Genomic DNA, 71,722 nt, shown 5'->3' with positions numbered 1-71,722 from the left:
AATATTCAAGTGTCAAAGTTGCATAATAAACTCCAGTTCCAATTACCATGAATCACTTCAGAGACAGCAATTCAGAGAATCGTAGAATGGTTTGGGCTGGAAGGGAACTTAAAGATCTCCTAGGTCCAACCCCTGCCACGGGCAGGGACACCCTCTGCCAGACCCAAAGCCCCACCCAACCCGGCCTTGAACACATCAAGTGCTTTTATACTTTTGGGTAAATTAAGATGTTTTGTCAAATATTTTGATTAAACAGGTGAATTCGGATTTTTAAACCAAGAATAACAGAGCTCCTCCTAACGGGACCCTGCTGCTGTGAGGCACCGAAACGCTCAGCTGCCACACTGCCCAGGGGGCCCCATTAGAAGGAGCTCCATGAAACGGGCGCGGGTGCCGGTTCCGTTTTGGGGGTGTGTAACAGAACCCAGAACACCTGGGGAGGAAAAGGCAGCCGCAGGGCCCAGGAGAGGCCTGCGGCCGCTGCCTGAGCGCGGGCCGCTAGGTGGCAGAGCCGCACAGCGCCGGCGGGGGCGGCGGCGGGCGGGAAGCGGGGACAGCGGGCAGGATGGGAGGGGGACAGCGGGCAGGAGCAGGGGGCTTCCTCCAGTCCCTAATAGCACCGCGCTCACAGGACTGCCTGACGCTCCTCAGGGTCCCGGCACGGCTGGGACGCACATGGATGAGTGATGAGGACCAAGTCCCCAAGGATGGCTCTCTCTTCTGGGCCTGTGGGACATCTAACCCCACACTTTGGAGGCTTCAGGCAACTCTTCCACCATCAGCATCTATTTCTTCAAGCTGTACCTACCGCCAGAGCTTCCCATAAAGCCAAGAGGTCCTGGGCTTGGTTTCATTGTGAAATCTGGGCCTCTCCAATGCATGCCAGGCATGGGTGAGCTTCTCAGGCTCACCCCCCCATATAGACTATTCCCAATTCCCATCCAGAGCTGCCCTCTTGGGGCACACACAGCACCGACTGCACCCCACCACTCCAAAGGTCTTTTCCAACCTAAATGAGTCCATGATTCTCTTTACAACCCTCACCACAGCTCATTGGCACACACAACATGGGGCGGTGCATCCACATCTTCACACATCACAGGCTCCTGTCCCTGTGCTGACAGCACATCCCAGCACCTATCCTGCCATCCTAGCCCACACCCCGCAGGTACAGGTGGGGGGGATGAAGTCAAAATTTCTAAGGTACAATCAATTTTGTTAAGAACTGGAAACATTTCCCCCTCCTACCCCAGAAGCTGAAGTAATATTTCTAAAGAGAAGAAGAAGGAAAAAAAAAAGGGTAATCAAAGACAAAGGGGGTTTTGTTGGGGTTTTGGGGTTTTTTTTTTTAGGTTTTGGTTTGTTTTTTTTTTCCCTGACTCTATACTCAGCATTAAGGAAGGAGAAGATAAAAGCACAGTATTTAACAAGAACAGTCAGAGGGCTTTTGAACATATCAAAAAAATACTAGTAGTAAGTTAGACAGAAAATGTAGCATGTGATTTAGCTGTGTGTGTCAGCAGGGAGTAGTGGATTTGCGACAACCCACCCTGTTTTATCCTGTTGCTGACAGAGGTAGCACCTCTTTACTAAGCTCTGCTTCATGTATTGAAGAACACAAACAAGGAAAACCCAAGACACCTTTGCCTGTTGGTGTCTCACACCACTGCCAAAGCGACTACTTCTCTCAGGCACTACTGCCAGTTTGCTAAGTGAGCAGTTACCAGCACACGTGTGCTTAGCTTTGCTGTACACTGTATAGTATCACCGCTCCCTATACTCACACTGATGCTGCAACAGTAAGGTGAATTCAAATACCAGATTAAAATGTGTCCTCTGATGATACCCTTCAAAGGTTATCGGGATAATCGTGGCAGGCATTCAGCCAATTCAATGCCATTTAAGAGAGCATCTCAGACAGACAGACAGAATATTCCACTCCAAGACCATAAATGGTTTGCTTTGATAGCTGCAAATAATACTTTCCAGACAAACTTATGGCAGAAAACACCAACCAACCACCAAATTACCTGTTTTAAAGTTGAGTGACAATTTATTTCTAGTCACCTGCCTGGAGAGTGCTCCATGCCCACAAGATTATACAGCATTATTTCAGCCTTTTTGCCCAGCTCTGGAAATTGTCAATGATTTATGGGCATGAGCATCAGCCCCCCAAATATTTTATTGGAAAAAAAAATAAAAATGAAGGGGCTGCAAATGATAAAATGATGACATATATCAATTTTAAAGTTTCAGGATCATTTGCTGCAGAAATTATACCTGCACAAATCTGGTTTAATGGAGGAGCAGCAGGCAAAGATGGTATTTTAATGACAGAGGAAAAAGGCCAGAACTTCCTGCAAAATTCCAGACTGCTGACAAATCTGAGCCTCAGTGTTCTGTGATAACCACCCAGACACTGATCAGATCAGCACAGATGACGAACAAGTCAGTTTCGTGCCTTGAAACCTATGAAATTGTCATTTTTTAATGGAGTACACTGAGTAAGTTTAGACTAAGTTATCAGAAATGGCAGATGAGTTCTAAATGCAGAAACTCGTAGAAATTCCTATTTCTGTAACTCTTCCAACAAACACACCATAAGCTAGGAGTAGCAAGGCATGTACTCTGCTGAAATCCTCAATACACACAGTACTACAGAACAGGAACCCCACAAACACTGACTCTCATTATGAAGCCATTACCAGATTCCTCCCTTTTGGATAGTTCTACCACCATCAAGCACAGAATGAATACAATATGCCACACTGAGTGGAGAACAATTCATTTCCAAGTAACTCTACGGACACTGTAAGTCCCCGTGGGCACCCTGACAGGAGAGGATGTGGGTCACAGCACCAGCCAGGCACCAACAGCTCTCCTATGGTATAGTTCGTCTGTCACCACACCACTGCAAATACACATCTGGGTTCCCCATGGAGAGTCTGCAGATAGAAATGTATTCAACAGTTCTCCTGGCCTGTTGGTATTGTGCCCTCTGGATGCATCTTTAGAATCTTTAAAGGAGAAATTTTAGTGCAATATCAAGAATAATCAAGTTACCTAATCACGCCAGACCCGCTGTACAGCACCTCATGGTAAAACGCATGGGTATGGAAACAGGAATAACCTACACAAACTGAATCCTAATGCCAGCTTGTTTCACTGCTCCATTTTTATTCCAGCACGAATAAAGAACAAAGGATACAAAGATAAATTCCATTGTTTTATCCATGAATAAACCTCCAGGTGGTTGTGCTTATGTTAATGTCTGATGCTGAACTGTAGCTCTTCTGTTTCTCTGCAAAGAATTAAGAAGTTGGGTTTTTTTTCCTATGTGCTCACACTGGCCTTTGTTTCCCAGTGGGGATCTAATTGCGGCTTTAGTGGGAGCTTGAAAAGCTGCAAAGCACTTTTGAAAATATCACTGTAAGTGCTTAGCCACAACTGCTTTCGGGATAAATAAGCAAAATATTTACTTACAAAGCATAAACTCAAAAACATGCTGTGGCAACTAAATAAATCTGGTAATCCATTCTGATTTCAAGCCATCAAAGCCTGTCAAAATGCATTTAGAGGCTGAACGTTTTTTTTATAATATCAACCATAATTTTTCATTGTAAGCCACCTACTCATAAAGCTTTAATATAGGAAATAGATGAACCTAGATAAATATGATTTTGCTATAGGGAGAAAGAAAAGGAAATTAACTTTAGTTTCAAGTAGCTGACGTGTACAGTTATGAAGATTCCTAATTGTCATGAAAATGGTTCAGTTTATCAGAAATAATCTCCTAAACTTTATTTACATCCAACTCACCAGTGTAACACACAGGGAGAAGAATCAGGATGTAAGCATAGCTTTACATCAGAGTATTTTCACTTCCCCAGAGTAGACTAATAACTTTGCATTACTTTTGACAATGTTTATAAACATACTCTTCCTCTCAGAAAGACACAAAGAGATAAACTATTCTTGCAACAGCAACAAAATCACCCAAAAAAAGCTCTGTTGGAAGTGAAGCAAGAAGACAAGGTGGGCAGGCCATGGTCCTGGAATGGGATCCACACTGCTGCACACTCAGACTTGCGTGGAAGCAAGAGCTTCTTTGACAAGGTTTGTCTAGAAATGTGGCTTCTGTGCCAGGCTTTTGTGTGATCCGTGCTCAATTTCTGATAGTGCTGATTTTGTACTGAAGGGCACTGGTATATTTCTTGCTGTTGACTGAAAGGGGTCTGTCAGCAACACTGGCAGCTCAGATGCAGTTAAGAGCATCAGAAAGATATCTTTTTGCAAAGACATGCTGCATCTTCATTAATGCACGTACACAGGCTGGACCAAAAGCTGCCACCACTGACAAAACCTCAGGCTTCTGAAAAATAAAAAAAAAAAAAAATCAGAGAGCTACTAGTTCTAGCATGTTCCCTCTGTTACTTTGGTAGGGAGAAGCTTCCTTGGTACAGCATAGGATGGCATACAATACCCAGGCTAAACAACAGTCATGATTTGTAAGGTTTGCAAAGTAGGATATTTGCACTGTATCCACATGTACATCAAAGAGCAACATCGGCTTCCCAGCTTTGTATGTGCACAAAGACGGCACCCAGACCCACAACCCCAAATCCTGTTAAGGGACCATTTCAAGTGCTTAACATGGCTCATTATCCAGGACATCCCATCTTTTGATGGCTATCTCACTTGGCTTCTCCCCGCATGCAATCCCTGTGTTAAATGCACTACATAACATGAACATAGTGACCAGATTTGCAATTCTTGTATTTAATTTGTTACATTTGGTGATGCACTTTGATATTTTGTTGTAAAAAAAATGAAAGACTACACAGTGTAGCAAACACTAGAAAGGCAGTCTTTCACATCAAAGCCAGAGGCTGCTATAAGCAGGACGCTGCACCAACCCAGAGCCTCACCAAGATCAGCACAAGCGTGAAGAGCCACCAGCATGAATTAGCTTCCCAAGGCAGCACCAAAGGCATCTCCAAGACTTGCTGAAAATCCCCCATGCCCCGTATCATCACTGCACACTAAAGTGCTATAAAGGAGACACATTGGTATGAACTTGGAGACCTGCAGAATGGGCAGACAAACCAGCATAGCTAAACTCCAGGTTTCAAAACTTTTAGCACATGACCATAAAACATTTTAACAGTTGAAAAGGAAATCTTGTTTGTCTCAAGAGAAAAACACCTGACAGCTCCTCTGAAACTGCTGACCCGCAAGCGTTTGAAGATCACAGATGGGATCTTATTTGTCAAACTGGTGAATAATATTCTCCCAAGTGCTTTCATCATGCTCACTTTCCTAAAGCACTTACGGGGTAAGACACAAGAGAGCGTTATCAGATGGTTCCTATTTCAGACGCACATACCAAGAAAGGCTTCGCGTTTACGGGAAATGCAGATGCCCTGTGACACGTGTGAGATAATGGCAATGAACCAGAACCTGGTCCCAGGATCCCAGCCTCCAGATGTTAAGCCTGTGCCAAGGCGTTCACGTAGATAAAACAAAGGCATTTACTTCTAAAGCAGGAGTGACACTATGATAAAAGCAAGGTCATGAACCCCAAGGGAATCACTTGGCAGCATATCACTAGTTGCTAAGAGAAAGTACTGCTGGGCTGATGGATATTTATTTGAACAGTGTGACTTAATGAAAAGATACATTTTTGAGATGTTAAAGTGTATGTCATTGATCTCTCTCACAGTAGTCTAATAGGAAAAGATAACTACATATCCATCTCAACATCTATTTTATCCATTTCAACATCTATTCATCCTTAAGCATCACTTCTTCCTGCTTTTCAGTCCACGTACAGGGTAAAATGTAGTGGCAGTCAAAAATCAATACCCTCTCAAGAGGAAACATCACTGCTCCACACTAGGTGCTACTTAAAAAAGTGGTTATGGTTATCTTCTGTGGAAAGTCCATCGTATACAAGCCTAAGCAATAATTCCTCCATCAAATCTACATGGGTATACCAATAAACATCACAGCCACCTCTGCAGGACTCTTCAGAGAGATGTGAAGCTCCACACACTGCAGTAAATTAAGTTCATGGTTGCATCTCCTGTGTGCTTTTTAATGCCTTGAATGGTTCCTGAATGTAGGAAGCACGCCTTGTTTGCTGTCATCCCTGGTAAACAAAACACTGTTTTGCATACATATGGTCCCACTTTTTTATTGTTTTTTCTCTCACACACACACTATTAGTTTGATAAGTTAAGGAACAACAATACTACCTAATTAAGTGCACTTATATGTCATCAGAAAAAAGAAAAAAAGCAACAGTAGAATGAGTGAATTACAGTGGAACCAAGACTTGGAAAAAAAAACTAAACCATGATGAATCTCAGGAACTTGAAATGATTTTAACTTCTGAGGTTGATTACAAAAGATGCACGTGCTTATCCACACATGGCTCCTGTAAACAAACAGATCTGGACGGCAACTTGCTTCAACAGCAGTCCAAAAAGTGCTTGTTAAAAACAACCACACACAGTTCAGATCCCAACCACACAACTGCCCCACGAATTCAAAAGGATTAACCAGAAATAATTCATGGTGTTATTTATAAGACTAGATTCGAAAGACCTAGGAATATTTGTGTGCTTTCAACAGTTTTTTCAACTCACGACAGAGAAATGGAAAAGGTACTAAAAAAGAGAGAATTTCACCGGCTTAAGGCAGTATATGTTCAGCTGCAGAAAGGCTTATAAGGGTGTGTGGAGGGGAGAAATACAGCAGAAAATTGAGGGAATGGAGATGTGGAAGACCAAAAACAAAATGCTGGAAAATACTCACTGGAAAAACAATATTAAATTCTGATTTCAAACTTCCCATCTCAGTTTTGACTTTGGCACTTCTCCCTTGTGCCAGGCTGTACCCACCATGGGGACGAGCTCCCCTCGCAGCAGCTCTCCGTGACCCTGGGAGGCTGGAACTTCAACCACCTGAAGTCTAACGCGACCATATGGACACTGAAGTTAATTCATGAATTTCAGCTAATCCTTCAAAACGGGATTTTAAGAACCGAACACCCACAGGAGTCAAACCCGACCATTGAAAGAGTTTTACCGTGTCAAGGCCGAGTCGGTGGGGCTCAGCCAGGGGCATCAGCCACAGCCCAGCGATGTACAAACAGCACAAACATAACCTTTAGCCTTCTATTTCTGGGGCTTGCGAGAGCCCTGTCTAAATTTAAACCACCACCGACATTGCCTGAGCCAACGCTGAACTAGAAAACCGAAAGTGTTTCAGGAACCCCACTGCATGGGCTCCCCCCCCCCCCGCCCCATCACGGGCTGCCGCCCCCCCTCAGGCGGGGAGAGCCTTCCCCCGGCCGTGCGAGCGGGGTGCGCCACACAGGCACTCCGCTTCCCCCCTCCAGCTTTCCCCACACGCAGCCCAAGATTAATTTCCCCATGTCCAATCTGTTCGGCGAGCAAAACTGATCAAAAGCAGAGACGCTTTCCACAGGCGGATTGTGGGGGGTTCCCGCCCCCCCCACCACCCCTTTTCTGCTCCCCCGCCGCACCCCTCCCGGGTCGGGGCGTCCCGCGGTGCTGCTACCGGCCGCCACCCCCTTCCTCTCCCCGCTCCCCTCCGGCCCCCAACTCACTTGTCCAGCCAGAAGGTCCAGGGCGAGTGGAGCGGCAGCCCCCCCGGCTCGGCCGTCTCCCCGCCCCGCCGGCCCCGGCCGCCCGCCGCCTCCCGTTCGCTGCCGCCGCGGCACTCAGGGGGGCTGAGCGCCATCTCCGCGGCCGGGGCGGGGGGGGGCGAGGGGCGGGCCGGGAGGCGGGGAGGGGACAAGGACGGGGAGCCAGGCAAGGGGAGGGACGCTGGAGAGGGATGAAGGGGCGGTGAGCGAGGACGAGGGACAGGAGAGGCAATGCGAGGCAAGGGATGCATGGGAGGGGGCGCCGCTGGGTAGGGCAGGCGGGGATGGAAACGTGAAGGGAGCAGGCAGCCCCTAGGAAGGCGCCCAGAGCCAGGACCACCTCAGCTGACCCCATCCACGGCGCTGCCCCCGCTGCGGGGCATAACGGAGGGAAAGAAGGGTGGGCCTGAGCCGTCGGATTTTCAGCACGGGACAGCCGTGAAGCTTTTGGGCGGGCAGGGCAGCAGGCCCCGCAGCCCCCGGGTCTGCCCTGGAGACAGCAGCCCTGGGCCTCGCTTGGCCATGGCAGTGCTAACTGGAAAACGACGTTTTATGAAAAAAACCCACGTTTTATGACACAAAACCCTTTCACATTCACGAAACAGAGGGACAAGAACCATGTAAACTAACCACTGATAGAGAAAAAACACAACGGTGAGGCTGGCCAGGCTTGGATGGGCATAATTCATCTGTATTCTCGTCTTCTCCACAGCCTATTAAACAGGGAGATGTTCCCCATAATCCAGCATGGACATGTGCTAAGCCCCTCACGTTATTTCTATAATAGTATTTTTTAAACTAAGACTCTTCCCCAGTGGGACTATGCACAGTAGTAAAGTTAAACACCCACATCAGCGACAGCAGGATCAGAGACCGTGAATCACATCGGTTTCCTTGCAAGCGCGTTTAATAGGATGGATAATTTTATATATACTTCATCCTAAAAGAAAAATCAATAAAGACATACTCCTTCAAAGAAATAAAAATATACTGGTTAGGAAGGGCAGAGATCACCCTTAAAAAGCAGTCTGTACAGTGACAATGAAGAAACAAACAAAAAAAAGCTAATGATCACATTGCACAGATGGAAAATGCTAACTGCTAAGCCAAATCAAATAAGATCTGGAAAACCAGTTGCACCATCCCTTGCAATTTAATTTACTCCTCTTTAAATAGAAGGCAAGATAATGACTGCTTGGGAAAGCTCGGAATCTAAAAATTCATTGGTATGCTCACTCCAAGCTTTCTCTCTATTTTAATGGTGAGCCCACCAAAAATGTTCACCCTGAAAAAAAATAAACCCACGATAAATGGCTAGATCCAGGCACAGAGTTTTTCAGAAGACCTGGAGAAGACAGAAGGAGGGGAGGAGAGTGCTAGTTTCCTGAGACCCTGAAGGGATGCATCTTGCCTCTGTGACTGACCTTTACAGCCTCCCCACCCAATGCCTTTTTGGTGTCCTTCTGCTGAGGTTGCCAGCAAAGTATTAATTTTTGGATATGCAATACTGGAAGTACAGCCAAACCCAGTAGAATATATTACAAAATCTAAGTAACTTGGGATCCAGCACCTGCCTCTGATGGGAGCCACATGCTTCAGTGAAAACCTCCAGATTCCATTATCAGAGAGCTGCTCATCATTTAAAACATTATAGCTCAGGTTGAAAACAAATTATTCTGTTACAAACAATCTGAGCTGCAAGGAACAACACAGAAGTACAACCCCCACACCTCCAAGATACAGAGTGAGTACCAGGCAGCAGAGCCTGTATCATTATTCCAAATGAGACATGTAAAGCCTCCGTTTATTTCTTGTTTACGTCAGTAAATACCGAGCTTTACAGTGGCACAAGGTACGTTGTGGGAATCTCAACTAGCGGTAAATTAATCTGGTTGTGGAGGAAGGGCAATCGCAGGATGCATTGAATTAGCACATCCTTTGCCTACTGAGATTTCTAAGAAGTCGTGACACAGAGGCAAAAACAAGTCTCCCGAGAGGGAGCTCACAGGGAAAAACAATCGTGAGAGCAGTGTCCTGATTCTGCTTAGCCCCCTCATGCTGCCAGCACACCTTAAATAAAATCAGTTCGGAAATTAAAAAGTCCCAGGAAGTTATTAGCACTTTTAGAGAGATATTTATAGTGCTTTAATTAAGAAGGTATTTCATTGATATCAGCCACATATCTAGAAGGCTCCTTTTTAAAGGAACCCTGGTCACACCATTTCCTACGCTTTTGTACCTTCCCCAGCAGATTTACAATAAACAAACCATTAGAGTACAGTCCTGTGCTGGGAGATGCTAGAAAGGTGAGATGAGTTACCTAAAGCTCACCACCATGGAACAGACACCTAGCACCACTCCTTATGCCTCTTCCCAGCCACAGCCTCCTTTTGCTTGCAGAATTCTCTAAGTCAACAGGTTGTTTTCTGCTAAGGTCTTATCAATCAGGGCTGTGTGGCTGAGAGCAGACATTGGCTGGTATTCAGCTGATCTCTGATGGGTAACAGCTGAAACTTTCCCAGGTTACAACTAGTGAGAAAAAAACCCAACAAAACCCAAACCAAAAGTGGGGTGGGAAATACTGTTCTGCCCCATTCTGTCTGTTCCTAGCACTGCTCTCCTGCACCCAGTTTCAGGCACCTGAATCTGCCACAGCAAAGGCCCACATTGCTCCATGCTGGGTGTAATTAGAGCTGAAGGTGGCACATTATAGCCACCTTCAGTGGAGGAGTGAAGACTTCAGAAAGAGCAGTCAAGGCTTCCTAAATCCTTCCATGGTTTTGCATGAGATTTAAATCCCTACTCTTATAATCCTCGCTGATCCCCAAATCACGACAGGAATGGGTACATCACATGTGCTCAAAAAATTATGTGCCTGGTTTGGTAGCTTTCCCCATAGCTGCCAGGGGGAAACCCTGTGATATAAAGCACCAGTGGTTCAAAGGGGCAGACTGCCACTTAAAACAGAACCATCCTTTCTCCCCCTGACAGTTGTGTACCATCACTGTGGCAACTGCAATGCCTGTGTGCATGAGAAATATTAGGAAAGTGTTAAGCTTATTTTAGCTATATTCTAATGCAATGTAGCACCTGGAAGGAAGGGAACAAGTATGATAGAGCATAATAAGAGCAGTCTTATTTATTTCCACAGTGGGAGTGTTCCACGGCTATTTTGGAGGTGATAGGTACGACACCTGAAGAAATAGATAACTGGATTTTGTTTGTTCAGTGCTTCTGATAGAACATGAACTGTGTAAAATGTTGGACCAGACCTCTTTCCAGCCAGAGCTCCTCTTTTATACTCCAAGGTGGAGCTAGCTGGAGCATAAACCGTCATGGACTTGAGGGATGGCTTGAGCACAAGCCTTGGCTGCTGTGCCCAGCTGCTGCTGCTGCTGTCCTGCTGCTTCACAGGCTGAGCCAACAGCCATGAAATGTAATTTCTCTACCAAATGCTGGTGTCACGATCACTTGCTCTTGAAACACTGCCTGGGACTTCAGAAGCATATTAAGTAACACAAGAGCTGCTTCTGAGAGGTTCCCAGGAAGATAAACTGATCAACCAAGAGCCACAGCAGAGGTGAGGATGAAAGGATTTTATGTGATATTTGCTTCCAGAGGCTTAAATAAATGTTTTTTAAAAACTAAAACATGATATTAAAGTGTTGAATCCCAATGCTTTTGGCAAAAGCTCCCTCATCTAGGAATGATTTCATATCAGCCAAGCTGTTAAGCAGAGGTTGTCATGGAAACAAGTTATATTCAAATGATATGACCAGAGATATACTGTATTTAGTGAGTTCTTCGTTTGCTGCATATTGGGAACATGTCAGAGCTAAATGATATTGCATAACTTTGTTTTGTTAAAAACAAACTGGCTTGCTGCCCCTGTTTTTCTGGCGGGCTTGTGTCCAGCCCTGCCTGGGACAGAAGGTTTCCTGCCCAGTACTGAGCACTGCTCCACAGGAGAGGCTCCTCACACAGCTGGGGTCCTGGGAGCTCCTGTTCACAGGAGTCTTCCTGCAAAAGCATGGACCAACCAAATTCAGACAGGCAGAGGAAGATTTCCTTAGCTTGTACAATTGACATAACTTCACTGGTACAGAAAGAAGTGTCGTTCAACTAGGTCCTTTCCTTTCTTACTAAAAAGGTTCCTACATATCACAGAATCACAGGGGTTGGAAGGGACCTCGAGAGCTCACCGGGTCCAACCCCCCTGCCAAAGCAGCTCCCCAGCTCATATTGCACAGATAGGCATCCATATGCCCTGTTCAAGTCTAAAAAAAAAAATAATCACATAAAAGTAAAGCTAGTTCATGTGTTCATGGGTGTCCCAGAAGTGTCCACGACCTCCTTGTACACACAGGACTCTTACTAAGGCATCGCCTGTGAGCGATGCTAGAACAAATCTCAGAGAAGACCATGTGCATACTGAATCTGTACATCTGCTTGTTCAGCTGTGGTGCTGTTAAAAAGTGCAAGAATGTTGTTCCACGTGCTAGGAGTAAATGCATTTTCTTTATCCCCAATATTTAAACAAAATCAATGGCCAAGTTACCAACCAAAATCAAATCACCTTTGAGCAGGACACTGTGTGGAAACTTTAGCCTGAAAATTGAAAACAACAACGAAATCCAAAATTGGCTCCAAAATGACTATCATGGGAACTGCTGTGCAGCTTTCCCAGAGCAGCATCTGAAGACAAGCCTTTTAAGCAGTGTCCCAATGGATTCCTGATTGCCCAGCAGAAGCTGAGCATTAAGCAAAAGTCAAACAAAACTAAAACCTTATCCTTAAAGCTGTTACACAGCTGAACATGGTGTAAAATGCTTCATGGGTGGTGATGGAATCTCATAGCCTCCGGGTCCAGGGGCCTGTGAAAACAGAACGGGAACTTGCTCACTTCTGGGGCAGGCAATCCTAAATTTCTCCAAGCTTTATCTGTAGTAAAGTTTATATAGGAGAAATCAAGCCCAGATAGCTCCTCTGGTATATGAAAAAACAAATCACAGGAGAGAGTCCTGCCAGATGTGAGCATGAAGAAGGCAATACCAGTCCTCTCCCTACCTCTGATTAGTGTGCTGGCTGAAAAGACAACAATCTTTCCAGCACCCTTGAAGCACTGCAGGATCACAGCCCTCTGTGGTTACCATTGCTTATGAAGGAAGGCTGAGCCTCATTCAAAGTGCCTTACAGTTAAACAAAGGCATGTATTGACTTCAGTATGCTTTGAACTACATCTTTATTGTTTACCCAGCCACCTTCAGGAAGCTGAAATGACTTAACTCAGTATCCAACCCATGCATCAGGTATTAAGAGACTTGAATTTCTTACTTCGGCTTCTGCTTTCATCCTTCAGCCTTCCCATTCCCCATGCTTGTAAGGCACTGGAGCTATGCTAGGTGCTAAAGAAAGAGATGTCCACAAAGGTGAGAGTCACAAATACAAGAAACCTGACAGACCTCAAATCTAAGTTATATGTTTACAAACAGACTCCGAACAGCCTTTCCCCCTTCCCCTCCCATATCTCCCAGTAAAATATCTGCAGTGTTTCACTTAGATATCACTTCCCCAAACATGGGGATCCCAAAATAGCATCATCCACAATGCTATTCTGTGTTATATTAAACCAAAAAGAACGCTATTGGCACTGCATCTTGCATTGCTTTGATGTGGAACATGAGCTTAAATACTGATTTGTTATTTTTTTTTCCCCACAGGCACCCCAGTATACAGCTGAAGGAAACAATATGCAGGAGTCACTGGTTAGCCTGTACTGAAGAGTAAGCCTGGGATGGAAAGCCTCTCCTGCTACTGAAATTGTTAAAAAAATAACTGAATTCTAAAATATAAACCCACAGAAAATAGTATCTCCAGAGGTTTTGTGCTCACCTCTTCCAAATTATGAGTTCAGCGCTGCCCTAGGGTTCAGCTCATAGGGATCATTCAACTTTCTGCCTCACACGCTGTGAAATTTGGTACCAGTCCAAGCCAGTCAAGTCCATTTCCGAGGGCCCCTCTGGAAATAAACCACTAGATGGAGACTGACTTCATCAATCCAACACCCACGGGGAGAAAAGCCTGCACATCACTGGGAAAAAAAAAATCACAGGTAAAAACGTGCTCCCCACAGCTCAGGTCAAAATCACTCTTTGTGTTTCTTATTCACAAATAAAAGTGTCTGAAACTAACGGGTCAAGTTTGGCTCCGTTACTGGAAATTGAGGGAGCGTCGTGTAAATGGGATCGGGTGGGCACGTATTCTTCTGCTGTTTGTAAGAGAGGTTAGGTTGACTCTATTAAAAAATAAAAAATCCAAACAACAAACCCACACCAAAAAAAAAACAACCCTACCCCAGCCACTGAAAATACTAATAGCTGTATCCTAGCAACATCACGGATTCCATGTGGACTTTGTTCTGGAGTCTACAGCCTTATTTCATCAAAATTATTGACTTTCTCAAAGTCTCTAAACGACCATCAAAAACCAGTTAGTGCTTAAAAAATACAAACATTTAATTAGTCACATTAATGGGGGGGAGAAAAAGAAAAGCAGCGTCACATGCCAGTGCTCCCTTTTCATGGGGTGCGGTTTAGATTCCTTTGAAATCAACGTCAAAATTCCCACTTTATTTATTGGTAGCAGAGCCAGGTCCTTCCTTTGAGATGAAAAGCTGCAAACAGCCCTACAGAACTCGGAGATGAGGTTTGTCTCCCTGGCTGGATTCACGCATTGCAGGGATGAAATTTGTAACAGCTCTCTGTGGTCCTCCCAATCATCATGTCCTTATTGTAAAGGTAATTCAATTGGCATTCAGATGATACACAGAGGCTTTCTACAAGCCTTCTGTACTATGCACATAAACAATGTCATCTTCCCAACCCACAAGCTTTGTTTCTATTTAACTACAGCAACTTTTTTTCAAGACCACAAAAACCCCAAGAAATCCTGTTGGATCTTCCCAAATCTATACCCTAAGCCTCACAGGTGTGAAGGCTTCAGGTTTAACACAACTCCAGGAGATGTTTCCCCTTAGAAGCCCTGCATCAGTGAGGTTAACTTCATTAAATAAAATACAAGGGCAAAAGGCCAAAGAAATAAAAAAAAATAAACCACCCAATGGAAGAAAACCCCTTTGCACAAAGGGAAAGATCAAGGAGGAAAAAACCCCAACCCCAAACAAATAAGCTGTTTGTTATCCTTAACAGCTTGTATGATGATTGGAGGAATCCTGGGGCATTTTGGTATTTAACTCAGGTTTTGGGTAGGCACAGATTTTGGCCTGAATTTTCACTCTGCTCCAAACTACATCACAGCTTTTCTGACAGTTTTTATCTGTTATTTCAAGCTCCGCTTCAGTAAGTTAGCAAGACCTTTTACCAGAGAGAAAGTGCTATTAAAATCATAGACTTCTTTTCATCAGTCTGCCTTAAAAGCTCAGTTGATAGGGTAGCATGGTAAAAAATGTTTCTCACGCTTTATTTAGCCCCTAAAGTTGGTTGAGACCCATGAACACTTCTGAACTGCAAAACCTTTTTACGTGCTATTTCTATAGTTCAGAATTAAATGAAGAGAGAATGCCTTTGTTGTTGAAGAAGTCATTTAAATACAGAAGGGTTAGTTAGTGACTTTCAGCCCATGAAGCCGGCGATGGGTTGATTTGAATTCCAGGCGTGATGCCGAACTGTCTGCACTCCTTCAGCAACGGTGGTGGAGAGTGTTGAGCTGACCTCTGAACGGCTGCTCTCGGTCAAGGGAACACGCTGCTGGATTATCATCCTGCTCCAGCACTCTGAAAAGGGCTTTATCTGAAGAGACAACACCCTTCAGTGAAAAATTCAGCGTTCAACTAGCGTTTCTGAGCTCTTGGATATGGTTAAATCTCACAGTTTTAGTCACTTGGAAGGTTTTGGCATTGCTCATCCTTTCATTTCAACCAGCTGTGCAAAGGGGAAGGAGCCACAGGACAGGAGGGCATAGCCATTCGCACAGAGTAGTTCTGGCATCAGTCTAAGCTCTGCACAGGTATAAACCAATACAGAAGGTAACATATAATGATCACAGAGCAGCAAAGAAACCAGCTCTCAGATTTTATTCAGGGAGGTTAAAAGATTGTGTCGGAAGGTACCTCTAGCACCTCAGGTAACTCTCCCCAGTGATTAACTCCAAAACTGCTCCAAGGAGAGCGATTCGAGAATCGCACACCAAATTATATTCCTAGTTATACCTTGAGAGAGTGCTGCATATACATATATCTATACCTGGGTAATATGTAAAGGGGGGGGGGGAAATGTACAATATACAATAATAAAGATGAGGATGCTTGACTAGCCGAGCAGATGTTATTTGAAGGCTCTCTTTACAGCAAGAGTAGCAACCTCAGCCTGGTGACCATTTGCAGCAGGGTTGCTTTTGATGGCAGACACCACAGACACTGAGTAGAGAACAGCAAGAGCTAAGCTCATACCAAGGGAGTAAAAACCCACTTTCACTGTGACTCTGAAAATGAATATTCAGTTGTACATTACCTTTTCTTCTTCTAACCCAGTGAATTTTCTGGGCAGGCACTCATGGTGGGTCTACCCAAAAGCAGAGCAAGGAAAAGCGATGGAAAGAAGTTGCTTCATAATCAAAACAGTCACCTTTTGTCCTGCAGCTGCCCATGCTGCCTGTGGTGAATTTGCTGTTAGGCACCAAAGGCCATTTCACCGTGACAAGGGTGGGGGATCCATCCTGCACTGATGAGATGGCACAACCCCTGCGCCGGGGCTGAAGTCAGTCATGCTGGGAGACCTGACAACACAGCGTGCAAATCCTGTTGTTGCCCATTTGCCACACTCTACCTCAGCTTGTGAGGATGGCTGCAGCACAGGCACGGGTGCATGTAATTAGGTGTACACTTATTTATTGCCAGCCATCATAACCCTTCCTGCTAACGAAGAACACGGGGCCTGAGAAGCACCGCAGCGGCAGAGCCAAGGGCTGGCAGTGCTCCTAGAGGCAATAAGCCGCTTATCTCTGGCCTAAGGAGTTTATAGCACCCATGTATCTCCAAAAGCTCATTAGCTCCTCAGTAAGCAGCTGAGACATTAGATGCACAACCAGAACAGCAGGAGCTTGAGTTTGCTACGGTGCAGATAAAACTTCTGGAGTTGGCTAGGCTGCAGCAGGCTGGTTCAAGAGCCTGAATCAATCCTGCTTACAGACAAACTGGAGAAAGCTTGATCCTCTGAAATGCTCCTTGGTATCTGGCTTTGCTAGTAGAAGAGAGCATAGCTAAAACTCAGCCCTGAGGAAGGGCTGCACCCTCCTCCCTGGTACCCACCGAGAGCTGGAACTGGCAGGGCACAGTGTCTGGCAGCATCACCTGCCACAGCAGCGGAGGCAGCCCATGGAGAGGGGGAGAAGAAACAAGAAAATCTGTGCCTGGAGAGTTTCCCCCTGGAGATTTTAGAGGAACAGCTTTCCCTAACTTTCTCTGCGTGCCCATAGGACTGGAATTGCAGCTACAAGCTTCTGTAGAAAGCCACCATGTCATGGATATTTCCTGTCTCACTGCCATTCCCAGTGTCACAGGGGAGGTCTAGCACAAAAGACCTGCTTCTGAAGAACAGTGTGTCACCAACAATTTGGCAGGTTAAGTTTAGCAGAGCCAGTGATAGAAGTGAGCAGGAAGAAGCTATTCTTCCCCTCTGCTTTTCTTCCCTCTCCATTGAGCCAAGTCTTTAAAGACCAGCTCCCTTTGCAGAAGGCTACAGAACTTTCAGCAAGTGGCATGCATGGAGGCATTCATAGCCATGATACCTGTGTCTGGTTATTTCCAGTCAAAATAATCTCCTACTCAATTATGGAGAAGAATAGAGAAGCTCAGCCTGACTCACAATCACATGGGGGAAAAATGAGAGGAGTTGTTCAAGTTCAAAACGTTCAGCTCGCTGTGGAGGAGGATTAGTACCGCTGTGGAAGGAGGCTTTCTCTCCCTCTGCAACAGCACAGCACTAAGGGATGGAAAAGACCCGAGTCCACTTCCCTGCTGTGCCAAATATACTCCTCCGTTCTTCTCTCCTCCCTCCCCAAGAGAGTGTATGAAGTATTAAACAGTCAGGAATAAGCCCTTGAAAAATGTGATCTCTAGCTGTCAGATACCTCTCTGCCAGAGAGATGCAGCTATGTGACTGTTCGCCTGCAGATCCTCCGCTGCCATCCAGGAAATCAGGATTCAGCAGTGACATTAATACCCTCATCCTCTTTGATGTCACCTGTACACTTTGCACGACCGTGCTAACGCTTCTGTGAACAAAAACCACATCCAAAATGCTTCACTGGTGCTTTGCTGGCCAAGGGTCTGGCCTCTGCTTGCCCATGGTCTTCCCAGCCTGATGGCCGTCCCCAGTCCCCATACCCAACCTGACCCAAGTGAAAGGTGGGTCGGGGGGTTTCCAGCATTGGAAAATCTGTTTTCATTCCCACTGGCACGTACCATGGCTGCACCCCAGTTACAAAGAGCAAGCACGACTCCTGTGCAATGCAGATATGTTGGGTACTAGTTCACATTGGACAGTAGTGTAAATTCTGCAGACTTAAAACTTCTCACGCTGTTTTCACGTTAGGCAGTGCCCAAACATTACCTGAATGTGCCATCTTCTGTTCTGCCATCGTCATGAAGTAATATCATGATCCTTGTAAACACCCACAAACCTACCTCATTATCTTCCTGCGTGCTCTCCTCCCTGTGCAGGGATGAGTGATGGCCACAGTTACACTGATACCGCTCCCTAGGCTGCAGCCTCGCTGTTTGCTCATCCTCACGCTTCTCTGGGGTCCATATTGGTGCTCTCTCCCATCTCACAGTTGGGATTTTATGTTCCTTTGGAAAAGGGACAGCTTTTCATTCGCTTATGTAGCACCTTGGTCCCTGACTCACTCTGTTAGGTGCAAAGATAACATAAATAACAAGTGTCATCCGAAGAGCTGCCTGGGAATTACAGGAAGCTGGGAAGGAGGATCCAAATCTTTCCTGTGCCAGCATCCTACTCAAGCCTCCGTTACCCTTTTCTGCCCCAGACTGACCTTTCTATCTCCTTGATTACTAAGCCTGAAAAACTTTTCCTTGCCTAAATTCTCTTTGACAGCAAAATTGCTGTGGCTGACTGCTCACCTGTCCTGCTTCTGATGGCATCTCCGCCACGGAGGGGCTCTGGGTTTGTCCTTCAGGCATGCCAGGACATTTCCTACTTCTCTTCTGACACCTCAGAGATAACACCGATTTCTACTACAGCAGTACCGAGGATAACAGAACGCTTTCATTTCCAGAAACATTATGCAGAGCTCCAAGGCATGAGAACACAAATAACACCACCAATAATAAATAGCTAAGTCTTTGGGAAGAACACCGGTGACTGGTGGAAAGAAGGCACTATGCCACAGCATTTTCTCTAAGAGTCGGTATTTCAGCTGTCTTTCCTGTTCGAAGCAGTGAGTGGGGAACATGAAGAGGCAGCCAATTCAAGTAAAGCACACTGAAAGGTCAGAGGAATCCATCTATCTTGTGCAGCACCATTTTGTAAGCAGAGAATAGCTCCTCATTAAACTCGTTTTATGAAAGTGATTGAAGTGAGAAAGGGAAATAGCTTAACACACCCATTACAATTGCTGGAAATTACCTGTTCCCCACAGCTGCTGCGATGGATCTGGCTCCTGCCTGGCTGTGTCCAACTCAGCACAGACCCAGTGTTTTCAGCCCCTGCCTGGGCGCTGGAGGTGGGAGCTTGGTGTTGCAGTGCTGTGTCCAGGGGTACAACTGCGTGCAAAGATGCTCCTGCTCAGCTGGGGGCTGGGTGTCCGGCAGCAGAAAAGGCAAAGGGTTTGCTGTGGGGATGTCAGGAGGTCCCTGCTGCTCCTTTTGACTCTCAGTGGTGGAGACCTCCCCGGGCACCGCAGCCCCAGTGGGCTGGAAGAGCTCCTTGAGCAGCTCTGCAATGGCAGAGGAGTCATTAAACACCCCATTTAATCAACTGCTGTAAATGTGGCACTGTTCTAATGTCCAACCTGAGACTGAGGAACTTGGTTGAAATTGATGGGACTGAGACAAAGGGGAGACAAAGTGCCCAAGGTGCAGGCATGTCCTGCCTGCATAGTGGTACCTTGCTGGGGCAGGGAGGGTTTTCTCTGTCGAGGACCAAGGAGATGAGAACCAGGACTGTGGTGTAACTAACAGGCAGAGTTATCCCAGCAGGTCTAACTCCATGTTAGTCCCTTTGGAAGGGAAGGATCCCACTTGTATGAAGACTGTTAACCCCCCAACCTGTCCCTTATTTCCCCCATTCCTTTTGGCTAATCCTTTAGCATCGCACCCCACAGCCCACCCTGCAAGGAAGCTGGCCCCAAATTCCTGGCTTGCCTACAGTACTACATCGCTGCCCCATCAGGGGAACAGGCCTGGGAAGATGGATGAAGCACCATTCCCTGCCGGCTCTCCCCTCACTACAGGTGGGGGAAAGATGAGCTAGCAATTTGCTGCTGGCCTGGCAAGATAGCAGTGAATTACAGCAGCTCCTGAGCCAGCTCAGCTGTGCTGGCGAGTGTTCAGGGAGAGGAAAAAAACCTACCCACAGGCACGGAGGAGGGAAGCAGGTGTGTTGTTCCCTTTTCCTCACTTGATGGCAAAGATTGCAGAGCTAACACGGGCCAGAAGGTCTCCTCTGCTTCTCCAAAAAGCCACATGCCTTCAAGCACAACCCATCCTCATACCTGTGCTTGGCAAAGCACTTTGGCTGCTGGCACCTTGCCGTGGGAGAGTCCCTCAACGCTGTGACATATGGCACGGGGGACAAGTGAGGTACGCGGTGTCCCCGGCTCCTCCAGAAAGGCACCACTCCTGGTGCCGCCGAGGGGGCACCACACACCCGGCGCTCCAGTCGCCGCTCGGAATGTGAGAAACACCTTGAAAATTGCACAAAGCACTGAACAACCCGTGGGCAATTCTCTGTCACAGTAAAACTTCGGCGCAAACGAGAAACCTAACAACTGAAAGCAGCTCAGATGTACTGGTAGGAAGCAAAAAGCAGCCTCAATTATCTGCCTCTTTTAGGTTTTTTTTTTCCCCCCTTTCTCTGGATTTCTTTGCTCTCCTAATGCTAGCAATAAATAAGAGCTACAAACCAGATCCGCTGGCGAATAAAGTCCTGCACGTGACACAGATTGGCTTCAACACATCTTTTGGAGCAAAGTCTGGTTTTGGTTCTACCATGGTTGAAATGCTCTGGATGGCTGGTGGCACAGCTGAGGTCGGTACCTGGCCCCTGCCAGATGCAGTGAGACTTTCTGAAACCAGCCAGAAAGATCCACTTAAAAGCTGCTCCACCAACATCCGCTTTTTGGGGCTGATGCAGATGATTTAATTGCTATCGTTCCTGGAATAACACTGAATTTACTGATGGCTTTTAATAGAATGCTCAAAAAGGATTTCAGACACGTCCTTCACAAGAGGCCATGAAGGGAACTCAGTAATAGTACAGTAATTGCATTAGCATCTCCAGCAAGCCCAGGGCCAGGCGGTGGTGCGTGCCTTACAAGGCACACAGAGGGGCCTTGCCCTACATACCCAAGGATGGCAAAGTGGGCGAGAGAGGACAAGGCTCTGCGTCTCGCTGGCCTACATTAATTAAACTGCCTGTTAAAAATCTGCACGGGCACATCAACAGAAGATCCGTGCTAATTAGGCCAAAGGTGTTTTACTCCTCTCACAGACACCTGCCCAGCCCTCCACAGGCTGCGCGTAACTGAGCCAGGGAGCTGGCAAGCCCCTTGCACAACACAGACACACAGAAAGCATCAGCATGGTGATTTTGCCACCTCTCCTTCCCTTCTCCCTTCTTGGGAACCCCAGTCAGACCCCAAATGTCAAGCTCTGGACTCACACAGGCAGCTTTTCCTTGATGTTCACACCGAGACGTTCACCATGTGAGCTCGCTGCAAATCTTCCCCTGCAAGCCCCCCTGCCCACCAAGGGTCGGGGCTCCCAGATGTTCCTCTGCAACAGGCACTACCGGACCGCCTCCCCTGCACTCAGAGAGAATTAACTGGCTGTTTGGAACGGCTAAACCTAGCGAAAGCATGGCGATAAGCATCCTGCCGGTCTGCCACCGGCGCAGGGGTATGCTGGATCAATACGCATGCACAGCAGGTACCAGTACGCGTGTACATGGGCACATACACACCTGTGTCACGCACACCGTGTTCCGCCACTCCACCCCCACGGGAGGACACGGGGGTCCCTGTGCGGCCACCCCGCAGCGGGACGGCGGCAGCGGCCGGACACCCCACCCCGCCCCGGCGCAGGGATGCCCGCGCTCACCCCGGGTGCCTCCGAGCCCCATCTCGGCACCCACCCCCGCCGACGCGCCCCTCCTCCCCCCGCCCTCCCCGCTCCGCCCCAGCAGCGGGAGAAGGGCGGGCGCCGGCGGGGTCCCCGGCTGCGGGCGGCTCGGCTCCGCTCCCAGCCCCGCTGCGGCAGCGGGACCACCGCGCCGCTCCCAGCCCAGCCCCGCTGCGGCAGCGGGACCTCCTCGCCACTCCGCGCCGCTGCGCGGGTGACTCAGCCCCGCGCTCCGCAGGGGCCGGGCTGCGCGGAGAGGGGTGGGGGGCGGAGGCAGGGCGGAGGGAAGGAGGAGGAGGGAAGGGAAGGGAAGAAGGAGGGGGATTTACCCCATTGTCCTCGGCAGGAGCTGGGCAGAGCCGCTGCCGCTGTGCGCAGGCTCGGCCGGCCCCTCGCCCGGCGCGGAGGAGCAGCTCGCCGGTGGTAAGGGGGTGGCTCCGCGCCGCTCCGCGCCTCGTTTACTCCCCCCCCCCATCCCTCCCCCAGTGCATCCCCCATCCCCATGGGGCGGCGGCGGCGCCGGGCGCGGCCCTAGCGCGGCCGCGGGGCGGGGGAGCCGCATGGCCCGCGGGGAGAGCGGCGGCAGCGCCCCGCGTCGCCGGAGCGGCCGGGGCGGCGGCGGCGGCGTTGGCGGCGGTGGCAGGACGGCGGCGGCGGGCATGGGGGCGCCGGGCGGCGCGGCCCTCGGCCCCGGCGCGCCGCCGCGACGCTGAGACCCCGGCCCTGCCTGCGCGGCGCCGCCGAGGAGGAGGAGGAGGAGGTGGAGGAGGAAGGACCCGATGGCGAACAGCAGCGAGCTGGGGAGCAGCAGCAGCCCGCACCTGCCCAGCGCCGGCGGCCTGCTGAGCGCCTCCGGGCTGAAGCTGGCCACCCTGGGCTTGATCCTCTGCGTGAGCCTAGCAGGCAACGTGCTCTTCGCCTGGCTCATCCTCAAGGACCGGCACCTGCACCGCGCCCCGTACTACCTGCTGCTGGACCTCTGCCTGGCCGACGGGCTCCGCTCGCTGGCCTGCTTCCCCTTCGTCATGCTGTCGGTGCGCAGCGGGGCCGCCTGGCCCCACGGCCCCCTCAGCTGCAAGGTGCTGGCCTTCCTGGCCGTGCTCTTCTGCTTCCACGCTGCCTTCCTGCTCTTCTGCGTGGGGGTGACGCGCTACATGGCCATTGCCCACCACCGCTTCTACGCCAAGCGCATGACGGGCTGGACCTGCCTGGCTGTGGTGTGCATGGTGTGGACCCTCTCCATGGCCATGGCCTTCCCCCCCGTGTTCGACGTGGGCACCTACAAGTTCATCCGGGAGGAGGAGCAGTGCATCTTCGAGCACCGCTACGTCAAGGCCAACGACACGCTGGGCTTCATGCTCATGCTGGCGGCTGTCATTGCCGCCACCCACCTGGTCTACATCAAGCTGCTGTTCTTCATCCACGGCCACCGAAAGATGAAGCCAGCCCAGCTGGTACCGGCCATCAGCCAGAACTGGACCTTCCATGGGCCGGGAGCCACTGGCCAAGCAGCAGCAAACTGGACGGCTGGCTTTGGCAGGGGGCCCACGCCACCCACCCTTGTGGGCATAAGGCAGGCCACCCACAGCCAGATCAAGAGGCTGCTGGTGCTGGAGGAGTTTAAGATGGAGAAAAGGCTCTGCAAGATGTTCTACATGATCACCTTGCTCTTCCTGCTCCTCTGGTCCCCCTACATTGTGGCCTGCTACCTGCGGGTCTTCATTAAGGCCAGCTCCATCCCCCAGGTCTACCTGACCACGTCTGTCTGGATGACGTTTGCCCAGGCAGGGGTCAACCCCATCCTCTGCTTCATCTTCAACAAGGAGCTCAGGGTCTGTCTCCGAGCCCACTTCCCGTGCTGCCAAAGCATCCAGAGCACCCAGGGCACCATCCTTTGTGATCTCAAGAGCTTTGGGATGTAGGGGGGCTTTTCTCTTTCTAAAAAAGAAAGATGGATATCACTTTTTCCATGTTTCTGCATATGATCGCAAGAGAGTGTGACCTGTGTGGGACATACTAAACCACCACCCAGCACCCAAACCTTAGGCTGTAAGAAGCTATTTTATTTATTTTTCTATATTTTGCGTATGCTCTCTTCAGAACATAAAAGTTTGCTGTCTATGGGAACGGGTACTCGAGCAGAACACCCCCCCTCCCCAAACCTTAGGCAGTAAGCAGCTGTTTTTCTCCGTGATTGTGTGGTTTTTAAAAACAAAACAGGGCTCCAAGTTTCTGGTCTTGCTTCTAATGTTTCTAGACATGATTCCAACAGATAATGGATTAAGGCCATGACATTTTCTGTTTGTTTGTTTTCTTATTCCTGTCTGTTTTGATAAAGGCTTAACAATTTTACTCATGTAATATTTGATAAGGGCCAAGACAATTTTATACTAAAGTTATTTTTGATGACCTCAAGAGGTGTTGTTTTATTATTATTTGATTTTAAGCGAAGAACAAGAAGAGGACATTCCTAATGTGGTCAGAAGTCAGTTTTTGGTGGGAGCTGTTGGGTTCATTCATTCTCAAATGGTTTGAGTATTTGAAGCAGTTAGTTATAACTTTTGCTTGACATGCAAACAGTGTAGAACTAATTTCAATTTTCTTGTTGCACTATTCATTTGGTAATATTTCCAAAATATTTGTGAAACGTGATTTTAAAAAAAAATACCAACTTTAAAAATAATCAACTATAGCAGTTTTTAAAGCCTAGATTGAAATTCATATTTTACTGCCTTTATAGGAAGTTATCTACAAACCTGGGTAATACTTGTACATTTTGACTGTTTTCTTTAATAAAATATTGAAAACCTTTACTGTATGTAATTGTTTCAGGATGGCAGCATTCTGCTTTGCTGACAAATAACTTGTGTATGTGGAAGGTTGTATGTCTTGTGTCCAAATAGATTTCACAGCTGAGGTTATTATGGACAAGCACAATCCTTATTTGCTGTTAGATCTCAATTTAGGTGTTTATACCAATAAAAGTGACTAAAGCGATTTTTAAGAAGACTTAAGTTCATCGTGGGCAACAGGTTTAAATAGCACAATCCTTTGTGTCTGCTGAAACCAGACTTCTGCTTAATGATAGAAAAGAGCACACATCACTGTGGATGGCTAGTTTTAGGTGGCAGTTTAACATCGTGGCTTGGTTAATACTGTACTCTCTTGTAAACTAGATTAACAGGTAATTTCTAATTACTGAGCATGGCATTCTTAACCTGCTTTATTGTTCTACAGAAACTTCTCTGAAAGTATTTTAACCAGCAGCCTGGTGACAGGATTCTGACACAACTTCTTAGCTGTCTCAGAGGAGGCTGTCCCTGCTTGCTTTCAGATCTATCCCTTAGCATCTAACAAACATTGATCACTGCAGTTGCTGGAGCAAGTTGCACACAGAATGACAGAGATCAGCTCACTCTCCATGAAGAAATCTCTGTGCTAAGTGCATTTCTGCAGAGAGCAGTCCTAAGCTGTTAGACACCAACTGAGAAACAGTTGTCCCATGAAGCGAGCACTGAAGAGGCATGTGACAGATCAGAAGAGGGCTGAGGTGGCAGCTCCAGATTTAGTCAGGGAACTAAGCTAGGGGAAGGTTCTGGTTTGGTTCTAGGTCTTGCTTTCCACCTCCAGCTTGGATCCAAACACCAAAGAGGCAACACTTCTCAAAGTGCATGCTGAGAAGTTTGCAGTTTGAGCTTTCACATAGCTGCAGAGAAGGCAGGCAGGAGGAAGATGGAGCTGTCTTCATAGTGCCAGAGCTGGGCTAAGGAACACAACCATGGATGGAGTATCTTGGAAACAAAGAGACTTGATCATTTCCAAAGCTGCCTGAAAATGCATCTGGGTGCAGAAGAAAAGCTGTCAAGAACTTCAGATCAGGGCAGAAGTTGGTTATCAGGGCTAATTTGATTTTAATCCTGGAATATCAGGCCATTTGATAGCAAATCTTGGTGACTAATCTGGTAGAGTTGTGTTACAAAGACTTGGAGGCAAGGCATAGATGCTGTGATTGGGGGCTGTATTCCAAGCATACCTTCCATGCCTGTTCTAGGGTGCCTCAGTGGGGTTCCAACTTTCTGCAAAATCTATTTCCTTCAAATTAAGGGACTTCATTTGTAGAGACCTAGTGCTTTGACCTCCAGTTCCCATCTTGCCTTCTTTTTCCTAATCCTGCTGGTACCCAAGCCAATGTTTTCTTTCTCTTACAGTATTAAAAATGCCTGGTGTTTTGGCATCCTATCTCTTTCCTAAGCTATAAGTAGTATGGTTATGATTCTATTTAAACCACAGAGATGGGAGAATAGCTATTTTAAAACCTCCTTAAAAGCTGCAAGGACCAGATTTTTCACTTCTAGAAAAATTAAGCACAAGTTGTATAGTCTCATATGCGGGGGATGGAAAAAAAAAGTATCACCTTTGTGTGACCTGATGGTTTTATTTAGATTTAGCTTATCAAGCTGTGCTGCTGTACTGAGTGCCTATCTCTGTGCATAGGCATCCCCCATCACAGAGATACCGTGGGGAGATGGGTGAGTCTGGTCCTTACCTGCTGGAGATAACGGATGCTTCGCTGTCTCCCAGCAGCAGCAGCCAGACACGACCTTGCTACACCAAAAGGATACAAAATGAAGTATAAAAAGGGTATCTGTATGCCATACCTTTTGCATGTAGCTTCCAGGACTGTCTCAAAACTTGTGGTGTACCTCAAGGGCAGAATCAGTGCTGTTTGAAGTCAATTTTGTATTTTAGGTTCTTGTAATATCAGGTAGATTATGATACTGGCCACACTAGCACCAAAGAGAAGGGACTCCAGTAGCTTTAATTGATGGTTTAGATGGGTGTTGTACAATAGGGCTTCATTCCAGAAAGTGTCAAACTTAATATCAAGGACAGACATGGCAGAAAATGAAATGGTCCTGGATGCTGGCACACCAACACACACCGCTCTGCAAGCCTGTCCTGCTGGCTGAGAGGGCACCAAGAAAGTAGGAAAACCCAGGAAGGTCTGGAGAGACACCAGAGGATAAATATTCCTTCTGAAAGCAGAAAAAAGATAAGAAAGTTGCCAAAAAAATATAAAATAGCATTTCCAAAACACAGTATTAACATGTTCTCACAGCATCCTTTAGTCTGCATATGGGGAAAGTGGGTCACAGAGATTAAATGCTTTGACCAAGATCAGAGAAGAGGTGTCAGAGAGGATGAAAACCTGCTCTGCTTAACAAAAGTAGACAGATAACAAAGAGGGCTGAGCCCAGGGAGCCATCTCTGATGCTGTTGGGACCTGTAAGGAGCAGCTGTACGCCTCCATGCCTGCAGCTGCCCATCCAAAAACCAGAGCAGCGCTGGTCTTGCTCAAAAGTAGTAATGGCTGAGACTCAGCGAGAGCTGGGTGTTAATAATCACCTCCCACGTCCACGTGAGCAGCTATTGCAGCTTGTTGTGCAAGCCCTGGGCTCACTTGCAACAACTCAGATGGTCTGAACCCCTCTCCCCATCCCCACTCACCAAAAGGCAAAGAACTTAGAGGGTTCAGTGAGCTGCGTGGCATCGGGGCTCTCCCAGCTCTTCCATCTACCTGTGCTTCACCAGAATACAGATCGAGCCTTCTCTATACCCCTCCTGGCAGATGTGTGGTAGTTTTCCATGTTACGGGTAACACAAGTGCTGAGTATCACAGGAAATACCAACCTCATCTCTCCCAGGGATCCTCTGTGGTCTGGCTCAGAGGTCACACCACGCTGGCTTCTGCATACCTGTGGTGGAGAGTTGTGGTTACACTGGAAAAATCTTCATTGCTGCTGGCATCTTCACTCACTCACCAGGTATTTAACACATTCCTCACAGGCTTCCCCAAAGTCTTGAAGTCAGTGGAGGTTTTTAAGCACAAACTTAAATGCCAGGACAGCTTGAAAAATGACACTGGTGTGCCATCCTGGTGAGTAGTGCCTATGGTGATACCTGACTTACCACACTCAATGCCTGGAGTACTGTGGGGTGCTCTTTGGAAAGAGTTTGGTAGGAAAGGGGCTGAAATATTTGGCCCCAGCTAAATTATGTTATCGGGTAAAGGTCTCAGGGGGATGTGTAGCCCACAAACTCTCATCATTCACTTTTCCAGTAACAGGTCTGCACCAGGGAAGACAAAGCAGCCTTCCAGAATGGTGCAAAGCCAGTAGCCTTGAAGAAAGGTCAGGAATTTGGCTTAGTCCAATAGCAACAACTCCTTCCTGGGGCTCTACCTGGATGTGATACAGCTACACCTCCAGAAGGCTGCTCTGCCATATGCTGCAGGGCTGCCCTGGGACATGTGCTGAGCTCAGAGGAGAGCAAAGCTGGCATTTTCCCCTCCCTTCCCAGCAAAAGATGCATGGAGTTTGGCTGAACCTCTGCCACTTGCCTCATGGGGTTAAGCACAGTCACCTTGCTCCTTATTAGCACCTCCACTTGCTCAGAATTGCCAGCAAAGGCTCCGGACAGACTGACAGCCACGTACCAGCAGAACGTGACGTTAAGCGTCTCAAGGCACTTCATTAACTTAGACTGCAGATTAGATGATTCTGGGCGGTATTGGAATACCCCAGAAACCTTATTAGGTAGTTATGTTGCAAATCAAAAAATTATTAGAAACACAACAGGGGAGCTGGTTTCTAATACCCGTGCCCTGAAATCCTCAATTTTAGCACAGCTTCCTCTACAGTTGCTTGCAACACTGCACAGGCTACAATTAACTCTATTGTGATACAAACCAGGAACATCTTCCATGCTACAGTGTTCTTAAGCTTCAGAATATTATAAAATACACGGCATCCTGACAAAAGGGAACCATCAGAGCAAGACTGCCAGCTGAGATGGGCTCCTAAAAGCCAGTACGGAGTCACGCTGGGCTGGGGCTGAGCCAACAAGAGTCTTACCCCAAACCTCCTTTTACTGGTGACTTGTGATGCCATGCAATTTCTGAAGAGCCTTGTGTGGGGTAAATCGTTACTCATCCATCGCTCGTAGAACCAGTCACCAAGACCTGGGTTTCCAACAGGCCTGACGTCTGCGGCGCTCTGATGATGCTGGGCAGTTCTGAGCCTACTTCCACTTGGTGCAAGTCATTAACTGCCCCACACCTTGGTACTTTGTCTGAAAAATGATTAATTATTCTTACTCACCTTTGCAAAGCACGGAACTACCGATGGCAAGAGCAGAGCATTATCACGGGGGAACAATTGCTGACTACATAAGCTTTCATCGCTTAACTTTAAAGTCAAGCTAAGCCTTTAATGCAAGCTGTTGCATTTCTATATTTCTATTCATGTTTAATGACCTCAGCACTTGCACTCTGTCTTTGATCTTGTGAGTCATGCACGGCTGTACTGTGGATGTATTTATCAGAAAGCCACTTTCTTCGGTGTCATATTTTTCACCTCTGCCGCGACCAGGTTGATAGCACAGCACTCTCTGTGTAGGAGGCTTTCAAGTTCAAAGCCAGTCTTGCAAGGGCGCAGGGAAGCTGTGAAGTCCCAGTTAATTTTAAGCAGGCATCGCAACTCTAATAGGGTAGGCAGAAATCAAGAGATGGCCCAGTGAAGAGAAAGCCTGTCCTAAAGTTTCCCAATGTTATTTACTGGTGTGTCATTAAAAAAAAAAAACAACGCCATATAACTCTGTGTTTGTGTGAGGATGATTAACCATTGGAACAAATCATCCAGGGAAAAAATGGATCCTCCATCTGTGAGACGCACAGCATGAGCCTGTGCGCCTGCCCACGGCACACCTGCCCGAGAGCCGGCTGCCTGCCCAGCTGGGGTCCCTGCACCAGGGTCTGGGTCTCAGCCTGAGCACACAGGGCAAAAAAGTGATCAGAAACACCAGTAAACAGCACCAGAACCCTTTCTGCCTCACAGTGATTCACTCCTCCCTTTTCTAACTGTTTTACAACACCCAGTTTATCACACCTTCCAAATACCAGCGCTTGCTTCTCTCAGATTTTAGCAGAGGAAAAGCTGCAATAGCTTTGTCATTAAAAAAAAATCCAGAGAGGGAGAACACAGGAAGATTCAGAATGAAGGGCTGAAGTCTGGGCACTTTCTGACAGTGAAAGAGGAATGATTTAGCGGAATATTACCTCACTCCATCGAGCCACTCAATCTGTCCCCATCTGTCAGCGAGCGCTCGCAGGAGGGTGATGGAAAGGAAGCAGTTGAGTAGCTTGATAGTCAAGTAAATCAACTGGGCTTTTTCCTTTTCCTTCCCTCCTCATTTGGCCTTGCACCCACATGGTACACGGCAGGTCCCCCAGCATGCCCTGTCAAGGAGAAAGGTGGAGAGGGGACGGTCCCCTGTGTGGTAGTGGTGGCTGCAGGGGTCCCAGGGCAGAGGCACAAGCTCTGGGTGCCTGTGGAGCAGAGCTGCCCCAGGGATCAAGCTCCTGCAGAGCTGCAGAAGACATCTGGGTGTGGAGGAAGGCGGATGAACATGCAATATGTTCAGCCAAGCTGCAGTGTGACTAAAGGGGGAGAACGTGGGCACCCGAGCCAAGGAGACAGCAGAATCCCAGGCAAAGGTATAGCTCAGAGCCACGGTGCAAAGCCAGAAGGGGATGGACACATTTAGGGATGGACACATTTAGGCTGAGCACCACCAGCCTGCTTCCCAGCAGGGCAATGAAGGATGCTGCAGAAGCCGGGCTCTGCAGGACCTGCCCACAGTGGTGCCTGTGGGGATGGAGGTGTCGCCGCTATTTTCAACCCTCCCAGGACCCTAAACCCTCAGAAAGACAGACAGACTTTTTCTTACTCTCCATTTGTGCAATATCTGTCTGAGCATAGTGATGTAAACCAAATCCAAGCCTCTGTTGCAACAAGTGAATGGTTTGTGAGCAACTTCAGGGATTTTAATGAAAGCAGGGTGGGGAGGGAGGTGAAATTATGACACCACCGCAGTCACGAAGTTCTGCCATTGAGTTTGGAGAGGGGGGACGGACAACCTTCCTTTCAAGGTTTCACCCATGTGAGAGAAGAGATGGGGGGGGGGGTGGGGAGGAAGGGAGGGAAAATAAAATCTACTAATTTGACAGGATGCGGTGAAATTTTTTGGAAAGAATGAGCCTGCTTGTAGCTGCCTCACCAGTGCCTCTCCCCAAGCCAGCCTGTCTGGCCAGTCCCATGAAAGCAGTTAAGGATGTGCTCTGCTGCCTGGGCTGTAGCATAGCCTAGAGAAGGAAATAAAGGGTGGGCCCTGCTTTGCACCCCTTGAAATTAATAGCAGGCTTATTGGTTTCTGAGCTCTCTGCACCAGGAGCCACGGCTGCCCGTTCGTGCTGAAAGGGACAGCAAAAGCCTGCATGAAATAACATGAGCGCACCCACACGTGCAAGAGAGTGATGGAATAAAGAAGGCTCAGCCCGGCTGGCTTGGCTGGATCCAGGCCATATTTCAGTCTGCTTCTGAGCTGGGTTGCAGCCCTGGGATTTACAAAGCCGCGTTATGTTTAAAACCAGATTTAATCCCTTCCACGTGTTGCGGTGCAGGAACGGCCCCGGGTTTCTGGAGGCCTGGATAAGATTCCCAGCCTGGGAAGAGATACGCTGCTTGTGCGGTGCAGAACCCCACAGGACCACCCCCCCCACCCTGCTCACACCCTCTGGGGTCTCTCCTTCCCACACCCCCACCAGGACCCAGCACAGGGTCCTGGGTTACACATCCCAGGATAGCCCAGGCTGTAGCAGTGTGTGTACACAGCGCAGACAGTGCTGTGCCTGGTCTCTGACACTTGGAGCCTCCTGGGGACAGAGGCAGCCAGTGCCACACCGACACCAGCTGGGATGCTCTGGAAACTTGGGGTGCACAATTAACACGTACCCAGTTTCCCAGTCAAACCATTACCTTCACATGGTGCATGCACTAAGCTGCCTGATGCTCAGACCCTCAGGAAACCCTTACCAAAGGGACATTTACAAGTGTGCTGTGTGGGTATACTGCTCATCCCTCCTTTCCTGCACACACTGTTACCCTGTGCTGTGTTCCTCACCATGAAACACACTCCCTTGTGCCCTCCCTTCAGTACACCAGGCTTACCCAGCCTCAGCCCTTCATGTTCAGCCTCTCCTAGCCCCAGTGACCAGCCTCTCACCATCCTCTGAGGTAGCTGGATCTTACAAGGGATTCTGCCTTGCTAAATCATTGAGACGTATCCTACTGCAACAGACTAAGGCTGCATGCACTCAGGACTCTCCTTGAGAAATGACAGGTGATTTGCTGGGTGTTTGATGTGCATTAAGCTCATCTCCATTCCTGTGCTCAGAATTATCGATTAGTCTAACAGCTGTACCCCCACTGGTTTGGCATTTCATATCTCTGTAATGGAGAAAGGCACATTGATTTTGCTATTATTAAAATCCTCTTGTATTTGCACAGTCTTTTCTCTTCCTGCAAATTTTTAATTCCTTCTGGAAAACATGTTACACATTGTCAAGATCAAATTCCTGAGACATCTTGTTTAAATCAAGGGATTCTTAGCACCTTCTGTTTCTTTTGAACATCCATCTGTGCAGTAATAACAAATCAGAGAGCTACTGGGGTGGGGAGGGAGGCATCACTGGGACCTCAGTCTGCGGTCATACTTGCTGTTATCATACATCATTATGGTGCATCATACTGATGAGGCAAATTAGCAAAGTATCTCCTGACAAGGTAAACCATAAGACCTTCTAACGCAGGAGAATTTTAGGACAACAAGAAGTCTAAAGTTTCCAGCCCACATGCAGCAAAATAAAACCACATTTAACCCTGTTTCTTACCTTCAAGCTCTCCATACAGTCATGTGTTGCTCCATGTTGTTTTCCCAATGACTGAGATAACCTTCAGCCTCACCACCATTTCCCTCACTTCAGCCACTACTCCTAGAAAACCAGAGCTGTGGTTAGGGCAACCTGTCTCCCAGGTAAGCACCCACACAGCTCAAAGTCCCATTTGCCACACAACCAGGAGAATTTACTTTACATCACCCCCTCACTCAAAAACTTTTCAACTTTATCTTTTTTTTTTAAGCAATAGAACTTCCTCAGCTGTTTTTCCTCCTGCTCAGCAGCAGAGCTCTCCCTCTAGCCCCCCCAGGCCTCTTTATATGTGCTTGCTCAGGCAGCTGTGCACCCACAAACCCAAAACACCTTGCTTCACCTTTCCTAATAAGCACGTAATCTAATCAAGGCAACAACTCGTTACATGTGGTGCTGTCCTTGCCTGAAATAGCTCTCCCTTGGCCCCAAACCTGGTAATAAACACAGGAATGCCTACAATTCGGTGTGATACCGTCATTATTCTATAGCATATCTGCAATATCAATATTAATATAATATTAAAAATTAATGCACACATTTCTATAAATAATTAATAATATCACTTCAATATTAATAAAATTAAACCAAATGTTGGCACAGAAACTCCTAAGTGGAGTGAATGAAAGGAAATGTTTAAAGGAAGCTCTCTCCTGACCAGCTACACATACTGGAGAATGAGGCTTCTCCCCTATATCAGCACCTTTCCAGGTCCACATGGGCTTCATCCTCCTTTATTTCTGATTTCTCTTGCCTGGGCTGCCCCTTTTGCTTTCCTGGAGTTATTGCCAGGGTGACGCTGTGGCACAGCGGGCTCTAGAAAACCTCTCAGGGCAGAGCTGGCTTGAGGCTGGCCAATTCTCCATCATGTTGAGTCACACTGGCTGTGCCCCTCACATCAAACGCTGGCTGAAGGGAAAAGCAGAAGGGTGTGTGTGGCCCCTGACAGTGTGAAATACTTCTTATGGTCACTGGTTTACCTGCTACCAGTGGAGAACCAAGAGAAAGGTGCTCCCCACCCACCTACCCATCCCTTCCCCAAAAGGGACTTTGCAGGTTTGCTCAGGTCAAGAAGTCTCCCCTAGGATGGGAGAGAAGGAAATTGAGTTTAGGAAAGAATTGGGATGCAAAAGCTTAATCATCGTTCCAGAATGATCTCTGGAATCAACTGACCTTTATTGTGAGCGTCAATTAATGAGAATTCAATTACTAAAGGGGGAATCATAGTAATGATTACCAAGTGAATGCAGAAGGGATGTAGGACGGTGAGGACTTGCAGCAGCAGTGCTCTGGTGGCAGGCAGGCTGGCTGTGGCAGGGAAGGGGGGAGAAGTCCCTCAAGGAGAAGCACAGGATAACGTCTCTCTCAATGAAGCACCTTCCTGATGCCCGGTGCAAGAGCATCTGCAGGACACAAGCACTTCGTCTTCCTACAGATGCTGTGAACTTTGAACTCATTTAATTGGGACTGATCTCATTACCCAGATAAATGCCTAATCCCACGAGTTAATTGGCACAAATTACAACTACAAAGTTGCTCTGCTCTTGTCTGATAAACTCTCCTAGCAGTTCGGTTTGGCAGGTCTAAGGCGGTCATCAGCTGTAATTGTCCTCTCACTTACTGTGATGGAAACCAGGATCGTTACCTTCAGTGGAGTCATCAGTGATCTACACCAGTGGGAGATGAGAAGCAGGGCTGATGTTTCCTGCCAGGGTTCATTGTTTTGAACATCATGAAAACGTGCTTTGGTAAAAATGAATGGAGCAAGAGATGGGACACAGACACTTCTGGGCTGCTTCTATTTTCCTTCCTGATTTTCCCTTTGAGAGTAAATTGAAGTATCAAGCTGATAGTGTTAAGCTGATTTTCCATGGGCAGAAAAGCAACCCCCAGGTTCCCAGTGCATTCCTCCTCTGCAGACTCACAGGTACACAGAGGGTTTGGGATGTCACTATTAAGTGACAGCAGGATCAGGCTTGGGGTTTATCTTTAAATCCCAGCTATGGGGATTTCTGTAGTTCTCACAGGTCACTGCACCAGCACTGGAATGAGCTGGTCTTTCACTAGCACAATCCCACCCTTTGGGTCAGCGATGAGCCCTTCTAAGTTGTCAGATCTAATCCTGGCACTTTGTATGTGAGTTACAAACCTGAGTTTGTTAACACAAACCACATCTACAATAACCATTCAGACTTCCTTTTTTCCTACATGACCTGAGTCTGTTGCCACTTGCCCAGCTGCTGTATCACCAGTGCGAAGGGTGAAGTGCAATGTATAGATGTTGGAGCAGGAGCTGGGCTGATCAGAGTTGGGGAGATGCAGTCCTATCTCTCAAGACACCTATTTTTCTAATGTGAGCAGGATCTCTGTCCTAAGGAACCTGCTGCTTTGGCAGGGGGATTGGACTTGATGGTCTCTGGAGGTCCCTTCCAACACCTACAATTCTGTGATCCACAGGGATTTGGTACAATAACAAGCCCATTTGTCCTTCCTGTCTCCTCAGGGAAGTTGCAGGGCCCACTGAAAGGTACCCAGTAACCTCACTGGGACATATCTCATCTTCCCTAAGCAATACAGGTGTTTGCCTTAATACAAGGGTGCTAACTTCTCTTGTCGTCATTAGCAGCAAAGCACTGATTGTTGAAAGATGAATGACTTCACTTTCCCAGTTCCAGCATATGTTTGTGTGTCTGAGAGCAAGAAATGTGTGAAACTCTCACAAACTATTGGAATTCCAGCTCTGGAGACTGACAAGTAAATATGAAGTTGCCTGGTATTTCATAGAAAAACTCACTACTTACATGTTTGCTGGGTTAAAGTTGATCCTTTGAGGCATGTGCCAAGAAAAACCTCTCATATTAGCTACACCAAGATTCCTCCATCATCCCTCATTGGGAAGTTCAGGCCTTGTAAACTGCAGAGTCTCCCTAAAAAGCAGCCTAAAAGGAGTAACTTTTATTCCATAAGGAGCTCTGCTAGCTTGGGTGAACTGAGTATGTGAGAACAGATTACACTGAATAAAAATGGAAAACCACAATGACAAAATAATGTTATAATATTAAAATAAATCAAATCATATACTGCCATTATTCTGATACAGAATTTTTACACAGCAAACCCGATACATATACAAGAAGTCAGGCAGCCCATTACAATAAACTTCAGGGTTCCTTTTTTAATATAAACTACATCTTAATACATAGTTTGAGATGATCAGGTAGTTTTACACCAACTCCAGTAACAGCGACTTCTTCTCGTCTTCGAATATTAAAATAACAATATCTTTTAATGCTTTGAATATTGAAAAGCTTTGGTTCCACCTGCCACTTTTTGAAAGTGTAAAAACTACATCTATTGGCTAAACTTTTCCCCTAGAGATGTGCCTAACTTACAAATACAGTTATATTAATAAAGATACATGTACATACAGTTTTTTGGCAATCATCATATGCTTTACACTATCATTATTCAACTCTCAGTTCAACTCAGGCGTTACAAAGTGTAAAAACGTGGCCAAAATTTTCCAGAATTGGCAATAATCTCAGATGTTTTCATTCTGGGGTTAAACTGGAACCATGAAGACCGTGAGACAGCTCAGAAATCGTTAATCTCCTGCCCTCAGAAAGCAGCGCTGCCTTCGCAAACCTCATTTTGCTCATCCCAGAATGAAAGCATCAACAACCATGGGTCCCTCCTGGAAAACCTCAGCCACTACAGCCCAGTATCTCATCTTCAGATTGAATGTTGGTGAGGCAGGAAGGTATGGCAAAGGGTTTCCCCTGGCGAGTTACCTTGTTTGTCACAATAACAAGAAAAACAACACATCAAGTGGCTCTTTCTAGTGCTGAAATGGGTCCTGCTAAAAAAAGACATCTTCTTTTCTGAAGTCTGGTAAACATTTGAATTTGCTGGGAGAAGTCCGTACGCAGGCCAGGCCGGGGAGACACGGGCAGGTGTGGTGCATCCGCCGCCCGGAGAAGGGAACCTGGGGACAAAAGAGCACAGACATCAGGGACAGGGAGCACAGTGCTTGGAATGGATGGATTTGGATGAACAGCTGGGATACAGGGAATGCTGCCTGTCTCCCTACAGGGCAGGAGATCTCCGAGAGCCACAGTGCCGGGGATGGATAAGGATGGATAGCAGATGGCAAAGCCATTGCCTTTCCCAGTCAAACCATAGTTACGAGCAAAACTTAACAGCCCGTGTTGCTGTGTAAATCTACATCTGTGACACATGTTCTCCGTGTACTCCTGTTTCATAAAGGACTCTGTTGTGAAACGACACTGGCCTTTAGCATCACGTTTCGGGTGTTGACTGGGCAGGGGTTCCTGCTTGCCTGGGCTCCTGCATTGTCATATGGCACAGAGCAGCCTCGCAGCTGCGCACCAGGACCCAGGAGCCACAGGAGCCCATGGTAATTCAGGCTGGAAGGGATCTCTGGAGGTCATCTCACGTAACTCCCTTTGAGCAGGATGTTTCATCCCAGGGCAGAGTTTTCATTTCACCCACCTCCAGCCATGCTGGGTTGCAGGGAGCACACGTATGGACTGCATTACATTCAGTTGTGCCACCACATGCACAGGCACCAACACCCTTTAACAACTTGATCTGTCTTTCACAGGAGCCATGTGTCTGCCAGCACATGAGCCAAGCGGGACAGCCCAGTGGGATGCTGTGGGCAGGAGCAGCAGTGCTGCTGGCCAGCAGATGTATGGATCATCTGGTACACAGAGGTATGAAGCCACTGCAGCTGGACAGGCAGGCAGCCCTCATTCCCTCATTCCCTGATTTCTGGGGATTTTGAGCCTGCAATTTCACTACTCCAGGACTGGTTTGTGTCAATGTCCAAATTTTCTCTTTAAGAAAGTTGAAGGGAGAAAGTCCTGTGCATTCCCCTGTGCGTGACACCACGGACCTGCCCCACTCCAGTGACACCCCAGCAGGTGCAGTGGAGGTGAGTGAGGAGCCCTGGGCACCATCCAAAGACCAACAGTGCTGGGGACTCCCTGTAGGAATCACACCTCTCTGGAGTACCCACGCACAGTGCTGCGGAAACACCTAAACTTGAGCTTCTCGGGCTGGTGAGGCTGACTCAGAGGTACCTCTCAACCCTCCGACAGCTCCAGTGATTTATTCAAACCGTTCACGCTCGTTGCAAGGAAACATTCCTTTCAGTGAGACTCCCACGCTAAAGACGTGGCTTAATAATGCACCCAGCTGGGGACAGGCAGCAGGTGACAGCTGTGTGGGACTCACGCTTTGCTGGGTGCACAGGCAGAGCCCGCATGCCCAGAGCCGGTGCCAGCGATGCCAGCTGAGCCGGTGTTTGCTTTGCCACACCATGCACCCAGCACTGAGTTTTCATGAGCACGAGGCAATGGGAGTTTGTAGATGGGAAAAAAAAAACCCCAACCCACAGCAAGGGAGCTCTCAGGAGAGATGTGGGGGTTATGTTCAAGGTGCAGAGCGGTAGGAAAGCCACCCCTATGCTGACAGCTCTGTCTGCTGACCTGCCAAGCCTCACCTGCCTGGCCCTGCCTGCAAACCTTCCTGCCCACAAACCCTGCCTCCGCAATGCCTCCCGAGATTGTTCCCGGCATCAAGCCAACGCCATCTAGTTGCTGAGAAGGAGAGCAGAAGGTGGAAGCCCAACTGCCAGGAATCTCCTCCAGCAGATTCCAGGCTCCTTCCGAGGTCCTGGAGGCAGTGGCATGGCCAAGGTGCTGCTTGCTTTGTCCCTGACCTGCAGCCAGATCAAAGGTTTTGCTGCTGGGGTGACTGACATCCCAACTGCCCCTAACCCAGATATTTAGGGGAGAGGAACCACTGAGCAAACCCCTCATCCTTAAATACCTAACTTCACATACTACAGTAAATCAGTTTGCTTTGTGCTTGTCATCGAGAGCAGCAGGGTGAGGAACCTACATCTAAAATTAACCCCATGAAGCTCTCAAACAACAGCGACTGTAAGTCTGGGGTGGACAGGCATCTTTTCCACTTGTAGTTATGTGGGCAATTAGCTTAAAATCTACGAGATGGTATAAATGACTGCCCAATAGCAAGAAGCACATAAACCCCCCTAGAAATCAATTTCTCTTCTCCTGTAGACTCCTGTTGCACTAAGAACCCTCACAAGAGAACCCCGCTACCTTCCACAGTAAAAACCTGAATGTGGTCCCCACTATCACAGCAAAAGGTTTAAAAACTTAACTGTAAGAGAGCAGAGCTCTACAATTCCTAATCCTGAGGAAACAAACTGTAGGCACAGAGCTGAGAAGCCAGGCAGGCATCAGACAAGGTACCGAGGGAGCCAGCTAACTACCTGCATGTTTACACACTGAATTTCTTGTGATATTTTTCACATGTGGAAGCGTTTGGGTCATGTTCTTGCCTGAGGATGGCTCTGAAGACCACCAGGTTCTCAAGCTCCCCAAGAACATCCCTTTCAGGTTTTTTACTGTTTATAAGCAGGCAGCCTTTTTCGTAGTACTTAATTATATATCTTTAAATAAAGGCATTTGTAGCCATCATTCAATTAATGATGCAGTGTGTCATATCATAACGTACTGACATGTAACTGGTTGCACATGTGTGTCTATGTATACACACATATATATGTGAAGTTACCTGACTCTGGTTTCACTCTGTGTGTAGTGTAATGTGATAAATTAGATAGTTTTCTTTCCTTTACTCTGTTTTGCCCACGATGTTGATCACAGGATGATCTCTCCCTGTCCTTATCTCAACTCCTAAGTCCCTCAACATATATTTTGTTCCCTGTCAAACTGAAAAGGGCAGTAACAGACCAACTTTGGTGGGCGTTTGGCCTCCAGCCAGGCCTAAACCATCAGAAGTTAACAGGTAGAATAGAAGTGAAGAGAGCCCATGGTGAGTTTTCTCAAGTTCAAGTGTATGACAACACCTTTCCAATGGCTTTTGAAGGCACCACTGGCTCTCAGCCTCTGAACCTCAACGGGATATTGCTGTCAGATGGCAGGGATGCACCACATGTCCCAACACCAGCTGGGGATGGTTTTATGCTGGTGATGGGATGTTCAGCTCTCCTGAGGTCGGTGGCATTCACTATGCTTGTGCTCACACATGTAGGCATTAGCAGGGTTGGGCTCGGGAACTGTTTCAGATCACATAATGAAGCGAAATAGAAACAACAAACTATAAGAAAACAATCTGAAAGCATGTGGTACTGTGACCCTCAGATTCTGCTCTGCACAGTCCTGACAGTAATGTGTTTCCTGACAGGTACCTTGGTGCTATTTCCATAGGGATGCAAACTGCTGGGTATATAACACACAGGATGTTGCCCCGTCCTTTCACCACATCCAGTTTTGATGCTGTGTGATGTATGGTGCAGTATATTCCCCTGTCTTTCTGCCCTGCCAGCTCCGGTCCCACAGCCCCTCCGGTGACGTACTCACTCGGTGACTCAAAGGGTGGCACTCCTCTCCCAAATTTCCCATCGGTGTGCACATTCGCAGGCTGCGGATCCAGAGGCTGACGGCACAGCACATCCCTCCTCCACACTGCTGGTCTCGGTCGCAGGCCTGGAGTTCAACACAGCAAATAAAATCAAGAACAGATACAGTCCAGGACTTTGGCAGATCAGGTGCCCAAGAGCTGCCTCTGACACACCCCAAGTTATCATGGCTCATCAAGGTTGAATAATGAGATTTACGTCTGATTGGCAATCTTGCCCCTCCCGTAGATCTAAGCACACAGGCTTCTGGCACGTTTCAGAGTTGAGCCCAGGATGTTTAAAGCCAGGACCACATACAGAGCTGCTCAGGGCTGAATCCAGGACTGTCAGTGATTTACAGTCCCAACATCTGAGCACTGATAGACTGTGGCAAGTGCCACTCTGTGTTCCCCAAAAGGAACCTGAGTGAGCTCAGGCAGGTGCCAGGACCAGGCACACCCAACAGTCAGGAATCCTGTCTTATGGATAAGCTAAGATAGGAAATTATCCATTAATTTAGAGTTTTAAGTAACTATTCATTCTAGTTTCTTATGATAACATCTTCTAGTTGAATGCCTTTGCAAATGCCAGGCTGCATGATAGTTTTATTAGACAAGCCCAAGTGGAAACAGCTAAAATAGAAGTTTAAATATGGATTCTGTGATTGTTATCTAGAATTACACCTAACTAAAGGATGTGCTAAATGTGTAATAGAAAAAGCTTTGCGTAAGTGTCCACATCTAAGAAAATGCTGCTGTGGTAGCATTCCCCCCGCCCCCTCCGGCAAGGTGTGGGGGGGAAATATTTCAGCTACTTGCCCAATACAGCTTAGTTAAGCACAACCCAAATTGCACACTATTGGGTGTGTTTTAAAAGCCAGAAACCACGCAGAGCAATTGTCATGTCAGGGTTTGGAAACCAGTTACTGAGCATCTTTTGTCTGGGTTTTTTTTTTTTTTAACCAAAAGCTTATCCAGAGTTTTTATTACATTAATTTAATGCAAAACCAAAACTCCTCTCTCCAGTAAGAAATGCCATTAGTTAAAGGTTCTGATTACACCCCAAAGGTGAGCTTAATTAACTCACTCCTCTGTTAATGTCTGACAGCAGGAGCAATAGACCAAAATCACTGGTCAGCAGCACACAAACAGGTAAGTTGTAAACATATCTGTAAAAGCTCTGGGTAAGACTGTATCGGAACAAACACTCCCTGGAGGAACATATCTTACAGACCTTACCTTGGGGTTTACACACTAAATGCCGTTAGACTATACTCCACTGTGTAAATACTGCACTAGGTCAGTCAGAGGAAGCCAGATTGAAATAGTTGTTTACACATCAGCCAGTAATGTAGGAAAAAGCTGTTGCATTAGGGTCAAGCCACTAAGTAGTGTGTGTAACCCAACCAGCTAGTGCTCCTAAACACATATTTCATGAAGCTGACAGCTCTGTGCTACAGGTGAGCCCAAACACACAGAGTATTTTCCTATAAGACTAATATGGCTATAAAAGTACCACTACAGCCCGCCAGGTAGATAATTTTCACTTTCTAGCCTCTTTCTCTCTCAAAAATGAAAGAGCTCTATGAGTCTGGTTTTGCTCTTCTCACAGAAACCTGCAGGTCCAGAGATTCTGGCTGCTGCCAGCACACGGCATCCACTGCCCAGTTAGAATGAGAGGCTCTGTTGTTCCTCAGCGGTCAGCTCCTGACCCTCTTTTTACCTCAGCTGTATCTCAAACCCCATCCATCTCCACGGGACTGGTCCTGGAGCAGAGTACTACTCAGCTGCAAAACAGTACGTCCTAGCCAGCAACGGTATCTAAAACACTGCACCCAACGATTTCCTTTCAGAACTCACACACACATATAGACATCTGGCAGAACTTTTAAGGTTTCCCTTCCAAAAATGCATGACAAGTTTTGAAAATATGCTACCCAAACGCTCCTGTCAACACCTTATCCCCCATGTGTAACTCCTACCGCTACTCCTCACGTTCGCAGGATGCAACATGAAGGACATTCCTCTTCAGCACCCCATTAAACAGAGCTTTGGGGAAACATCAGCTGGAGCAGAAAGTCCCTGCTTGAAATAACAGCTCCAAAGCTCACTGAAGTCAGCACGCAAACTGCCACTGAAGTGAGGAAGGTTTGAATGGAGTCCTTGAAGTGCAAAGGAAAAGCACCTTTCAGGCTCAGAGGATGGGGACAGGGACACCTACGTCAGCTCTCGCCTGAGATTTGCCCATTTATCAGGAGCCAAAAATGCATCAAAGTGGTTTAAGCAGAAATACTTTGCAATAGTTCATAAAGTAACCTTTCCTAGTCCTAATCTGGTTTTACTTTTTCAATCTGCTTTGTCCTAGTTATATTATCCAGTGCTTCACAATGACTTTATTTAATGGATTAATTACGCTTTATAGGTGTAGCCATGACTTCTATAAACTTTTCCTCTGTTACTGGAAATATGTCTACTTAAAAGGAACTGGAAACTCTCAAATATTAGAAAAAAAAACACCCTTCCTTCACACTTCTTACTCTGAAAGTTCATCAGCCCTGGGAACTGATCTGATAATTGGAGAAATGCCTACAAGCCACTGCATGGACTTCAGTGAAGTCTGGATGGGGAGCCCGGACAGCCACAGAGCAACCCGCTGCTGTGAGCTCAACTTCTGATGGTTACAAAAGACATGTAAGCTCTCGAAGGAATGCAAGTGCTGGGTTATTAATCCAAAGCAAACACCAAGAAAAAAAAAATCTCATTTTACTTAAGAGTGATGCAACACTTCGGGTTAAATAACATCTTTGGGGAGAAAATATTTTCACAACTAAAGTCAATCGCAAGCCTAAAAACAACAACAGCAGCACCAGCAGCCGATTCATTTGCAATGGGTGGCTGTTGAGGAAAAAAAGCAGCACAGTCATAGTCCCAGCACCCGGTGCTTTGGGATGTTTGCAATGGCAGTGCCTCCCTGTCAGCAGTAGGACTGGAGGAACTCAGGGTGCGCCAGTGGGATGTGTGGGTACCCAAAGCCTGGCCCTCCCAGGGCTGCTTTGGGGGCAGCCCGGGTCTGGGGGCAGCATGAGGGGAATGAGGGGACAGTCTCCAGCGCTGGAGAAGGAGCTGGAATCTCTGCACGCTTGCAGAGGAGCCCGGGGACACCTCTCCCGGCTGAGTCCAGGTATCCCTCACCCCAGAGGGACAGCCCCCAAAATCATGGCATCCCTCGCCCCAGACACGCGCGAGTCCTGCTGCCACAGGGAGACAGCACCCTGCCCATATCCTGTCCTCACTCACCCGAGAGAGATCCCCCACGTCCTGGTAGCAGTTAGTCCAGAGAGACCCTCAGCTGCGGGCAGCAGAGAGACACCCCCACGTCCTGGCGTCACTTATCTCGGACGGACCCCCACGCCCTGGCTTCTCCCCCCGCTGGCACAGCCCTCCCCTCCCGTCCTGGTCATCACTTATCCCAGAGTCCCCAGAACCCACGCGAGACCCCTCTGTCCTGGCACCGCTTTCGCCGGACAGCCCCCCGGCAGTCCCGGCAGTGCTCAGCCCGGAGGGACCCCAGCTCCGAGCATCCCTCACGACCTCCCCTATATCCCAACACCACTCACCCCGGGCGGCCCCCCGCGTCCCGCCGCCACCCACCGCAGACAGACCCCGACCCCCGTACCCGCTTCCCCGGCGGAGCCCCGCAAGCCCCGCCGCTCCCGCAAGCCTCCCGCCGCCGCGACGCGCTGTCCCGCCGCGCCCCCGCCCGGCTCCAGCCCGGCTGCCGGTGCCGGGAGCGGCGGGTCCCGTCGGTGCCGTCGGTCCCGGCCGGCCCGCGCGGTGCCGTGCGGCGGCGCTCACCCCGGTGATGACGGCGCCGTGCCCCGGGGCCAGCAGCAGCGCCAGCAGCAGCAGCAGCAGCACCGGCGGCGACGGCGGAGCAGCGCCGCGCAAGCTCCGCATGGTGCCGTCCCGCGGCCCCTGCGCTCCCCGCGGGCGCAACGCGGCGCAGCGGAGCCGGGCGCGGCGGCCGCCCCAGCCGTTATAAAGCCGGGGGCTGCCGTTGGCGGCAGCGTGAGTCACCCCCGCCCTGGCAGCGCCGCGGCCGCGGACCGCCGCGCGCACCCCACCGCGCCCAGGTGCGCGGCCGCGGGACGAGCCTCCGCGGCGGCGGGGGTGGGCAGCAGCCTGAGGAGGGGGGGGGGGGGAGCTGGTGAGGGGGGGGGGGCAGCCTGCGGCGGTGGGGGGCATCCTGCGGCTGTCCAGGACTGGGCAGGGGACGTGCAGCAGCAGGTCTGGGGACACACAGGGACATGCCACAGCAGGTCTGGGGACACAGGGGCACACATGCAGATGTGCCACAGTAGGTCTGGGGGGACACACATGGACATGTCACAGCAGGTCTGGGGGGACACACATGGACATGTCACAGCAGGTCTGGGGACACATGTGGACATGCCATAGCAGGTCTGCAGGTCTGGGGACACACAGGGACATGTCACAGCAGGTCTGGGGGCAGGGAGGTATCTCCCAGCACGCTGGGGACATCCCTTATCAGGTCTCGGGGGCACATCCCAGGGCTGGCAGTGGGACACCCTGCAGCAGGTCAGGGGCAGCAGGCAGCAGGAGGGATCCCACAACAGGTCAGAGCACATCCCGCCGGGGGGCAGAGGCAGCCCGCAGCCACTGCAGCCAGCCTGGAGGGTTGTCTCAGCTCCAGTGCCTGTGTCCCCCTGTTTGTGCTTCCCCAAGCTCCCTGGCCTGCAGCACATCCAGCAGCTCTCCTGCCAGCCTCAATGTTCCCCTCCTGCTCCCCTCTATGAACAGGAACCACCTGCAGCCCCCAGTCCAGGCTCTGCTGAGCCCTGGTAGGGTCTCTGGACCCCAAAACCCCTTTGATCACATTCTCCTGCACCCCTTCCCACCTGCACTTCCCCCCCACACCAAGGGCAGCCCCTGCCTGAGCCCTCCTGGTCCCACAGCACCCACGGGCACAGGATGAAACCAGCTCTCTCCTTCATCAGGGTTGACTCCCACCTGAAGATCATGGGGGAAGATGGTGGGAAGGAGGGCCAAGGGGGGGTAGGAGCAGGGACCCCATTTTGGAGGCAGTGCATCCCTAGCTCCTTCCAGCTCCAGACCACGGTTTGATTGTCTCAGTGAGCTCCTCTTTTTACCTGTACACCTCTTACATTTATCACAAGTCAAGGTTTAACAACTGGCAGTGCTACCTCTAGGCACTTCCCAGCACAGTGATGGTCAGTAAAATACACGCAGCTGCTTCTTCCCTGCCTCTCTGACCATTTTTCTTTTCTATTTTCTTTCCCTTACTCCTTTTTACCTTTCCTCTCCCTCCTCACCTCCTTTTCATCCATTTTCCTGCCCTTCTGTCCCCACTTCCACCTCTCCCCTCCCTCCCTGCCACCTCCCCTCTCTGACCCGTCCCGTTCTCACAGGTAGGTCCCTGTTTTCCCAGATTTTTCAAATTCTCTTTTTTTTTTCCAAACAGGAAAGCTGAGCCTTTGCAGAGCCCTCACTTTCCCAAGCCCTCAAACAGTCTCATTCTCCAGCCCAGGCGAGTTCCAGTGCAGCTGGAGGGAAGCGTGTAACACACCGAGTGTCCTGGCTCGCTCCAGCTTGGTTCAGCGCCGGTCAGGAGCTGTCGAATCGATTCGTTAGCGGCATCCCCTCAGGAGCTCAGTCTGTCCAAAGGTGTTTTCATTACAGTCGTGGCCCTTTTCTGGGTGCTTATGGCTATTCTGTAGAAGCGCACTCAAGACAAATAGAGGCTGAGTAAATAGAGCCGTCCTCCAAGGATGCTTCAAAAGCAAATTGGGATAAGCCAATTTTGATGTGGAAGCATTAAAAAGAAGTGGTTTGGATCCTTTGCTTTTGTAAATCCACGGGGCTGGCCTGAACCATCACCAGTTTAAACCAGGCAAAGGGATTAGCTTGTTTGAATTTTTATTTCTCCTCCAGAAACTAAAAATTAATATAAACCAGGAATGATTGTCTTCACGATCCTCAGGTGCCCAGAACTTTAAACATTCAATGACCATTTTCAGCTCTAAACCTCCTGATCCTTCAAAAACACTAGGGAATTGAAAGGAATTAAAAAAAAAAAAAAAGGGGGAGGCAACAATTTTGTGCAGTTTTTGTTGGAGTCAGTCATTTCCTGTAGAAGCTGCTTTACATAAAAGGTATCATTCATGAGAAGTTGCCAGTTGTCAGCCCAGAAGGGCAGTATTTCACACCAAGATTTGTATGCCATGAGCTTGCTAATGCTCACCCCGACACTGAGACTCTTTACCACCAACTGGTGCTGGAATGGGTTTGGTATCAGAAGAGATCTTGCCTGTCTACACAGTGATTACAAGATGGTAATGAAAGGTAAATTAAAACAAGTTCAATGGTCGCTGTCAAAAAGAACCCCAAACACTTAGGAGGTGAATCTCTGAATTTCAGCAGCATTTCCTCCTAGATAAATACTCAGCTGCAACAAGTAGTGAAAACCCATGAAGTCTCTTACATGTCAATCTTCATGCTGCCCATCTCAGAAACGCACTGGGATTTCGGGAGTCCTGTCATTTCTTTCAGCCCCCTGATGGTGGCCATGCATCAGTGTCCTTAGTTTAAAAGGGGAGGTTTCCTAGGTGGGTTTTTCCTGAACTGATTCATTCTGAAGAGTGTAACCTTTCGCTCTTTGCTGGAACAACATGAAAAATGCCTGAAGAGCCCCAGGGGATGGCACAGTGTGTAACCCACCCTAGGGCAGCTTCCCAGCTTCTTATGCTACCACAATCAACATAGGCATCTTCTCCATTCCTCCACATAGACACTTTTCCACCTCCCATCTGTGATACTATCCCAGCATAAATGGATCTACCTCCTAAGGCCTTTGTCCCATCCATATGAAAGCAGGCAGCAGCACCATCCAGCGTGGTCACCCCATGGGCAAGGCTTTGGTGGAGCTGCAGCTTTGGCCGTGCTTGGGTTGGGTTAGGCTTCTCCCCAGGAAGGAACCCAAGAACTTCTGTTTTCAGATCACCTTCCTAAAGCCACCAAACACCTTTTACCATAGGAGCTCTATCAGCAGCATGAGAAAATACCTCTCCTCATTAATCACCAGAGTTTAGATTTGACGCGGAGCGGTAACGATCATCCAAAAGTCCTTGGCTGCTTTAAGAACCCAAAGAGAAAAACCTATTTTTAGCTTTCAGTGCAGTTGGTAGCTCTGTCTGGTTCTTCTCAAAGCCTCAATTTTACTGAAAGCTAACTGTCTACAAGTAGGCATTCAAATAATTATTTGGCCTATTCAAGGGATAACGTACTACAGAGGTTCGGGATTTCTGAAGACTAGGGATGTGAATACATCAGCTCCCTAAAAAGACAATGTTCTCAATTAAAGAAATGAGAAAAAGCACATAATGTGAGACAGGAGAAATAACTTTTTGTCCTAAAATGCTCTCAATATCAACAGTATGCAATCTGTTTAATTTCTCTATGTATCATACAAAGTGGTGGAATTCTGCTGATTTCAGCAAAGTGGTGCAAGTTTGCTGACTCTCAGGAATATACACACCTACGTCAAATGCTTATACAGGTTTGTAGCCTAGGTGTGGACACTCACCCATGGTATGGAAGACCTCAAATCATTTGGTTTCAGTGCCTGGAATAACCTGAACACACAGCTCATGCAAGAATATCCCAGTCTCCAAGCTGTAACCTGGGCTGGGACACTGTCCTTCTCTCACCCAGCATTTCTGCTTTATGTCAATAAGTGATGCTTAGTGAAGCAAAGGCTGGTCCAAATCATCCCATCACAGGTGACCAGCCCAAGACCTTTCTCAATCATTTCTCCTCTGCCTCAGGCATTGTACAGAAGACTGAAGGAGCCCTTTCTGCTTGCATTGGCGTTCATCTGGGTCCGTGGCATTTACCCAACTACCACTTACTTTTTTTAAATTGCAGAGATTTTTGTAAATCACCTCTCAGTTTTCTCCCTCTCTCTGATGTGGCTGAAGTTGGCTGATGCCATCACAAGTTACCAGCAACGGGCTGGCTGGGGAATGGAGGCTTCATACCTGCGACTTGCACTGAGGCTGTAAAACCCAGCTGGGATCTGAAGTGTAAACTGCTGAGCAAGTCTGGGCACCCGCTGGTGCCACCCCAGGTGATAGAGGCAGCAGTTTGCATCATTGTGTAATGTGCAGAAAACGAAAGGTAGCTCAGACTGCTACATGCAGGTCTTACAGCTGTAGCTGGGGATGTCCGTGAGGCTGCTGCGTGCATGAACTTGCAGGAGAGCCCCAGAGGTCAGCACGTATCACTCACAGGATGCAGGTGAGGAGGCAGCAGCACGTCCAGCCCCAGCCACGCAGCAACCAATTGTACAAGAACCAAGGGACCAGTGACAGTGAAGGGGCAGTGAAGGGACTGGGGTGCGTTAAAAGGAGCGTGGCCAGCAGGTCAAAGGAAGTGATGCTCCCCCTCTACTCTGCCCTGGTCAGGCCCCACCTGAAGTACTGTATCCAGTTCTGGGCTCCCTGATATAAAACAGACAGGGATCTCCTGGAGAGAGACCAGAGGACGCTACAGAGATGATGAAGGGCCCTGAGCAGCTCCCCTGTGAGGAAAGGCTGAGTGAGCTGGGGCTGCTCAGCCTTGAGAAAAGAAGCCTGAGAGGGGATCTGATCAATGGGTATCAATATCTCAGGCATGGGAGATGAAGGGAAATGACCAACCTCTTTCCAGGGATCTGTGGGGACAGGACAAGGGGCGATGGCCTCAAGTTGGAGCACACGAAGTTCCATACCAATATGTAGAAGAACTTCCTTCCAGTGAGGGTGACAGAGCCCTGGAACAGGCTGCCCAGGGGGTGTGGAGTCTCCTTCTCTGGAGAGATTCCAGCCCTGTCTGGAAACCAACCTGTGTGACCTGTCCTAGGGACCCTGCTTTGGCAGGGGGGTTGGACTCGATGGTCTCTGGAGGTCTCTTCCAACCCCTACGGTTCTGTGATTCCATGAAGGGACACCTTGTCATCCACAGAGTGAGCTGTGGTGGTCTCTTGTCGTGGTTATCACAGGCTCACACCTGGCCTCTGCTGACAGAAAAAAAGTCTGAGGAGACACAGAATTGGGATTAGAAGAGGCACTGTAGTCTGAAATCCTACTAAATCAAGCCATAAATTTCATTAGTGAAGCCTAAATATAGACAGGTAAGCTGTGTTTTAAACCAGCACATATCTCAAGAGAAATCAAGCATTGACTTAAACCAGCAAATACACCACTTCCCTCAGCAAACCGCTCCAACCCTTGAAACCCCATTTCCTGTTGAATTCCACTGGTTTGGACCACCGGGTGACAATATACCCTCTCATATCAGGAGTCTTCACCTTCTGCCTGTAATTACAAGCTGGGAACGAACTCCACGACACCTGTTTATTAACTCTGAGCCCTCTTACTCTCTCACTACCAAGCAACATTATTATCACCATCAAATTATTCTGGCAGCCCTTCTCTAAGCCCTGGCCAATAGATCCACAAACTTTGTAAAGCTTCTGGCCTGATTTCAGGAGTATTCTCACCCCACACAATTAGCCACACAGCTCTATTCTTAGTTACATATTCTTGTAGACCAAGTCGACTATCAGCAGATAAACAGAACCAGCCACATGAACACGCTAATAATAATGAAACAGATTTGCACCAACCTTTAGCAACAAACAGAGCATCTCAAAGTGGGGGTTTTTATTTCTGAGGTCAGATAAGAATAGTTGCAATGAGCTGCTGTTCTAGCGGTATGTTCCTAGTGCTCCTTGTGTCTCATTAGGCTGCTTTTCAGCGCTGCCGTTGTCATAGTAGTCCGTGAAGAACCTTATGTAAGGAATAGGATGATGGCTCTGCAGTATGTTGGAAAAGAGCCTTTAAGAGATAAGTGCTAATGTTCTAGATTGGGGATTCTTACTCCTTTACTCTGCGCTGGATCATGTAACCGCATGAATCACTTGATTGCGAAGTACGCGTTCTGCCGGCAGCTCGGAGGGACTGAAGTGGAATATTCCAGAGTCTACTCATGGAAGAGTGGCTGAGGTGGAACAGCAACAACAACAGAAAAGCTGCAAACCTGCAGACAAATCCAAAGTTTCGCTAGTTGTTCATGAAAACTCATTCCTTTGACTTGTACACAGATTTTAGGTAAACTTCTCCGCATCCACGTGACTGTGCTTGCAAAGTCCAGGGCAGTGCAATTCTGAGTGATTCAGCAGGAGCTGTGGATTTATGTGATGGGCAGGGACTCGATGCCTTTCTGTAATTTTCAGATATGTCTCTTAAAAACAACATAGATTTTTTTTCCAAGAAGATGCATTGTTGGTTTGGGGAGTTAGCTGGGACTTTGGGGAAACATTCTTTCAATTTTTTTTCTTCCTACCAATTGTTTTTCAGTGGGAAACCTCTTTCCTTTCCATGCCAAAACTGGTTAGTAGCTGCAAGCTGTGGGTAGGAAACCAGCTTGTAGAGCTGTGCTCTCTCCCCCTGCACACCTGAATCTACAGAGTCAGGTAGTTTTTCATTGAGATGGGACTTACTGGGCCATGGTGGAAGGAGATGGAAATGCTTCCACAGCCACAGAAATGTACCAAGTGCAAGAGCTGCTGGTGGGTTATTCAGGAGGGCATCGTTGGAGCTCTGCTCCCACCACACAGGCAATTTATCTTACGCCTCGATGGGAGCTGGCTAGACCAACGCTGAGCATGTTTTGTAAGCCTGTATTTAAGAAATAAAGCAACCCAACTTTCCTCCGTGCCAGGGTCCTCATGGGTCCCTCCGGCCCAGTCCTGCCCATACCCTCTTTGGGTCCAGGCCTGCAGCCCACCCTGGATCCCGCACGCCCCTGGTGCTCCTGCCTCCCACACCTCCCCAGGCAGCACACAAGCCTCCTCTGTGCCCCTCATCCCAGAAATCAGCAGCAGCACTATGAATACTGCTAACGCCTGCCTTCCCACTATCTCCAAGGGGACGAAGAAGAGGTCATTTGTTCACTTTTTATTTACTGTACCCCTGCTGTGTGGCTCCCTCACATTGCCTGCAGGATTTTTTTTCCCCCCTCAACACACAGTTCAGTTTCTGTTTTGATTTTGTTGCTTTGCTTTTCCAGTCCATCCCTGGAACGTGGTGGTGGCCAGTGAGAAGATACAGGGCGAGGTGTGCTCCTGCCCTTATTAGGTGAGAAAAGAATTACCCTCGGAGGCAACACCCAGAAACAAGAGTCAGTCGTTTGGTTTTTACATCCTGAGTGCTGCAAATTCCCAGAATCAGCTGGGAACTTCCCCCCCTAAAATCCCTTGTCCTGCACCTTCATTCTGTCTTGCTGTCTTCACAAGGCAGGTAATGGCTATAGCTTTTCTCCTGTTAATTCGGGGTATTTATGGTGTGTAGGAGTGTGTGCAGGTGTGATCTGCAGGGAGGTGATAATGCAGGTGGGACCACGCTTCTGCACATCCCACCAGACTAGTCCACTACTGCTCGTGAGGGACTGACTGCCTTCCCTGATGCTCTGATCGTGGGTCACAGCATCACAGTACTGTAGGGGTTGGAAGGGGCCTCAAGAGATCATCCAAGGCAGAAACATGGTGCACACACATACAGAAGGATCTCATCCACTTTCTGATCTGCCTTGGCCTCCAGATTGCCCATGAGAAAAAAAACCCTCTTACTTTCTCTCCTGCTTTCATCATGTTTGTCTTTTCCTCCCTCCCCTGCAGTTCGTACTGTTCCATCCTCCACTGACCCAGAAAGGTGGGTTTTGCCAGCACAGCACAGCTGAGGTGCCTCCAGGACCTGGACTAACACCGAATTCCTTTTTCTACCTTTCATCCATATGCAAGATTGCTCAGAAAGGTGAAAATTCCAGTGAAGTGGCACGTTAGCAAAAAGTCTGCATTAAAACCCCTGTGGGGATGGCTGCAAAATGCTTCTCTTCACCAGAGCCCCCTCCAACATGGAAACTTCACTTACTACCCTCTTAAGTAAGACCTTAGAAAATTACAATGTCTCTCCAGTGACTTACATTTCTGAGAATCCCAAAGCACTTAGTGAATCGCCTTCTCCTGAATCACTTTAGCTGTGGCTGGGTTACAACCAGATCTGGGGCGACAACTGGTAACCGTTTATCTTCACATGCCCACATTAAAGAACAACTCTGGACTAGAAAGGAAAAAGAACCCCACCCCAGGGTTTGGTGGCCGTGGTGTTTTTTTGGGGTTGGGGTTGTTTTTCCTTAGGATGCAGAAAATAAAGTGCTAATGTGGCGCTGAGAGCTCTTTGAGCTAGTCTCAGGAAAAGCCATGGAGTCTTGAGCACCACCAAGAAGACAGCATCTTGGTTTGACCTTTTGGCTGAATGCAGGGGACCTTGAGGAGCAGCAGTCACTGGGGTGAGTCCTGCAATAGCTTTACCTGCTGGCTTGGCTGGGTTAGCCTGACTGGGAGGTTCACGCAGGGCAGGAGGAGGTGGCTGTGGGCAGGAGGTGAGCAGGGAAACCCCAGCTGCCTCTGCAGCTCAACATACCCACCAAGCCCTGGCTTTCGAGGGAAGAGTGTGACCTACTGCGTCACCTCCTAAAGACGAGCTGCTACAAAGGACAAATTATCCACCTCGCCCTCCTACTCCCTGCTCTGTTCTCCTGCCAGCTCACTTTTCAAGAACCACTAGTGCAAAGGGCAGCTAATTATTCCAGGAATTCAAATTGGTTGCTTTTATGGTAAAGATCAAACAAAGACAAACCCCCAGCAACGCAGGCTGGTGTTGGCTGCCTGCCTCTGTGGCTAGCCAAGTGCTGGGAAAGATGCATTTCATCCTCCAAACAGCTTGTTATCTGGGGAGAAGTAGCTAGACCATAGCTGGGAAGGAAAGGAGGGAGAGGATGGCATGAGGACAAGGGAGGGGAAGCAGCAGAAAGGAGCATGGCTGGGGAGAGGAGACAAGCGAAAGGTGGGGCACAGGTTGTCTGTGCTTTGCCACCTCACCACCCCTTTGCTGGGTGCTGCCTATTGTCCTAATTCTCTCTCCTAGGTCACTTTGGGGCATGGCATGTGAGTTTGGGCCTTGTGAATCCGGGTTGGGCTCATCTCTCCCTAACACAGACCAGCCTTGCTCGGCCAGCGTCCCCATGCTGAGCACGCAGACCCACACCACCTCTTTCACTGCCCAGGTTCACAGAGAGCATTTTCCCCTTCTACCAACTACACCAAAACAGCAAAGCCAGCCCAGGGACACGTGGCAATGACCTTTTCCTTGCCACTCTCTTCCCCAAAAGCCAACATCTCCCATCACTGAAGAAACCTCCCTCCTGTGACCAGGGTCTCACAGAAACAACTTTGCCCCAGGGTACCATGTCTGTGATGAATGGCTCAATAAGACCATAAGGCTGCTCCTTGTTACCTTGACAATATGCTTGAGCTCAAGAGATCTGTTCTAACCCAGTGCTGGGGTAATACCTGCTGGAAACAAGGCGAGTGACTAGACTTTCACACCAAGTTTTCCTGCATGTGGTAGGACCATTAAGATAAGCAGGCTTTTGCACCCCAACCTCAGAGAGGGGCTGGCTCTTTGCCCCAGGATGAGTCTCTCACTCTAAAGTCCGGATGCATTTTCAGACACTATATAGCAACCCCTTTCTCAGTATAAAGCTTTTTTTTTTTTTTAAATAGGGCTGGAAAAATAAAAATATCCCCAACTGTTCAAAACATTCATGTTCTTTAACTAGAGCCTCATCCAAAAATCTGCTGAGTCTGATGATGACCTGCAGCCAACTTCCACGGGCTCTGGGGCTGTATAACCAGCAGGTTGTTGCTTACAGAGGGCTGTCATTTGTATTTTGCAGAGTGCTGTTTCTTTCACATTGCCATTAATTCCAATCATGGCACATGTAATTTAGGAATTCCTCAGTGACCAATACGTTTTGGTGCCAGGACAGCAGCGTGCAGCAGTGAGAAACCATCTCGATGTGGTTTCCTATGCTCGGTCCATTACGTGCTCTCTGGGGAACAGCACTGTTTCCCAAAGGGACTCTTCATCGCTCCATGAATAAATCAGAAATGGGCTTTCTTATGCTGGTCACTGCCCAGCCAGGGCTGTCCTGCAGCGCTGGAGGTTGAAGACTCCTGTTTCTGAGAAGCATTGAGACATCTGCTTGAGGTCCCCCAACGTGCAGTTGCATGAACAACCCACCCTCTTCAGACCTGCCAGGCGCACCGAGAGCGGAACGGGCAGGTACTGCTCCAGCTCTTTCTAAATCCAACTCTTTCTAAACCCGGTTACTCAACTTCCTGCAGCAAGGCACAACAATTACACTGCAGATGAAGAAACATTTCCTTCAGTTTACCCTAAATCCCAGCGAGTGATGTAACCAGCGATCCCTAACTTTTGCATCACCTGATGCAGTAAAGGGCTGGATCAGTTCTCAGAGGGCCACACACGTGTTTAGATACCCCAGCAATGCCCTTATCTCTTCCACTGGCTTTGGTTCCCTTCTGCACCTGCCATCGCTGTGTCCTCACACACACATTTCATCCTGCCAAGGTTAAGAGAGCTGGGACAGCTCCAGCTCATTTCATTGTCTTGTCTGAGGTGACATTCTAAGCTGCAACTGCCTTGTGTTTAACTGGCACAACGTCAAGCCACTTACCTCTCTCCTACCCAATGCTGATAGCTCGTTGGGTCAGAAAGCTGCTAAATGGCTTGTTGACGTAATTACGGTAATTGCCTAGGAGGAAAGACAGAGGAGTGTATCTTCCATTGAAGAACTCATAACTGTTAGCTTACACTGACCTTTTCCTGCTGTTCCCTTCTTCTCTGAGGATGAATGTTATTAGCTGAAACTTCCCCGTGCCTGCTCCTTGTTCTTGCCCTTCCTGATCACATCTTGGCATGACATGGCCAGCAATTTGCATGAATTTATAAAAAAAAAAAACAACCAAAAAAAAAACCAGGAGCAATTTTCATGGACATGGACATTTTACTTTTCCTTAACTGCATAAACAGGATATTCTGTTGAAAATAAGGCTAAATGGAGCAACAGATTCAACCATGCACGTAATTTTCTCCAGCTGAATAGTCCTGTTTGCTTAATGTTAAACACAAAGTTAGGGGAAAACAAAGTAAAGCGTGTGTGTTTCAACAAATCAGGAGCCTAAAGAAATCACTCCATGTATTATCATCTTTATCAGCATCTTAAACAACTTCCTCTACCAGAAAAGCTGCCCAGAACGAGGACGGGAAGGGCAGGCTTCACCCCAGCCAAACCCTAACTCGAGTTCAACCAGCAGCAGCCAGGAATTAACAGCCTGTCCCCGGGGAGCTGGGGCTTTCCTTTGGCCTTGGGAGGGTTATGGTTGTTTGTGCTTCTTCTAATCCAACATAAGCTGGAGAAGGCTCTTGAGGTTTCAATGTACAAGGGCAAATGCATCATGACTCTCTCAGTAGGAGGACAAAGCAATCCCCCTGCATAAAAAACACCAGCTCCCTTCACCTCGGCTTCCCCACTGCGGCTCCCAGCACGCTGGATGCAGGGCGAGCATGGCTTGCTCTTATCTGCAGTCCTCCTCTTTGCTGCACCCTAACAGCTCTCATTTAAACAACTGAAACCCCACAGATCACCCTCAGATCCACGGGCTGTCAAGAGACACTGAAATCGGCTGTGGCAGGCGAAAGCCATGGCTCTGCAGTGCCAGGGAGCCTTTGAAGTTGACATCACTTGGGTTGGAGGTGTTTTGAACTGAGGAGAGGAAGCGATATAAAAAGAAAAGGCTTTTATTCTGACAGTCAAGCTTAAGCCTGCCCTTACTGTATGTAAAGTGCGAACTCGAAACTTAAAGAGGAAAGAAATAAAAGGGCTGGATTCAGCGGACAGTCGGGTTTGACTCCAGCTCAGCTGTCAGAGGAATAAAGCCTTTGAAAAAGAACAAACCAAATCCTCAGAGTTCTTTCCCCCAGCGTCAGCCCCAGCTGTTGCTGCTTCAAAGGCTGGGCTATGCCATGGAGGCCCTGGAGCTGATCTGCCCCAGCACCTTGGCTTCTGAGCAAGCCCTTTGCACGCCGGGCTAACACCACAGATCTTTGCTCAACACCATGGGACCCCCAAGCATGTCTGGCTCCCCTGGTCAAGCTGCTGCCCACCCACACCTCCAGACCTTCGTTCCCTGCCCAACAGGTTTTCTACCCTTGGAGTTACTCTCACAGCAGCGCTTGGCTTGGGTCACTGCCCCTCTCTCATATACTCATTTGGGAAATGACAAATTGCCATCTCCACTTGGTGCCTCCAGCATCTGCTTCTATGCTGCTAGACACCACTGGTGCTCTGTGCATGGGGGTGACCCCAGCGTCACTTGGCTGTCTGCTGTGGCTCCGAAGACAAAGAAAATCTGTGTGTAGAGACAGCAGATTGGATAGGCAGAGCTGGACGTCAAGGAGAAAAAGAAAGCGGGCTCATAATTACTGGGGTTGTATTTGCCTTTCCAAAGGGCATAACATTTTATGTGATTCATTAAGATTAGAGCTCTGGGTGTATTCACAGGGGCTGTGTTAGTATGGAAATTAATTGTTTTAAGGCACATGGCTGAGCTTTGATGATGGTTCCCATGAGGCTGCACAGGCTAGCCCTTGGGTGATACGAAGGTGCTAGTGCTCAGCTCTGCTGGGGATGTGGTCGCAGCAGGAGCTGGTAATCCCAGCCACGTGCTTGGTTTGCTGGGACAGGAGGAGGGAGAGCAGCCATCCTGCTTACAGCAACCCATGCCCGGCTTTGCCACACACCAGGGCAGGCATCACTCAGGAGCAAGCAAGCCCAGAGGTATCTGTGTGCTCCTGCTTCAGCCCTTGTGGGTCTTAATAGTGGCCGAAGCACCTAAACCAAAAGGAGAGAGGGCGCTGAAGCCCTGCTACTGCCGCTGTAATCTCACACACTGGTATTTTCCAAACCCAATCCCCACAACTGGTGCTGCTGCATTTGTAACAGCCAGGATGGGGTCAGAGAGGTGGCAGACAGGATGCTCTGGCCTGGTGAGCTGCACACATCAGGTCTCGAGGGTGCTGGTCCTTTTGCAGGCTGGCTTGTAGCTGGTCTAGCTGCTCCTTTGGCTGCATACAGGCAGGAGCGGGTCTGGGCTGCAGGATGCTGCGTGCTGGATACAGTACACGCCTGTCTCTGCACCCCAAGCCACAGTTAGCCTCTGCTAACATGTCATCTACTCACAGCTGGGAGAAAGCAATCCACATTAGGAAGTTCTCTGAACATATCTAAAAAAACCACCTATTTTCAAGGTATTTTTAAGCTTGCTGTATAACAAAGTCAAAGATTTATTACTATTACACTCCCGCCTGGCTGCAAAGTCCATGAGTAATTACAGCTTTCCAGCAGCCTAACCTTTCCAGCGTTTGCATTTCACTTTGCATCCTTACCAGGGATGAGAGGCAACTGCGCCCGCCTGCACAGCGCCCTGGGTAAGACACGATCATCAGGGAAACGGCACAGAGTCAGGTGCACGCTCCGTGTGTTGCGCTGACTTCCCTGTCACTTCTGCTCAGTTTATTAGCAGGAAACATACTTTTACTGCACTCCTGCCTTCAGATTTCATCTACTGCAGGAGGTGCACAGCCACAGAGGGTTTTTTTTCCTCTTTTCACTTTGCGACAGGGTACTGATCACTCTGAAAAAGCCCTTCCTCTCTGCCAGCCCGCTTCTACCAATTCTACCTGGTGACGCAGGGAAGGAGAATAGCCCCGTGTTCCCAGCATCTCCAGCCCAACTCAATCCATTAGTTAACTGAGGCTGCTGCAAACATCCACAGGACAACGTTTCTTTTGGCATAAAGCGAATCTCTGGCAGGTTTGCTCAGTGAGACCTCGCAGACTTTCCACAAACATACTCCTGACGTAGCAGGAGTCCAGGACAATGCCAAAATCCTTTACCAAGGTGGAGTTAGCTTTGTTCTTCCATACAGAAATGGAGCTTTTCTACAAACCTCAAACACTGCTTTGGATCTGAGAGGTCCCACCTCAGTCTTTCTGGCAAAAGCATCTCTCCCCAACGCTAAATCTCATTACGAGTTGAAAAGACTGACGGAAACCACACGGCTGTAAGAGGAGGAAGTGCTAAGGTTGTTGCTTTTGTTTCCAAAGCATGAAATAAGGTATTGAATAATGAGTTTTCCCTTGTGTTGCTTGAGCTCTGTGGGGAGATTGCTACAGCCGATTCCTAGCCATGTATTTAACAAACTTACAAGCAGGGTCGCTTGGTCACATAGGAGGTACAGGAGCCATGCATGTTCTTTGTGCAAAGAGAATTAGAAGCAAAAATAGAAGTACAAGCACTGATCTCTGAGTTCATCAGAAACCCAGCCAGAAAGAGCCTGTGGAATAAATGCTGTAATCCCTCATCTCCTGGGGATGGAGTGGCTGCCTGACCCAGGGCACTGCTGGTTAACAGGATAAACTTGGGGAAATTTTGGGCTTGATTGCCCAGAGATTGCACGTGGTCTGCCAGAGAAACAGCTTCTCTCAAAGCTGAAATGGTCATCCACAAACTCCCCAGAGGAGGAAATAATAACCACAAACTTTCTCAGCTTGACACCACAGGACCAGCCACATCACCAATGAACTTTTCCCATTCCTACTCAGGTTTCATCACGTTAAGAAGAAAGGGAAGAAACACTGCAACAAGAGAGAGGCTGGAAAGAGAGAGCAGAGCAGAGTCACATTAGTCATTATAAATAACATTACAGGAGAACCTTTTCAAAAATATCACCAGTTAACATCCTACGTCAGGAATGGTGATTCCATGTCTGTTATTGCAGAATAAGGACCATTAACTATTAATAATCTATGCAAATATTAAAGAAAGCAGAGAAAAGACATTACATGGGTAAGTGAGCTAACGGGCTGGCAGTACATTATCTTAAGCAACTCTTATTATCCAGCATTTAAAAAGTGCTTCATCAAACTCATACTAAGACACAGACCCAAGACAAGACATCAGGAACACTGTTATGGGATAGGACAGGAGGGTGAGAAGAGGTGAACCACTCCTTTGATCACAGCAAGGGAGGATGACTGTTGATTTGGCTCTCCAGGAACACCTGGTCCCTCCTGGGCCACCACTCCATTTCTAAAGGCCCTGGGAAGCATGGAAGGGCTCAGGCAGGGGCAGGAGCTGCATCTGGAATTGGCTCCTGTGGGAAGAGCATCCCCAGGCTCAGGGCCAGGAGCTCTTTGTGCACTGGATGGGGTACTCACGATAAGTCCCCAGTCCACCTCCAGCTGCAACTGGTGCTCAACACCAGCCTCTGTTACCCCCACATGCGATAACACTCGACAAAGGGCAGCAGAATTAATGTCTCCATCCCCCAGTTCCCTCATTACAGCCCTGATTATTGCTGTCAGGGACGTGCTGGGATGCACAGCAGGAGTGGTGGACACAAACCTCCCCCAGTTTGCACCTATTCTCCTGCCAGGAGCAGGATGGAGAGCAGACCATGGAAAGAGCCAGCAGCTCTTCATGTTTTTATTTTGCGGTTTAAATGTTTCTGTCCTCCCCTAACTTTACCGTCTCGAGTCCATTACTCAGCCCATGTCTGAAATTGAAATTATGGGGGAAAAGGCATCAGTGCATTTACTTGGATTCATTATCTGTCAAGTGTTATAGAAGGCTTAAATCGGGAAGGAAATTTTAAAACCATTCCTCTGACATGAGTCACAGGAGTCGGCTATCAGAAGCCACGTCAAAGGCACTGTAGCTGCCACGAAACATATAGCATCTTTATGGTTCTTCCTCGTACAAAACCCAAACCATAAACAATAGAAACAAGGGAAGGCAGAGAATGTAATTTCATTAGAGTAAACGTGACATAAATCTAATAATAAATAATAGCCGTTATCTATAAAAATATGAAAAGCCACTTTCAAAATCATTAGCTCTAATCACAAATGAATTTTTCAGCTTCTCTTCTATTTCGCACCTCTGTAATGAACTCTGATAAATTCAAGGGACTACATGTTAAATAAAGAGATAGAAGGGTCTAATTTGCTGCTTCATTACACCAGCTTATTTCTGGAACGTCTTGCCTATTGCTGTGAATTTCCCGTCTCCAAAAAGTGGAGACAATGAACTATCTGTCTCTAATGTAGTGTGGCACACAATTAGGGATTCAAAAGGATGTGAATCTCTTTCCATCAGAGATACACGCAGCGATTATTATTTTATTACCAAATACTGTCAGCATTACATATTTCCAACAGCTACGGTGACACCTGACTCGCATGCTAAATTGGTGCCAAACGTCGCAAAAAAAAAGAAGTCAGAACTTATTTACACCACATTATTCCTTCTTATGTAGGGAGCCCGGCACAGTTAAACGTTTCTGGAGTTCAGCACTGAAGATTTGTGGTCGGGCAGGCTATATCAAAGGTGGCCTGCCATTTGGATGTGTTTTTAAAGCGATGATACAGCACAAGCTCGACTCTACAAGGCCTGCAAATCAACAGAGCCTTTAAGAGCATGTCTGAACCTATCTCTGTTCAGCAAAGCAGTTACACGTGTGGATCTGAGGCACTGGCCTTCTCAGGGATGTTTTTTAATGTAATTAAAGAGGTTTCAGGTTCAGATTAGATGTTAGGAAAAAAACGTCTACTGAAAGAGATGTCAGGGCTTGGAACAGGCTGTCCAGGGAGGGGGCTGAGTCACAGACCCTGGGTATGTTTAAAAAAAGGGTAGACCAGGTACTTAGGGATATGGTTTAGCATAGGACAGGAACAGTTGGACTGGATGACCTTAAAGGTCTTTTCCAACCTTATAATTCTGTGATTCTGTGGACTGAAACTTAATGTTTTGAAAACCACTCATTAACGCAGAGTGCTGTAACCTCTATGGGGCTCTGGCTAAAAGTGGGTGTGCAGAAGGAAGGTGGCTGAAGCAGCCCTAGAAACATCAGCAGACTCCAAAAGCACAACTTTGACATGACAGAATGATGAGGTGTTTCCTTAGACATGGTATGAGCTTGGGTTTTACCTCCACAACCAGAATATAGCTGATTATCCAACGGAGATACTCACCTGGTAAGCTGAACCGCAGCAGAAGGAAATGATGGAGCCGTTACCATTGTATTCTGCCTCCATACACACACCCCCCCTGCACGGTCAGGATTACATCTTACCTAACATGGGGCCCCCAGAACAGGTCTGCAAAATCCCACTTACACCCCCCCAACTGCTAAGTCACCTCTTCTCTGGATTTCATCCTCCCCTTCTGAGCGTACGATGCCCATGGCTGGAGGGGAGGTAGAAGGTTTTATACCCAGGGCTGGCCAGTTTTTCTAAGGGTTTAACAAATTTATTATAAAGAACAGCCAGGCAGTCATTATTTTATACTATTTTATAATGATAATTTCTGTGGAAATTATTTTCATGGTGGATCAGTGTCACTAGCAAGAGGAACAGGGTAGCTACGTGTTGAATTTATGGAGAGTCTTCAGAGCGTACTCCCTGGATATCAAGTCCAATTGAAATGCAAAGCACAGTAGATTTTCTCTTTTAATGACACTTAGTGAAAATCTTCCAAACGTCTGAAAGCCTCATCTGGGAAAATAAAGTAGGAGTTTAAGAGAGACGTGCAAATTTATTGTCAGGAAGATGACAGAGCAAATTGGTGGGACGTAACTTAAGCCAGCTCTGTCCTGCTGGAGGTACACGTGCTAAAATTTAAAGCAAAGAGGCACCCTGATCTCCCCTAGCACCTTCTGATTCACTGACACAAAGGCATCCAGCTGATAGAGGACCGTCATCTCCACACACGTGCCCACACACGGGTCAGTTCAGGTGCAGCACACACGTGATTCCAGGGATTGAAGGCTCCCATGCAGGTTTCTAATGACACATGCTGCCCTGTCTCACCTTCCTTTTAGAGGGGAATGACCTAGCTCAGCATGAAGGTTTGTGACACAAAGAAAACCGGATCCAGCCTTTAAAATCTCTGGGTAATGCCTGTGATCACCTTCTCACGAAGAGCAGTCTTCAGCCACTTCCAGGACCCAAACCGCTGCACCAGCATTAAGGGCACCATGAGCTGTAACACAATTTATAACTACGTGGTGCAAAAAGGGAAGAAAGAACTACCCAGAATATTGGCCTGGAGGATTTAGACTCACAAGTCAGGACATTCAAAATCATGTTTCCCGTAGCACCCATAACTTACCTCCTTGCACATATGTCGCATGTACTGCTGGGTATGAGGTTATATTTATGTCTTACTCTTTCTCTGCCAGGAGCAGAGTTATGGCTGTTAGGGGAACCATAATTTTGATTTTCCTGACTTTTGTGCATTGAATCTTTAAGAGGAGAAAAAAAAAACCCCAACAAAACCCCACCTGTTTGCATTGCAGCAAACATGTGTCTCTGCCTTTATTTCCACTTTCTCTTCTGGTTCTCTGCCTCTCTGCAGCCAGGTAAAAGTGTGGATATCACACACACAATGAGGAGTCATTATTAAAAACATGCAATTTGTTGGGGAGGATACATTAAAAGCTCTAAAGCCTTCTTAATAATCACAGAATGCTTTGGGTTGGAAGGGACCTCAAAGATCATCTAGATCCAGCCCCCTGCCATGGGCAGGGACACCCTCACTAGCCCAGGTTGCCCAAAACCCCATCCAACCTGGCCTTGAACACTTCCAAGGATTGGGCTTCCACAACCCCTCTGTGCATCCTGTAAGCAAAATATTACCTTTTAAAATAAACTCTACCATTTGTGGGTGACTTTCAGCAATCTCTATGGCTCACCTGCCCCTACCTGGAACACGCTTACAGCCTCAGCTCGGTGTATCACATTATTTGTAAGAGGAGCAAGCCATGGAGAAAGCCTAGACTGCTGTTTCTGAGCCATTTACCAGCACTTGTTGCACTGTGGCATTGAGAGGTGAGGAAGACTTTGTTTCCCTCTTCTGCATGCAGTGGTAGTAGCTGTAAAGTGGCCTTTTTGCTGGAAATACTATCTGGGAGATTGGCACATACTTTCAAAGAAGAGTTCTTCTTCTGTTTCTCTGCTGAACACTATGAAGTAACACCGGTTGCACTCGTGGTTTTGGTGAAAGGGCTGTGTCTTTGCGAGGGTTGTGGGAGCCCATGTGATGGCTCCCAATGACTTTGATAACCCCTGTATTGAGTCCTAAAACTCTTCACCTCTTTGGCTTCCGAATGACTGTGCTGATGCCCATCATGGGCACATTCGGTCGCAGCTAACTGTGACACAGAGAGGAATAAGAAGCACTAACAAAGCTAATGCCTGGCATTTTGATGTTCAGTAGAGTACCACTGTGAGGGTTTGCTTTGTAAAGCGACCAATGCTTTTCATTCCCTTCGGTCATTTATTTACAGGAGGAAGAAAAGAAAAGAAAATTAACCTGGCTGCTGCTGCCTCTCTACGCTGGGGTACTTTCCTGTGGAAGCCCTACCGATTAAAAAAAGCTTTTGATTTGATTTCCTGGAACATTATGTTATTTTCCACTCCAATATGGGTTTATTTCAGACATATTTCTGCTGCTTTGAGTGAACAAAGATGCAGGGAAATGTATTACATTTGGGAAAATCATACAAATGGTAAACGTCTTTTCAAATAAGTTATGATATTTCAAGGGCAGTTTAGACCTAGTCAAATTGCATATTCTCATTACCATTCTTAGCAACAGGCATAAGTCCTTCAATCTCCATGTAGTTTTGCTACTCTCTCTCCACAATTTTCAATTTCCTTACAACTATTCATCTGATTTATTATTTCCCTCCTGTACTTTAAATGCATTGTAACCCCATACATTTGTTTCACTCTCTCAGCTTCGATACTCAAGGTCGTTAATACCCCCCGAAATATCCTTTGCTTATACCACAACTTTAAATGTGCTCTTTCTTGCCCAGTGGCTCGTTACGTAATTACCAATGGCGATATCATCTTGTTTTTATAGTTTTATGATTAAAGAGATAAAAATGGACTCGATTGAATAAAATGTAAGAAGATGCTTGCAATATCTGCGGTGACGCTGCTGCTGCTGCTCCTCCTGCACGGGTGATACAGAGGGATGCAAAATTGATCTTTCCCAGTGCGTTGCTTGAAAGTTAACTAAGATGAAATAAATTATACAGTATTAACATTTGGCCCATCTGATTAAGTGCTGCTTAAACATGCATCAAATTTTAAATCGATTCCGTTGTACAGAGAGGCAAAGTACACGCCAGGCGAGATGGCTCAAATCTGTCTGGAAAAGCCAAACAAACATCCTTGCAGACACATCCCCAGCACACACCTCAACGTCTCCATGGGTCACATTTGGTTGAACTCAGTCCCCTTGGTCTTGTGCCTGCCTGGGAGCTGACTCAGCCTCCACACGCCAAGGAGGACCCCCTGTCACGTGAGGACACATCCCCACAGTGAAGCAGGGAGTGCGGCGCAGTGGGAACGCCCTGCCCTGAAACAACCGCCAAGGAGAGGGGAGAGCCCAGAGCAACCCTGAGGGACTCGCAACCCTGGGCAGCTCTGCTCTAAAATGCAAATCTGTGGTTCACCAAAGCCTCTGAACCTGCCAGAGGAAGCAAGAGGCTCGTGTGAGGCTGTTTGTCCCTGGCTATGCTACAAACGTGGGGGCTGTGAGCCCCCCATGCTGCCAGCATCCCTCCCCTTCACACATAACTGACACCCTCACCCCCACACGATGCCCTTGCCCTCCGAGTAGACTGAAGATCCCTGGGAACACACAGTTGCTGGGAATCTCCAGTCTCCTAACCCAGCTGATGGAGTCAGCCTGTCTAGTCAAAGCCAGCTGTGTGAGGGGAGCAGGATGGCACGGCAGGGAGCCACTTTCCCAGGCTGGATAAGAGCTGCTACCGGCCAGCACAGGCTGGCCAAGGGGCTGCGCTGATTTAGGGCAGGGTAATCGCTGCTGCCCACTGCCATATGGGAGTGTCAACAGCATTTACAGCACAGAAACACACGGCTGCAGGGTGAGAAGGGACCTGGGCAGACCAGGCAGCCCGTGCCTTGCCCCAAGGCAGGATCAGGCCCTGGCAGACCCTCTCTGACAGCTGATTTTCTGCTCCTGCCGACATCGCCTGCTCAATGCTGCCTGGCTCCACCACCAAAGGACTTTCCGACACTCCATCTGCATCCTCCCTGCCATCCATTCCTGCCAGCCCTTCGCCAGCTCCACAGCCAAGCCTGAGGAGCACCAGCTCCTCTGCAGCAACCGTTTTGACACAGGCACACAGGGAAACAGTGATGCAGAACATTTCAATTGTGACTTTTCTTTTTTTTTTTCCTCTGCATTCCTTAGTAACCCGTTCTGCGTGCTGGAAACAACAACATAACTAACTTCTGAGTCCCCTACATCACTGAAGAGAGCAGTGCAAAGACTATGAGCGAGGGGCATTAGGCAGAGTCACCCAGGTTCGTGGCCAGGGAGCCCTAAGGGCTCCCAGGGCTCCTCACCTCATGCTGCACCCTTTCAGCACCCAGCTCCTTTACACTGGGTGTAAATCCAGCCGGGAAAAAGAGGGGACTGTGCCTTTCCCGAGTCATCCCTGATGGGGATGAGATCACTGCCATTTATGCTGTCACAGGCTACAAGAGATGTGAGCATGGGACTTGCCGACCTCCCACAGTGTGTTTACCGGACAGATGAACCCAGGAGCTCGGACCAGACAGGAAAGTATCCACTTTCACTCCCGCTAACCCAGACCCTCCCCTTGAATCACAGGCTTGGCTTAAGAACAAGAGGTTTATGTAAACATATAGCTTGCTTTCAATTTGAAGTGCACAATTCCTTCTTCTCCCCTAAAAGCTTGTGGGTTTTTTCCATGCGACTCCCAAACCTAAACCCTGCCTGACGCCGGCACAGCCAGTCCTTAGAGCTGGGATTGGGGAGAACCAAGTAAACACCATCACTGGGAGACCGGTGCCAAAATCCCCCACGTCCTGTCAGTACCTGCTCTCACGTGGGTCTCGGATCCCACAGCTGTGATGCTTCTCTGGGCAAGCGCGTTCCTGCGTGCCCAGAGGAGATGCCCAATTCTGCCCCGCAGCACCAGCCCCCCGGGAGCCGTGACCGGCAGAGAGCCCGAGGACGCGGCACAGCCTCTCCAAACCAAAGCTCAGTCTCATGTTCAACTTATGAAAACAAATGAAAGGAAGGGAAAATCTATCCCATTACTCATTCCCAGGGCAGCGGGGCTGCGCCGCCGCCGCGGGTGTGTTGGTTTGCACGACCGCAGGCAGCACAGCCGGAGCATCCCGAGACAGGCGCAGGCAGGGGCTGCAGGCTCTGACGCACACCCGCAGGTGGGAGCTGCTGTGTCACCGGGCTCCCCACCACCCACAGCCACCATCCCAGGCCATCAGGTAGCATAACCACACTGGCTCCCAGCCCGCCCCAGCAGCCTCAAAGCCTTTGGCTGCCTGGTGCTCCTGTAACAAGTTTTCCCAGCAAGTCTTCAGCTCCCTTCGCCTGGACTGACCTTTCTTTACCTCTGCCTCAGCGGGGTGTGCAGCCTCCTGCTGTACCTCCAGCAACACAGACAACACCCTGTCTCCCTGCTCCTCGCTGCTCCAGCATCTTCTCGTGCATTTTATCCAAGTAAAATAGCCTTTGCTTCCCTGTTGCTGGGAGTTACAGTAAAACACACAGATACAGGCTTCGTTTGTTCATTCCACTCAAGCTGATGTAAAACGAAAACCCTGCAACTGCCTCTGGACCAAGGACCTCAAATACTTCCATCTTCCATGGCCAGTTTTCCTGGAAGAGGCTGCAGCAACCTCTCTGGAAGCTTTATTGCTGAGAGACCATCACAGCAGAGCCCTTGCTGCTCTGCTTGTTGCACCTTGCCCTCCCCACCTGTGGTGGGTTTAAAAGGGGGGTTTCAGTGAACTAGATATTAACAACAGAAAACAACCCCAAAACCTGCACAGGTACACACACACAGCCCTCACATCATCGCCCAAGAAAGTTTTGTGCAAAGTTACTAACTCCTGTCAGAGCCAAAGCAGCCACCGGTGCATCTGCTCTCCAGGCACAACCCCTTCCAGCTGGAGCTGCTGTCCTCAGGGACCAGCTAATTTAGCATTGCCTAACAAGGGCTACAGACCCACGCTGCTGACTTGCTCTGTGTTATCAGGACCATTAAAACACTCATTAGAGAAGGGCTCCATTTGCTCTTTGACCTGAGGAGCTTGGCTGAGTTGCTGAGTAGCTGGCCAGGCTCCTGGAGGAGCATCCTTGAGAAAATAACATCTGATGATAAATTTACAGCTACAGCAACTGCATATTAAGTGCATTTTACTCCAGCTAGTTCTGTGTCACAAGTTGTCAGTACAGATTGGTGGGAAAAGAGTATGAAATATTCATGAAGTTATCAATGGCACCAAGATATCTAGTTAATTATGTTGCTTAGCACTTCCTCACAGGCTCTGAATACCCAGTGCCGACTGGCTCGTTAGCGTAACTGCAGTTTGATTGTGCCTTTGTGGCAGTGTTTTCTCCATACCACTGACACACCACTGTGCTCTTGGACCAACTCCATCTTAATTAGCTTTGCTGCCACTGGAATTAGGCGACATGTTGTAGAAGTCACTTAAATTAACTTCTGACTCTTCCTCAGACAGATGGGACCTTGGTACCCGTGCCTGCCTATTACGTTTGTTTAATCATTCTTTAAAGAACTGTCACAAAAAGACAACATGCTGCACTGTCTGGGTGCGTCAGAGATGTGACCTTGGCTTCGGCACCGGCTTTTGAAAAGGAATGTGTTTCTTAGAAGGTATCTGAATTTTGCCAGGCAAGTTGATTAGTAATTTGGATCCCAGCCTAGAGGCTTCCAGGTAGTGAGGCCCCGTTGGCTTCTGCTACTGACAACTCAAAATAGCTTTGAAACTCACACCCTGCCCTGTCTCTGGTGCCTATCACTGATCCCCAGCGTGGGGTTGCAGCACTGGGGTGGCACGGGCCAGCGATGGGGCTGGGGTCTGTGCTGGGCTGTGCTGTCACGGTCCCCACCATGGCTCAGGCTGGACAAGTGTTCCAGTCCATACTCAGAGCCCAATTGATGGGCTTAGCACAAAGGAGCACAGCATGTGCAGAGTAAGCCCCTGTGCTGCCCTGGCCACACAAAGCTTACATCAGAGAACATCAGCTGGCCTATGGCACTTGACAGTGTCAGTGCCCTCTGTGGCCCACTCCAGCCATGAGCTGGAGATGCAGTAGAGCTACAGCATACTCACTACATCTAGATGCTGACAAGGGCTACACCATCACCTTCCTAAAGCCCTCTGTGCTTTGCTAGTGTCTGCAGGAAAGCTGGAAGAATCCCAAACAGTGTTGGACAGGATGTTCTGGATTATTCCAGCCCAGATTTTGGACCAGGAAACTTTAAGAAGCTTGTACGAACAGCAGTGCTGGAAGGGGGGCTGGGGTGAAGGTGGTTGGTACTTGAAGATCAGTGTGCCGGCGACCTGGCCCATTTGCACCTCCAGTCCTATCAGCCTCATCCCAGGAGTTGTGCTTGCTGCAGGATCCTCTCACCCAGCCTTTGCTTATGAAGCCAGAAAGGCATGGAGCAGTTCTGGCCATATCCCTGTAACTTGGCTGTAGGAATAGACCCAACTACCTTAACTGATGCTTAGTCAACTGACTTTTCAGAGACTTGCCCTCCTACTAGACTTTATCTGAAGCTGCGAGCAGACAGTGCTCTTAGTTTGTGGGATTTTCCAGGGAGAAAGAAATATATAAGAAAAGGTTCACAACTGCTTCCTCCCTGGAGGTTTACTTTCAAGTTTCAGCTTCAAACAAGCCCAGATTTCAAAGTTCAGCTGGCTCCACCAGCGCGCTCGTGCGTTGCTCTGCATGCAGACCACGTGAAGGATTTCCCTGCAGCTTCCTGCAGTGCTCGGCTCCCCTGCCTGACCCCCACATACTGCAGAGCCTAATAACAACATAAATAAACCCACAAGCTGACACATGTGCCTGTACATGGGCTTGGGGACATTTCCCTAATTTCTCTCTAGATGCTTTGTATGATCCCAGTGAGGCTTTTCTGACATTACAGCCTTTTACCAGCAGGACTGTACCACAGCATTCACAAAACTCACAGCCAAGAGCCCCCAAAAGCAGTGCTTCCAACAGCCCCCCAAAGCAGTGCTTCCATCAGCCCTTTGGAAAGTTTCAACCTACTAAAGGCTTACTTAAGCGCTGCAACTCGTGCCGATTTACTCGGATAGCTCTGACTTCTGAAGGCAGCCTTAATCTGCTGTGCTGTGGCCTGTCTGTTGCAAGTCATCTTCCCTTATTCCGAGCAATTTAGGCCCTGATGCAGCAAGGCACTTCAGGACGTGCTTGAGTGTCATCTAACTCAATGCCAGGGCTTTTGCCGAGTCAGTTATAACACTGTAAAATGCTCTAGTGTGGTGTGGACTGTACATGACGCAGTGTCCCGTCCACGGGGTACGTGCTGTCTCCAGGTCATGGTCTTGCTGACCTGGAGCTGCCCAGCTGGGTACACTGGCTTTCTGGGGAATTAGGGAGAATGATGTTTCCCAGATGCAACCACATTTCTGTAAACTCTGGAATGAGTCTGTCGAACTGAAGTGGGCTTGGAGGCCACACTCCCAGCCCTTCTCCACGCTGGTTTGGAGTGAAGATTATTCACATAGAAATAGCTATGGTTTCAGAATCACAGAATTACAAGGTAGGAAAAGACCTTGTAATCCAAGATCATTGAGCCCAACCGTTCCTGTCCTATGCTAAACCATATCCCTAAGTACCTCATCTACCCATCTTTTAAACACATCCAGGGTTGGTGACTCAGCCCCCTCCATGGGCAGCCTGTTCCACATCCCAACAGCTCTTTCACTGAAAAATTTTCTCCTAACATCTAATCTGATCCTGCCCTGGCACAGCTTGAGGCCATTTCCCCTCATCCTATCTCCTGTCACCTGGCTGAAGAGACCATCTCCCACCTCTCTACAACATCCTCTCAGGTAATTGTAGGCAGTGATAAGGTTTGGCATCCATTCCCTAACCCATGCTAAGACCTCAGGGATGTGTTGTGATCCTCAAGTGTTGGTGTTCCCCTCCACAAAGCAAGATCAGAGCCACTTTCCACAGATCCCATTGCTCACTTCCCATGGCTCCAGGAGCACTGTTGCTCTCCCCGTGCAAACTGCCTTCTCTATGACGGAAAGAAACAGCTACCCTCCACACAATAGTGCACAAATAAGGACATGATTAAACCATACTGGATGCTGAGAGGCAAACTACTGCACTATGATGTTCAAAAAGCCAGAATAATGTGATGGTTATAAAGACAGACAGCTCAGGCAAAGATTGCCTAGAGCGCAGAATGATTGTCAGGATGGGCAAAAATGTAGAAAATCATGTGAGTGTGTAAGCTGCCAAAGCCAATTAATCCAAAGAACATTTTGCAACCATTAGGCCCCTATTACTGTGCATGCATCGTAATTACGATGGGTCCGCCAGGATACGATGGCAGATCTGTAATGGTACTGAGCTTCTATATGAACTTTAATTATTTTCCTTGTGTTTGTTTACACTGAGTGGTTGCAGCATCTAAAGTTGGGAAAAAATGACTTATTTTAATTTGCCATTTTAAATGATGCTGTACCTGGATCTTCCTAGAAACAGGGTAGAGGAGCCTGGAAAGGCTGCTCAGGAAAGAAGAGGGATGCTGTGGTTTTGCCCCGTCTCACACTGCTTTACAGGCAAGTCCTGCTGTTCGTATCAGAGCCTGAAAATAGCAGGGATGTGGTGATCAAGGAAACTTCTGCTGATAAAAAGGTACAGGGAGCACTTTCACTAGGCAGCTTTGATGGATCATCATCCTCTATGGCAGGACTGGAGGAGCCAGAGCTTAGAAATAAAGCTGAAGCCAAACCTTACAGCCTGAACCAGTGCTGCAGCATCCTGGACTACAACTATCAGGAACAGAACATGGAGTAGAACTGAGATTTCAACTTCATTTTTCGGGCTTATTCACTGCCCAAAGACAGACAATGTGGGTATATGGCAAATTTAGCTTCACACTTGCTTTGGCAAACCATCTTCCCCATTAAAGAGTAGAAAAGTTTATTTATCAAATAAAGAACATGAAAACAGGGGATTTCCCAGCTTGCTGTACTGCTGACCTGAGTAAAGGGTGACAACTATTTGTCATTTTTGGGGGGAAAAAAAAATGGGGCCCATTTTTTTAAATCTAGTGAATATTCTGTTACATCTTTTATCCAAGCAGTTAAAACTACTGCCAAATGCTAATAGCAGGAAAACGGTGTGACAGGTT

At 48.2% G+C, this 71,722-nt stretch overlaps 3 protein-coding genes across 5 annotated transcripts in view; 1 reads left to right on the top strand and 2 right to left on the bottom strand.

The window, feature by feature from the left end:
* Positions 1 to 7,775, bottom strand: part of EIF4E3 (eukaryotic translation initiation factor 4E family member 3) — a gene marked incomplete at its 5' end in the record, with an annotated part of 20,451 nt that extends 12,676 nt beyond the window's left edge. The window contains 3 exons of one of the 3 annotated variants that reach the window (XM_084269677.1): positions 3,820 to 4,369; positions 4,929 to 5,085; positions 7,637 to 7,691. Coding sequence is in view for 1 of the 3 variants with exons in the window: in XM_084269675.1 (XP_084125801.1) it covers positions 7,637 to 7,770 (134 nt within the window). Of the gene's footprint in view, positions 1 to 3,819; positions 4,373 to 4,928; positions 5,086 to 7,636 lie in introns of all 3 variants that reach the window. The other 2 variants (XM_084269676.1, XM_084269675.1) reach the window with 2 other exon arrangements.
* Positions 7,776 to 22,831: 15,056 nt separating this feature from the next.
* Positions 22,832 to 23,974, top strand: GPR27 (G protein-coupled receptor 27; the record flags this gene model as incomplete). The annotated part of the gene is made up of 1 exon (XM_084269787.1): positions 22,832 to 23,974. The coding sequence occupies one exon, from the start codon at positions 22,832 to 22,834 to the stop codon at positions 23,972 to 23,974; it is 1,143 nt and encodes a 380-aa protein (XP_084125913.1).
* A 12,762-nt stretch (positions 23,975 to 36,736) lies between these two features.
* On the bottom strand, positions 36,737 to 44,310 carry PROK2 (prokineticin 2; the record flags this gene model as incomplete). Its single annotated transcript, XM_084269482.1, has 3 exons — positions 36,737 to 36,862; positions 40,317 to 40,442; positions 44,209 to 44,310. The coding sequence occupies 3 exons, from the start codon at positions 44,308 to 44,310 to the stop codon at positions 36,737 to 36,739; spliced, it is 354 nt and encodes a 117-aa protein (XP_084125608.1).
* Positions 44,311 to 71,722: the final 27,412 nt, after the last annotated feature.

Source organism: Gallinula chloropus (assembly GCF_964237585.1).
Source record: "Gallinula chloropus genome assembly, chromosome: 12".
In the NCBI taxonomy this organism is placed as follows: domain Eukaryota; kingdom Metazoa; phylum Chordata; class Aves; order Gruiformes; family Rallidae; genus Gallinula; species Gallinula chloropus.
This window is presented reverse-complemented; position numbering and strand designations above follow the sequence as displayed.